Below are 53,797 nucleotides of genomic sequence, written 5' to 3'. Positions count from 1 at the left end.
GGGTGTTCCTCACACACCAAACAAGCAATCAATTTTGTAGCAGAAACCAACTAAGCGTCCTCCAACCCAGTTCAATTATGACATTATCCACCTGGAAATAGTTTCAGATCCCACAGGTTGAGAGCTCAGTTTCACAAAACTGCCCCCACTTCAGACACAAGTCACAAGTCTGGGCCTCCAGAACTTCTGATCAACCAGCTTCAAGTTAGGGCTTCCATGACCCCGTCTTTGAGTTTGATTAATTTGCTAGAGCAGCTCACAGAACTCAAGGAAACACTTATGTTTACTGGTTGATTATAAAGGATATAATAAAGTATGCAAACAAACAGCCAGATAAAGAGATAAACAGTGTGTGATCTGAAAGGGTCTAGAGCACAAGAGCTTTCCCTCCCATGAAGTTGGGATGTGCTATCTTCCCAACACGTGGAAGAGTCCGTCCTCCCGTTATAGGCCCAGAGCAGGGCCTTGAGGGCAAAATTTCCAGAGAGATGCTCTGGAGACTTCAGCATTTGCTGCCCAAGGCTGCTTCAGGACTCTGCTTGCCACACGCTGGCACAGAGCTCCTTGGATGCTCCAGCCTTGGCTCTGGAGGGCACAATGGTAAGTCTTGGTAATGTCTACATGTTGCTGATTCGGCAAACATGCATAGTACAAGAGATGTGGGGCCTCCACCTAGATTTCAAATGGACAGCCTGAGGGCCCAGACAGAAATTTGTTGTAGGGTTAGAGCCACCAAAGAGAGTTCCCACTAGATCAAAACCTAGTGGAGCTGCGGGATCAGGACTGCCTCCAAGACCCTAGAGGTGTAGAGCAACCAGCATGTAACTCCAGCCTGGGAGAGCTTCAAGCATGAGACTCCAACATGTGAGAGCTGTGACACGGCTTGCACCCAGCAAAACCATAGGGGTGGGGCAGCCCAAGGCCTTGGGACCCAACCACCACCCCGTTGTGCCCAGATGGAGGGACATGGAGTCAAGGAAGATAATTCTGGAGCTTTAATACTTAATGTGTTCTTCCTGTTGAGTTTTAGACTTACTTGGCATTAGTTATTCCTTTATTTTTGCCTATTTCTCCCTTTTGGAATGGGAACATCTATCTTACACCTGGGACACCATTGTATTTTGGAAGCAGATTACTTGTTTTGATTTCGTAGGCCCATAGCTGTAGGAAATCTGCCTCAAGATGAATCATGCCTTGAGTCTCACCCATATCTTATTTGGATGAGACTTTGGAGTTTTGTGTTGGTGTTGGAAGGAGTTAAGATCTTAGAGCTATTGGGATGGAGTGAATGTGTTTTGCATGTGAGAAGGACATAAATTTTGAAATTCAGGGGTGGAATGCTATGGTTTGAATGTGTCCCCTAAAGTTCAAGTGTTGGGAATTTAAGTTCCTAGTGCACTACTGTTGAGAGATGTAACCTTTAAAAGGCGTTTAGGTCTTGAGGGCTCTGCCCTCATGAATGAATGAGTGTCATTATCACAGGAGTAGGCTCATTATTGCAAGAATGGGCTCATTATGGTGAGAGTAAATTTGTTATAAAAGTGAGTCTGACTCTCTGTCATTCACGTGCATACTCTTGCACTTCTGCCTTCTGCCATGAGATAATGCAGCACAATGGCCCATGCCAGATGTGGCACCCTCAATCTTGGATTTACCAGTTGCCAGATTTGTAAGAAAAAAACTTCTTTTCTTTATAAAATACTCAGTCTGTGATATTCTGTTATAGCAACACAAAATGGATCAAGACATTCCTCTAATTGGCAAATTTCAAATAATCTGTCTTTGAGTTCACTGATTCTTCTGCATGATTGAGTTTGCTGTTGAAATCCTTGATTTAATTTTTCTATTCTGTCATTGTATTCTTCAGCTGCAGTATTTCTGTTAGGTTCCTTTTCATGGTTTCTAGTTATTAAACTTCTCCTTTTGCTCATGCATTGTTTTCCTCGTTTTCATTTACTTGTCTATATACATTTTCTTATAGCTTATTGAGCTTATTTCAGATGATTATTTTGAATTCTTTATCAGGTAATGTATAGATCTTTATTTCTTACAATTCAGTTACTGAAGCATTAATAGTTTTCTTCAGTGAAATTGTGTTTGACTAATTCTTCATGATCTGTGTGGCATTGCACTGGTGTCCGTGCATTTGAAGGAAGAAAAACTTCCAATCTTATAGACTGATTTTGGCAGGTACAGACATTCTCCTGTTGAGTTGCCTAGAACAGAAGATATTTTCCTCTCAAGTACACATGAAACGTTCCCCATGAGGACCACATTCCAGGCCATAAAACAAACCTCAAAAAATTAAAAGTGTAAAAATGATGTGATGTATTTTCTCTAATCATAACATAATGGAATTAGAAATCAATGGCAGGGAAAAAATGTGCAAGACACAAAAGTATGTGGAAATTAAGCAACACTCTTGTATAGCCAGTGGGTCAAATAAGAAATCCAAAGGAAACCAAAAAATACTTTGAGATGAATAAAAATGAAGACACAACATACAAAAACTTACAGGATTCAGATAAAGCAGTGCTTGGAAGAAAATTTATAGCTGTAAATGCCTGTATCAAAAAAGAAGAAAGATGTCAAATCAGTGACCTAACTTTCTACCTGTAGCTTTATAATCAGTTTTGAAGTCAGATATTGTGAGCCCTTCTACTTTTATCTTCTTAAGCAATAAGCAGAATCTTTTGGGGGCTTATATATACCCAGATACTTTTTAATATATAAATTAAAAATCTCAGAGAGGAAAACCAAGGAACTGCTGAATATGGTTGCCTCTAAAAGAGTGGCCCTAGACAGACATGCTGTGGATTTAGGGAAGAATAACCAAGTGTTACTTATGTAACACACACACAAACACATATTCTTTTGAGTGATATATTCTGTTTAATATGACAGGAGAGGATACCATTGAGCAGCTAACATTATCTCTGTTTTATCATTTATGCAATGACGATATTAAAATAACTGATTTGTAAGTCACCTTCCAGCTCTAGCAGTAAATATATTGATTATAAGCAAACAAAGTTATAAAGATGAATCTGGGTTTATGAGAAAAGAGATGAGGTATCAAATTGAAATGTTTTAAAGAACTTTTGTACAGGAACGCTAGTTTCTCTTGTATAAACTAGCTTTGTCATATTTGTTAACCTGTCTCGGTTTGAGGAAATGGTAGTGGGCAGAAAGAAAAAATTTTTGACACAAGGAGATAAGACAAAGAGAAGGAAGAGGAAGAACAGTTGCAGTCCTAAGGCACAAGGAGTCCTAGATGTTTTTCCTGATGCATAGGTACCACTTGAATAGGACAATAGTGAGACACCTTCCCTTGTCCTCCCCACTCCAACCCCTGCCCTATCCCATGGAGCTGAATTCCCCATCGCTGCTGTCCCTACCTCCTATTGCTGAGTTGGGTAAACACCAGGAAGTCACCTATGTGGATTCCTGTCTCATCTTTGGGAGCTTTTCAGAAACTCCAATGTTCAAAAGTAAAATTGAAAATAAGTGAAACAAAGATTTGTTTCATAAATCATTCCCTTTAGCTCTTAAAGCTTCTGTACAATATTGAAGAATAAAAAAGTAAGAAGACTCACATTACCAGACTTCAAGAAATACTGTAAAACTACAGTAATCAAGACAGTGTGGTATTGGTAAAAGAACAGACACATAGAACAATAGAATAGAGACTCCAGAAATAGACCCACACAAAGATAGCCATGTGATCATTGACAAAGAAGCAAATATATAATTCAATGGAAAAAAGGACAGTCCTAGATATTTGCCCATTTGATTTGAAAACTCTTGTCCACACAAAATGCCTATACATGAATGTTTATAGTAGCTTTATTCATAACATTCATAGTATTCTTCAAAAACTGGAAGCATCTAAGATGTCCTTCAATGGGCAAATATCTTTACAAGCTGTGGTACATTCATACATTGGAATTTTATACAGAAATTTAAAAGTGTGCCATAAAACCATGAAAAGGCATAAGTGCATATTGCTAAGTAAAAAAAAGTCAGCCTGAACAGGTTACAGACTATGATTCCAATTATATGACATTGACCTTCTAAAAAGGCAAATCTACAGAGAGAGTTAAATGATTCTTGATTTCCAGAGGTTTGTGGGGAGGGGAAGAGGGTTGAACAGGTGAAGGGCAATAGATTATCATTTAATTCAGTAAGCTCATATAGAAAAAAGAGGAGGAGGGTCAAGGTGAAACACAAAGTTTCGATATCAAAGTGGAAAACGAAGAGAGAGGGAGATAAAGGAAAAGAGGGTGAGATAGTGAAAGAACAGGACACAGAGGGATAGTAAGAGTGATGACTGGAGCCAGAGTGCAAGGGAGAGAGGAAGGAGAAGGCGGGGAGCTAGAGAGAGAAGGAGGGAAAGGGAGAACAAAGCGAGGGTGAGAGGGATGAGAGAGAAAGAAAACGGAGGAAAGAGGAACAAAGGGAAAGACAGTGTGCCCAGTTATCAATGTATTGGCTGCCAGCTCCAAATCGCCCCTTCCTTGTCCTGCTCTATGATACTGGAGGTGGACCTTGAAAACATTTGTTTCGCCAAATGGTAATGTTTAAGCTGTGCTAGGCGAGTACACTGCAAGAGGAAGGGGCCTCTGGACTCCGTAATTTTTCTGCTTTTTCCTGCTGAAACCAAGGTGTTAATCTGATCGGGTATGCCAAACTTAGCCTGCCCTGTTTGCTTTTGGCCGCTGTCATTTTGTGATTTTTTTTTTCCCCCATGAAGCTGAGGGCCGCTCCGCTGAACATTAGAACTTAACCCTGACCGGCGACCTTGTAGATAATGTCTGTAAGTCGCCATGGTAACGGTAGCTTCAGTTGTTTTTCAGGAACCTGGGGCAACTCCTGTCCAGTTTAAACCGGTTGAGACCACCGACCCTTCAACGGGATCTGCGCAAGTGCCCAACAGGTGGCCAAAAACTCCACCCTCAGATCATACTAACGCCGTCATTTTCTGTACATTATGTCCAATGCAATACCGTGAAATTTTGCGCAGAACGAACCAGTTACTTCATTTTCCCTCACTGCCAATCACTTTTCCCCACACCTTAGACCACCCCACTTCCCTAACTCATAATTATCCCTAAGCCTTCTCTTCCGGGAAACGGATCTGAGAGCTGCTCTTCTGCCTCCTCCCTGGGCTGCCCTGTGAATAAATCTTTTCTCTTTTTCACAAACTGTTTATCACAGTGATTGATTTTCTGTGCGCGGGCAGAACAAACCAGGTCAATAACACTGCGGTGTGGGGTGGGCTGTGGGACACCCAGGGCGATCATCCCTCGAGAGTTTGTGAAACTCCCGGCCGACGACTCTCCAGTGAACCTTACACAAGCCCTAGCAGGCGGCTCCCCAGAGAGCTCATTCCACACTCTAATAATGGGTGATTGCCTGAGTGCCAGCTCCAGCGTATGGCACCTCAGAGAACTTTTCAGCCAATGGCAGTGGGAAGTGCTTTTCCCACTTTGTTCCTGTCTTGGATGCTCTGCCTCAGGCCTAGAGGCAGTAGCTGCTCCGAAGAGTTATCTACTCTTACTAGACAGTGCCCTGTTACTAGTTAATAATTCTTTAAGTTGAATATTTCTTGTTGAAATTGCCATGCGGTTTCTGTCTTCTGACTAGATCTTAACTGTTATAAATAAGTAATGGATAATAGAGAAGGAAGCTGGGAGAGGAGGAAAAATGAAAGGGAGAGCAAACGAAATAGAGTAGAAAGTTGAAGTGATTAGTATGGGTCCATACAGCTTGATGGAAAAGGTTCTGACTTTGGATCAGAATCAAGTCTGTAGGAGGAGTCTTTCAGCCTCCTTCTGAGAATACAGCCACAGTGTGTGAATCTGAGTTATCTTAGTTCAGCTCCCTAACTCTACAAAGGGTAGGATCATTTTCCCTTTTATTTGATGCCTATGGAGATGAAGTCCTCTTCTTGTGCATAACAGGTGATCAGTAATTTTGGAGCGAAATGTAAGTAGCTTATGAAAGAGAGTTGTCTTGCTGAAGTCAGTTGATATGCCACCCCCTTTTCAGATGAAACACAGAGGAGCTGGCAAAAACCACCTCTGAATCAGCTGGCCTGCCCTATGAGAATAATGTGCTGTTCTTTTTCCTCCTGAGCAAGCATGACCCTAGTTCTCCCACACTCTGGGAGTAAATAAACAGGACTGTCAAAGAGGTCCTCACCACAGCCTTCAGCCAATGTCTTAGGAACTGAGGCTTACCTGAGACATAGAAGGTGAGGTGATGTGGTTGCTGAGACTTATCTTCTCATTTGTGCTGGTCTTGGCACTCTTATTGCTATGAGATTACTAAAAAGTTTCCTGGAACACATTTTGTAAAATAATTAATTGATACACTGATTTGATCTTTATTAATTATATGAATGGTATTAAATTATCACATATATCCTGAAAACAGGGGTATCTATTATGTATAAATTTTTAAAATTTAAAGTAAAAAAAAGTAAAGGGGAAATAATCTATTACAATCTCTTCTTCTCTTACATATCAAAGGGTAGTATATTGAGTCCAAAGGGAAATTTTCTTTTCTTCCTTCCTTCCTTCCTTTCTTCCTTTCTTTCCTTCTTCCTTTCTTTCATTCTTTCTTTCTTTCTTTCTCTTTCTTTCTCTCTCTTTCTTTCTTTCTCTTTCTTTCTTTCTTTCTCTCTCTCTTTCTCTCTTTCTGTCTTTCTTTCTTTCTTTCTTTCTTTCTTTCTTTCTTTCTTTTTTTTTTTTTTTTTTTGACAGAGTCTTGCTCTGTCTCCCAGGCAGGAGTGCACTGGCGATCCTCCCACCACAGCCTCCTAAGTAGGTGGAACCACAGGCACTCACCACTATGTTGGGCTAATTTTTTTTTTTTAGATGGAGTCTCTCTCTGTCATCCAGGCTAGAGTACAGTGGCGCGATCTCGGCTCACTGCAATCTCCGCCTCCTGAGTTCAAGCGATTCTCCTGCTTCAGTCTCCCGGGTAGCTGGGATTACAGGCACCCGCCACTGCGCCGGGCTAATTTTTGCATTTTTAGTAGACATGAGGTTTCACCAGGTTGGTCAGGCTGGTCTTGAACTCCTGACCTCAAGCAATCCACCTGCCTCGGCCTCACAAAGTGCTGGGATTACACACGCTGGGCTAATTTTTAAATTTTGTGTTGAGACAGAGTCTCACTGTATTGTCTAGGCTGCTCTCAAATTCCTGGGCTCAAGTGATCTTCCTGCTTTGGCCTCCCAAAGTGCTGGAATTACAGGCATGAGCCACCACACCTGGCCAGGGAAATTATTTTCTTTCTTACTGTTTTTAACTTCAATGTTTTGAATAGATAATATGACATAGTTTACAATTTTTCTAATGTAAAACAATATTCAGTAAAATGTCTTCCTCTCACCCCTACCCCAGTGCCCTTGCCAGTCCCGGGTTCTTAAGACCTCAGATGACTAGTATCAGGTTCAGGTGTCTCCTTACAGGGCAATTTTTGGCATATAAATTCAAATGTGTATATTATTTTCCCCACATTTACACAAATGATAGAGTGCTATTTACACTTCTCTGTACCTTACTTTTTCATTTAATATATTCATTCAGTAGTAAGTGTTACTGAGCACCAACTATGTGCTAGACATTTTTCTAGACAGTAAAGATACAATAGTAGGGTGAAGTGAATGATATATTTCCTGCCTTCATGGAGCTGATATTCTAGTGGAGAAGACACAATAAATAAATCAGATAAAAATGAAATATATTATGCTAAATAGTAATACATTCTAACGAGAAAAGGCAGAAAAGAGGGACAAGATATGTTAAGAGGTTTGAAATTTTGTCTAGTGTGATTGAGGAAAAGCCTCATTTAGATGATTTTTTGAATAAAGACTGAAAAAAATAGAGGAGCCAGTCATGAAGATATCTAAGAAAAGAGCATTCTAGGCAGAGGGAGGAAAAGTGAGGATGCTCTGAAGTAGGAATGAGCCTGCAGTGTTCAAGGAACCCCAAAAGGACAATGAGGTTGGGGTGAAGTAAATTAGGAGGGTAGAAAATGAAATCAGAGAAATAAAGGAAGAGGCCCAGATCCTATAGTATGTTTAGGATTTTCTTTACAAAAACTCTTTTTCACTCAGATCTTGTTATAATACTCTAGAATCACAGATGCCAATACAAATGGTAGTGGCATTGTGGTTCCTATTTTTATTAATAGATTAGAACATGACATGGAAGATTTGGGGGAAAATGCTAAAATCTGATTTGACAACAGCCACCTGGATACTCAAATGAGGTACTGGATAGGACTGAGTATTATCAATGGCCTATCTTAGAAGATAATTTTAAAAATACTACCGGCTAGGAGTGATGGCTCAGGCCTGTAATCCCAGCACTTTGGGAGGCCGAGGGGGGCAGATCATGAGGTCAGGAGTTCGAAATCAGCCTGGCCAACATAGTGAAACCCCATCTCTACTAAAAAATAGAAAAATTTAGCCAGGCATGGTGGCACCCACAAGTAATCCCAGCTACTCAGGAGGCTGAGGCAGGAAAATCACTTTAATCCAGGAAGAGGAGGTTGCAGTGATCCGAGATCGCACAACTGCACTCCAGCCCGAGCAACCGTGGGAGACTCCATCTCAAAAATGAAATGAAGGCCGTGCGCGGTGGCTCAAGCCTGTAATCCCAGCACTTTGGGAGGCCGAGGCGGGCGGATCACCTGAGGTGAGGAGATCGAGACCACCCTGGCTAACACAGTGAAACTCCGTCTCTACTGAAAATACAAAAACGAAAAAAAAAAAAAAAAAGCCGGGCTTGGTGGAGGGCGTCTGTAGTCCCAGCTACTCGGGAGGCTGAGGCAGGACAATGGCGTGAACCCAGGAGGCGGAGCTTGCAGTGAGCCGAAATCGCGCCACTGCACTCCATCCTGGGCAACAACAGAGCGAGACTCTGTCTCACAAAAAAAAAAAAAAAAAAAAAAAAAAGGAATAAAATAAATAAAAAATACTACTAAACCATAGTTGGCCCAAGTACAGCAGCTGGGCAAAGCCATGCGAACACAGTGAGCTCAGAGATGCTCAAATAAATCTAAATCCATTTTTGAAACACAGGATCTGGGGCTCTTTTCCAACACCACGATTTGTCATTGAAAACGCAAGTCCTTGAATAGCAACATGACATTTATTAAAATTGAGTTCTAGGAAATTTCTCCACAGGCAGTTCTCAAAATAATTAATTCTTACCAACATACTCCAGGGGAGAAATGTTTGAAAAGAAATGATGGCCTTTTTGTTCATGAGTGGAGCTTTGGTTACAGGCATGAGCCACTGCACCCAGACTCTTTTTACCTTTTTTCATCTCCCTGTGTTTAAAAATACTCAATTTTGGGGCTTTTAAGCTTGTAGTTTGGAAAATATGAGTGTCGGTTTTATAAATTGGTAAACTGGGCTAGTGCAGGTACTGTGGAGATTCAGTCAACGTTATTGTTGATATGTGTCTTGGAAGAGGAGTAGAAGAAAGGATGATAAACGGAATTGCAGTTAACCAACAGGAATAAAAACAAGGTTGTTTTGGCAGCTGTCCCCTGTACACCCAGCTGCATCCCCATCTGAGACCTTGCTAGACAACTTTGCATAAAGCCAATAGGTACCTCAGGTGCTGCTGAGCAGCTGCCTTGTCACTACTCCTGGCTTTGAACTGCCCTCCCCACTTCGGGATCCTCACGTCTTGCTACTCAATGCATGGTTTGTGGAAAATAAATGTCGACGCCATTTGAGAACTTGTTAGAAATGCAAAATCTTGAATTCCATCCAGACCAAAAGAATCAGAATGTGCATTTCAACAACTCCCAGGTGATTCATACACCCATTACAGTTAAGAATCACTGCCCAAAACCAGTGGTTCTCAAATTTTGGTGTGTGCTATAGGTTGAATTTTGGCATTCCCACAAAATTCATATATTGAAATCTAATGCCCAATGTGGCAGTATTATGAGATGGGGCTTTTGGGAAGTGATTAGGTCATGATCGCTCCACTCTCATAAATGGGATTTGTGCCCTTATAAAAGGACCTGAGGGAGCTTGTTTGCTTCTTCTATCATATGAGGACACATAGAAAGTGTCATCTATGAGGAACAGCCTCTCACCAAACACCAAATCTGCTGGCCTCCTGATCTTGGACTTCCCAGCCTCCAGAATATGAGCAATAAATTCCTGTTGTTCATAAATTACCCAAAAATATTTTGTTATACCAGCCAGAACAGACAAGGCAGTATGCTGCAGAATTACCTGGAGGGCTTTTAAAAACAGATGCTGCAGTTTCTGATTCATTAGGTCCTGGAGTGGGGCCCAAGAATTTGTATCTGTAACAAATTTCCAAGTGCTACTGATCTGGGATCACCCTTTGAGAACCATGATCCTATTGAAACAGTGTATTTGTGACCCTGGTTGCCCCATTCCCTGGTCTCTACCCATTTCCACACAGATAATTGAGTCTAACATCTGGATAGGACGTTGGCAGCAAAGACAAGGATTTCCAAGAAGGGGCATTCATTCCACCAGTATTATTTAATTTTTTTTAATCCACAGGATATCACTAGATTAAATTTTTGTTGAGTGCTTACCGAATGGTATTGCTACTAATGTGATAGATGGTGTAGAGGAAAGTATGAGATCCTACTCTTACTGACAATATACTGTCATATGAATACGAAAAAGTTATTCCTGGTTTTCAGTATTGGAATATTAGGCAATATGTGTTTTCCGCTCTCTCCTTCCCTTTGCACATAAGGAGGCAAGCTACCTGAGTAGAAGTGCTCACAAGAATGAGGACAGTCTATTTAGGAAGCGGAACAGCCATTTCATAAGACATAAAAGTAGGATGAATTACCACAGCAACTTTTGCAGAGAATATAGTCTCTAAAGTGATCTTCAGTGGATTCCAAGTATCCTTGCTTCCCTCCTTTTACTTTTTTCCTTTTTTTCTTTTTTAAAGGCCATCTTAGACTCAGACTTCCTTTTTCAAAAGAAGGTCCTTTTTCATCATCTAGGTAAGTCTGTCCACCTGTGATTTTAACTCTATTTTTACTTGCCTCCTTGAAGTCTAAATCCATCAATAATCCCCATTTCCGTCTCCAGTCTCTTCCTGTCATTCTCTCTCTCTCTCCCCTTCCTCTCTGAGTCATAGTCTTAGGCACTGCATTGAAAATACCATCTTATCGGCTTCCTTCAAAAAGCTGAGAGTTTCTTGAATAGAGGACTATATCATACTCATCTTTTTTGATTCTGAGTCCCTGGTAAAGTCATATAGTAAGCCCTCAATAAATATTTATTAAGGAAATGAACAAAGCTAAAATCTGTCTACACTAGCTGTTACCTCTTTCTTACTTCTTAATAATTCGACTCACTGTAATGTTTTCTTTTCTACTACTCCACTGAAACCACTTTGAATTAAACAGAGTAATCAATGACCTCTGTTTTTACCAAATTAATAAACTGTATTAATTAAAACTTATGGTGTCAAATGGCACAAATCCTAAACTAACCTAAGCAAAAAGGAGAATTTACTAGCTCCTATTAATAGAATCCAAGGAAAATTCAAATAATTGAACTTTGGAAAGGACAAGAATATAGCTGATTCTAGGTGACAATTGAAACCTGGAGCTCTAGTGATGTCAAGGGCTTTCTATTATATCTACTTCCTTCTGCAAGTTGGCTTTACTCTGTCTCTTGTATTATCTCTATTCTGTACTCTCTACGGAATCGCTGTCTTAACATGAAAAAGAAACTCTCAAGCTTTACATCTTGGCTTAAGCCAAGAGACAGAACGTATCCTGATCCTTTTATTTGCTCTCACATCCAAAATCCTTGAAAGTCCATCACAAGCCTAGCTTATATCAGCTGTGCAACATGAAACAATCAATTCTGGTCAGGTCTGTAGATTTGTGTAAGATCAAGGTACTTGCCAAAGTATCCAAGAGGATGTGGGTGGGGTACATAGGAGAAAATAAGGGTTCCCAGAAGGGCAGGAGAATTACTGAATTACTGATCCAAGTTCACTTTAGATCCATCTTACCAAGACTTTATCTTACCAAGGATTTTGTATGGTTGACAATTACTCACATGCATATCTCTCATTTCATGGCTACCATTAAATTATTACTTCCCAGCTGTCTTCTGACTTCTTACCATTTTCTTCTCCATATCTTTTTTTTTCTTTTTTTGAGTACTGTTTTTCTGTCTGAACCTTATATGTGTTGTTACCAAGTGTTTGGCCCTAGAAATATTTCTCCTGTCACTTCATACTTTCTCTCTTAGATTATTTTATTCAGTTTCATGCTAGCCAAAAATTTTCACCCTAGCTCCAAACTCATGATGCAGACTCTAGTTGGAGACCTGAATTTCCCAGGAAACACTCCAAACTCATCAAGTCAGAAAAAGGTTACCTTCTTTTTTTTTTTTTTTTTTTTTTTTCCCGAGATGGAGTTTTGCTCTCTTGCTCTTTCGCCCAGGCTGGAATGCAATGGTGTGATCTCAGCTCACTGCAAACTCCTCCTCCCAGGTTCAAGCAATTCCAATCCTCTGCCTCAACCTCCCGAGTAGCTGGGATTACAGGCACCCACCACCAGGCCCAGCTAATTTTTGTAGTTTTAGTAGAGACGGGGTTTCACCATCTTGGCCAGGCTGGTCTTGAACTCCTGACCTCGTGGTCCACCTGCCTCAGCCTCCCAAAGTGCTGGGATTACAGGCGTAAGCCACTGTGCCCAGCCAAGATTACCTTCTTTTGTCTATCAATTCCTCCCTTGTTCTCTGATCCCAAATCAGTGAAATAGCAACTATAACTGCACTGAGGTAAAATATAGGCCATCATAAGGGCAAGGCAAAATTCTTATGCTGGTATGATGGAAGTGTCCATGTTAAAAAAAAAAAAAAAAAAGGCAGATATTTTGAAGTTTTTTAAGAGACCACTTACACATATAATTACAGATATTTTCTTTGTGAAGTAGATTTTCATCTCTGTGACAGTTGCTTCAGCTTATTCTCTTTCAACACAAAGAAAATTTTCTTCTCCTTTAAAAAATGAAAGGTATGTATTTGTGTCAAGGGTTTAGACAGTATACTTTTCCTAACCCACAAGATAATTTTTGGTTTTGTATATAGTAAAATTAATTATATTACTATCAGTAAGTTCATAGTGAGAGGGTTAGTTAACCAGGATTAGCATGGAAATTCATGAAAAAAGCATAATTTATGACTTTAAGGAAAAATCTCAAAATTCTTTAACATGTATCCTTAACAAACACAGTTTCCTGTGATAAAACATTTTACTAACAAATACTGAAGGCAATTAATATTAAAATCTTTAAATTTTACAGAAAAATTTCTTGTTCATCTCAGTAAATAAATTAGCCAGAAATTAAATTTCATGAGGACTATATATATAAAACTTAAGTATGACTTTAACCTCACCTGGTAAATGCACTATACTTCTACGGCAACAATCATCTTTCACTTTCAAGATTTTTAAACTTGTAATTATAGTTTTAAAAGTAAATTTTATTTTAATCAAAGTTGAATTACAGATTTTGTTTGTTTGTTTGTTTGTTTGTTGAGACTGAGTCTCACTCTGTCGCCCAGGCTGGAGTGCAGTGGTGTGATCTGGACTCACTGCAGCCTCCACCTCCTGGGTTCAAGCAATTCTCCCGCCTCAGCCTCCTAAGTAGCTGGGACTACAAGCGTATGACACCACACCTAGTCAATTTTTGTATTTTTAGTAGAGACAAGGTCTCACCATGTTGCCCAGGATGGTCTTGATTTCCTGACCTCGTGATCTGCCCGCCTCAGCCTCCCAAAGTTCTGGGATTACAGATGTGAGCCACAGCACCTGGCTGAATTAGAGTATTTTAAGCCTATAAATGTATATTCATTAGACTCATCCATCACTTAATGATTTTGCAAACTCTACTATCTCTGTCTCGATTTGCACTGTTGACATTTTTGGGAAATAATTTTTCAGATATTCTTAATACACATAGAATACTATTTCCAAATTAAGACTGTACTATGTAAACTGTTTTATAATCTTCTTTTCCCAGTCAACACAATATTTTGACCAGCTTCTCATGGAAGAAAATGCATCTCAATCTTTATTATTAGGATTGCTTAATATTTAAATACATGAAAGAAACACTACTTCAGTAAGCAGTTCCTCTAAAGTTGGCCTGTGTAGATGGTTTCCTTCTCTGTCTTAGATTAGACTAATATAAACTGTCCTAACGTTTTAATCTCATAATTAGATTTGTATATATATTATATAATTCTAACAACTATACTTGGTCAACTGTTTTTAAACTCTTCTATGCTTATTTCTAAATCATCCTCCTGAAAGGCTGTAAAAATTTACTCTTTCCAGCAAGTATCCAGAAAGTATTTGCCCTCATATTTATCAATGTTGACAGACATGGAGGATTGCCAACACGAGAGCTATTTTCTGCTTTTCTTGGTAACAGGATTCCTACTGCATGATAAAGTACCCTGGCATAGGGGGTGAATCATGATTTTTCTAAGGTTTTTTTTTTATGGCAATCTTATTGCCCTTAAGTAAAGATGTGTAGTGTAAATTATGTGAGCCAATTATGGGTACTTAGTTGAAGGGGGAATCTACTAGAGATTTTTTTTTAAAGACTTTTCCTTATTGATGGAAGAGAGTTCCAAGAAAAAGCTCTTTTGCCTTATGACATTGCCATTCTTAAATGATTTTTTATGAGTAGCTAACACTGAGGGTGACAAAGTCCACTTGTGACCTCCGATGATGAACCTGAGTGCAAAGGCCAAGAGATGGAGGAAGGAAGAGAAAATAGGACAAAAACACTCTGTCCCTGGTGACATACATTTCTGGGCCATTGAAATAATGTTTAGACCACTTTATCCTGTGACATAAAATATGTGTTTGTGGTTTAAACTACTTTGATCAATTCTAGAATATTCTTATCCTTTATCTTGGTAATTTCTTCTCCCTGTTCTCTCCTTAGGAGTAGATATTGGAACTCTTTGGTTTCTCCTTGATAACTCTGCTTCTTTCATTATTTTTTAATCTTTCTATTCTGCTTTCAGCATAATTTTGTCAGATTTATATTTAACTAATTCCTTTATATTTAAAACTTCCAAAACAGATAAAATAATATTTATAACATATTCACAAGCCATTTACAAAAAATAATAAGCTGAATATCCTTGTTCCCCACCCATGTTAAGAAACAATATGACCTTAGTAGCTCTGCCAAAATCACAATCCCTCCCTTCTTCTGTCATCCAATAGAGATAATCCCTATCCAAAATTCTTTGTATTTTGTGGGCTTTCTCTTGCTTTATAGTTTTACCACATAGCATCTCTAGTTTATGCTGTTTAGTCTCTTCACATTCATAAAACTTTTTATAAAGTTTTTTTTTTAACATAAATGGTACAATGTTTGTGTATTCTTCTGCAACTTGGTTTTCTTTTCCAATATTGTATTGTTAAATTTAATCCACGTTGATGCATGTAAATGTAGGTCATTTATTTTTAAAGTTGACTTTATTGATGTATAATTTACATAGAATAAATGCACCCATTTTAACTATATAATATGATGATTTTTGACATATATGCATTTACATATATATATATATATACCCACTACTTAATCAAGATATAGTCCATTTCATTACCCCCAAAATTCTCAGTAAGCATTCATTTTTACTACTGTATTCTAGTTGTTGAATATAGTACAAATTTTAGTTGTTGAATAAATATATTACAACTGTCCTGTGAATGGACATTTGGGTTGTTTCCAGTATGGGTTTTTATATTGATGTTATAAGCACTCAAAGACATGGCTCCTCACAATGCATGCAAATAAGAGTGGATTTGTAAGATTGCAGGGCATGCACATCTTCAACTTTACTAGAAAATGTCATATGGTTTCCTAAAATGCTTGTACCAACGTGTACATAAAATGCAGAGTATAAGAGCTTGAGTTTGATTCACATTCTGGCCAACACTTGATACTTTAATTTGGGCCAGTCTGGTGAGTGTAATTGTAATTTAAATATGTATTTATATGATTACCAATTATTTTGACTATCTTTTTTTTTTTTTTTTTTTTTGAGACAGAGTCTTACTCTATTGCCCAGGCTCACTGCAACCTCCACCTCCTGGGTTCAAGCGATTCTCCTGCCTCAGCCTCCCGAGTAGCTGGGACTACAAGCTTGCGCCACCACGCCTGGCTAATTTTTGTATTTTTAGTAGAAACGGGGTTTCACCATGTTGGCCAGGCTGGTCTCGAACTCCTGACCTCAGGTGATCCACCCTCCTCAGCTTCCCAAAGTGCTGGGATTACAGGCATGAGCCACCACACCCAACCTGGTTACGAATATCTTTTTGTATGTCGTTGGGCATTCAGACTTTTTCTTTTTTGAAGTGCCTATTTTGCTAATTTTTCTATTTAGTTGCTTGTTTTTTCTCATTGATTTATAGTAATTCTTATATTCTGAATGATAATCCTTTGTCAAGCACGTGTTGCAGATATATGCTCCAGTTTTAATTAATGGTTTCACATTTGATGGTGTCTTATGGTAGGCAGAAGTTAATTATTTTAATACAGCTAGATTTCTTTTTTTATAGTTTGTGTTTCTGCATCATAAGAAACTATTTCCTTCTTCAGGTTCAAAAACGCATTCTCTTTGCCTTTCACATTTAAGCCTAAAATATTTAGAATGCAGGGATCCAATTTCATTTTCTTCCAAATGGACATTCAATTTTTCCTCTTCCTCACTGAGGAGCAAAGTTCTGTTATATACCAAGTTTCCTTATATCCACAAGATTGTTTCTGGATTCCCTACTCTGTTCTAATGGTTTATTGATTGCTGTCTTAATATCACATCTTAAGCACTATAGTTTTATAATAAGTTTTGTTATCTGATAATGCAAATTTTCTCCTGTTTTTGTTTTTAAATGCCTCTAAGCAAGTATTGACCTTTGCTCTTATTTTAGACACAGTTGTAGCATTGTGTGAAACCTCTATTGGTATATTTGAGGAAAGAGACCATTTTTCCTGGATTTTCCCTCTGCCTTCTATGGTAGAGTTGCAAAGGAGGAAGTAAACGCTGAAAAATAATAGAAGTAGTGTCAGTGGCCAGACTGACTGACGCCACTGACCAGGCCTGAAGGTAAAAGACTAACCCCCACCCTAACTGCTTGTGCGGTTAAGTGCTGGTTGATTCCAGACATTGTATGGAGAAGCATTGTGAAACTTTCTGTTCTGTTCTGGTAGCCCCCACCACTGATGCATGTAGCCCTCAGTCACATAGCCCATGCTTGCATAATCTATCACGACCCTTTCACTTGGACCCCTTAGAGTTGTAAGCCCTTAAAAAGGCCAGGAACGTTTTCAGGGAGCTCGGTTCTTGAGATGCAAGTCTGCCGACGCTTCTGGCCAAACAAAGCCTCTTCCTTCCTAAATCTGGTGTCTGAGAGGTTTTGTCTGCAACCCGTCCTACTACATATTTATTTTATTTTAAAAATATTTTTAATTTAAAAAATCTGAGGGGTATACAGGACCTTGCTCTGTAGCCCAGGCTGGAGTACAGTGACATAATCATACCTCACTCCAGTCTCAAACTCCTGGGCCCAAGCGATCCTCCTGCCTCAGCCTCTCAAAGTGCTGGGATTACAGGGGTGAGCTACTTCACTTGGCCTCTACTGGCATTTTCAATACAATTGCTAACTGGCACCTTTATAATATGGAGTCTTTCAAATATATCTGTAGCGGCACAAGCCGCAGACAAAACCCCTCAGACACCGAGTTAAAGGAAGGGCTTTATTCGGCCGAGAGCTTCAGCAAGACTCACATCTCCAACAACCGAGCTCCCTGAGTGATCAATTCCTGTCCCTTTTAAAGGCTCACAACTCTAAGGGGGTCCGCATGAGAGGGTCGTGATTGATTGAGCAAGCAGCAGGTATGTGACTGGGGGCTGCATGCACGGGTCATTAGAATGGAACAGAACAGACAGGGATTTTCACAGTGCTTTTCTATACAATATCTGTAATCTATAGATAACATAACCGGTTAGGTCAGGGGTCCATCTTTAACTACCAGGCCCAGGGTGCGGTGCCAGGCTGTCTGCTTGTGGATTTCATTTCTGCCTTTTACTTTTTACTTCTTTCTTTGGAGGCAGAAATTGGGCCTAAGACAATATGAGGGGTGGTCTCCTCCCTTGTATCCACTTTCTTGAATCCCTACTCACATTTCTTCAGTTCACACCATTATTATAAATCTATTCCATTACAAAATTCTTCCCAGTGTCCTGCTGTCCTTCAGCATTCCAATCTATTTTTTTCATTGTATTCAGAAAAGCTTTGCTAAAATGTAACTCAAGTCACCTTCTACTTATCAATCTTTTATTGACTTCCCAGTGCCCCCAGGATTATGGCTAAACTCCTCAACTTGGTTCATCTATATGAACCAGCTTCTGTTCTGGCCATCTTTTTCCAACCTGTATCATCTTGCATTTCTCTATGCTCCTGTCACTCTGAGTTCAGTTTTGATTCCTCAAATCAGCTGAAAGAAGGTTTTTCTGCTTTCAAGTGAAGAAAATGGCAACTGGAAAAACTTGCTCTCCCAAAAATGCAAAAGAGATTTCAGTCACAAATTCATTTGCATTTAAATCCTAAAATAAAGCACATCATTCTTTCAGCATAAACTCTTAAAAGTCATGCAATCCAGCCAGGCACGGTGGCTCATGCCTGTAACCCCAACACTTTGGGAGGCTGAGGCAGGCGGATCACTAGGTCAGGAGTTCGAGACCAACCTGGCCAATATGGTGAAGCCCTGTCTCTACTAAAAATACAAAAATTAGCCTGGCATGGTGGCACATGCCTGTAGTCCCTGCTACTCCGGAGGCTGAGGCAAGAGAATCGCTTGAACCTGGGAGGTGGAGGTTGCAGTGAGCCAAGATTGTGCCAGTGCACTCCAGCCTGGGTAACAGAGTGAGACTCCATCTCAAAAAAAAAGTCATGCAATCCTTAACAACCTCAGGCTTTTCCCCTTTTTATAATTGTAATAAGCCCAAGGTTTGATTATTAAAACAACTTACTCCTAAAACTCTATGAATCATAACAAATTGATCATAAATTCAATTTAACACACATGTCAGAATACAAAGCACATAGTATGTTCTTTGAACCAGTAAATAAATGTCTTATTCTTTATCATAATAATTTCTAATTGTATAATGTTTGAAACTTTTGCAATCTTTCTATCTTGGTGAACACTGGCAAAGACATTCTGGGAGTTATTCAGGAGAGATCCACTGCAGAAAGTACACAGCCATATATCAGAGAAGGGACACTTTCTAACAGGGATCATTTTAGAACCTGACTTAAGATTCTTTTGCCTTTGAAATATCTAAGCAGCCAGCCAAACCAGAAGAACCAAAATCCAAAAGCCCAGAGTTTGCATCACTGAGATCACTCAAGTAATCTCTACCCTTCTCTCTCTGCTATAAAAGCCCCACCTTGGGTTTCCCCTTCACTTTGGTTCTTTCTCAAGTTTCTCACCAGCAGAGCTGAAGGAGAAGTGGTCTTCCATCCAGGTGGCTGGGGCAATACAGAGGAATCTGGACATAAAATTGTACAGGTCATCGGACCCCTCAGCTGCAATTCCCTCTTGTATCCTGCTTCCTCAAACCAGGGCTAGACCAAAGACTTCAAAAACGTGTGTGTGCGCGCACACACACACACCAAGTGTAAATGTGTAATTTGCCTTCTAAGCCCCGGAATTCAAGCTTTCTCATTCTTTCATGAGGAGCATGTGAGAATTCTCCAAGATATCTGTGGGGGCCTTACCCACAAATATATACGTAGATAGAGAACTTAATGGCTTTCACATCCTTCAGCTGTCAATAGCTATAAATGCCCACAGGCTTTGTTGGAGAGTTCTCCAGGCAGGACAGTTTTCCTGAATGTGCCACTAGCTGAGAGGTCAGAATTAATTACATTCCTTGGTGTCACTTGACCCACAGGAAACTTGCATATCTTTGCTACCCCAAATTGTGGGAATACAGACTAAACTACTGCAAGTCTAATCACCTCCCCTCCCCATCCCCACCTTCCCTTTTATTTTCCTGATCAAGTAAGCAGAGAGCAGATGAACAAGTTTGCTGCCTAAATTAACATCCAGTCTGGAAATAAAATACAAGTCTCTCCTTCCTGAAGGCATCTTCAATCACTACCAGCGATTCCCTTGGCAGAAAGCACTATGTTGGGAGCTAGTTCTACCACTTCTTAATCATCCTTCAAGTTAGGTCTGGGTGCTGTGCATGGGGGCAGTGGGTGGTGAGGCTTTCTGATTCTAGTCATTGTCAGATTTCTTTAAAAAGTGAAGTACTTAGCATCTTCTTGACCCATCGTTGACTCCTCCCTAGTTGCTTTTCTTTGAGTAATAGGAAAAGCCCAACACAACCTCCTGTTATACATAAATACAATTTTTTTAAAAACCAGCACATATATACATGATAGATGGAAATAAACAGTACTGCATACAGTAGTCATAAGTATACACAAACAAGGTACCTTTGCAGTGTATTCATATACCACATGTTTATAGACATGTGAACTTGCTGCAAAACAAGCAGAAAATAGGAAGAGAAAATCAGGTTATCTACAGAATCACTAGTCATCAAATTCACATTAATAGGCAGTAAGATTTCACGGTCTCAATAAAGCTGTTGCCCTAAAAAAAAATGTACAGTGACACAATAAAACAGGGAGGGAAGGGAGGAAAGACAAATATTCCTATGTCTTGAAAAAAAGGTAAAGCAAGTTAGCCTCCTGGTACTGAATCATTTGCAGAAAAAAATAAAAATAGGTGTTCAAGTATATGAGAAGGCTTTGTACCAATCTCCGATATCCAATACTTTATATTTCTTAGAGAGAACGTGAAGGCTTTGTACCAATCTCAGACATCCAATACCTTATATTTCTTAGAGAGAATGTAAGGGAATTTAGTTCTCTTTTAATATGTAGTCTTAATTCCCTCTTAGTTTATTTCTTCCAGATTACTTTTTTATAGAAACAAATATAAAATCACCACGTTGCCTTTTGAAATTAAATATGGGAAACACAATACTTTATTCAATCAATAAAACAAACAGTAAAACATTTTAAAATCCCTTAGTTCCAAAATATGGTCCAAAAGAGGGCATATAATTTGTAAAATCCCTTAGTTCCAAAATATGGTCAGAAAGAGGGCATATAATTTGTCGGTGGGAGAAATTAAACCACTATCTTCTAAATATATCCACCATTATAAGGTTTTTTGTTTTTGAAAAGTTGTAAGACTTTATTAAAACAAACACATGATAAAACATAATCCAATCAAGGTTTCAGGACTAAATATGAACCTTTCCTCTACTTTCAAAGGTTTGGAGGATCCTTGAAACTTTAATTACCAAAAGGTTAAACTATTAGTAACATTCTGAATCACTGAATAGCCTTCCTTTCCTTAACTTTGAACATTACATTTATTTGAAATGAAGCACTTACTATAAATTGCTACCCTGTCTAGGAAAAGATATTTTCTTCATGGATTCTGTCATGTTTTTATGCTAAAGAACCTGTCTTATCTGATTAATTTGCTTTCAATCATTTTAAGTGAGTTCACAGACACAAGAGCAGATGTTTGTGGCATTTTTCTGAATCATCTCCAAACAAAATAGAGGTTGTTAAATCTAATTGAGGAGCCAATAATGTCTGACTTTGTCCCAGAGCACCTTAAAGGCAATCAGCTCTAGCAAAATCTAGAAACCTTGTTAGTATGGCCCAATCGCCCATCCTTATGAAATCAGAATTTATCGGCCGGGCGCAGCGGGTCACACCTGTAATTCCAGCAGTTTGGGAGGCCGAGGTGGGAGGATCATCTGAGGTCAGGAGTTCGAGACCAGCCTGGCCAACATGGTGAAACCCCCGTCTCTACTATAAGTACAAAAATTAGCCAGGCATGGTGGTGGGTGCCTGTAATCCCAGCTACTCGGAAGACTGAGGCAAGAGAATCACTTGAACCCGGGAGGTGGAGGTTGCAGTCAGCAGAGATTGCACCAGTGCACTCCAGCCTGGGTGACAGAGCAAGACCCTGTCTCAAAAGAAAAAAAGAAAGAAAGAAATCAGAATGTATTAATATGAATCCAAGGTCATAACACCATTACAAAATAAGTGTTTCCTTCCATCCCACTCACACACTTTGTCTAAACATGCATCTACAAAACAAACTTAACATCAACTTCCAACCTAACCACTCTGGATCAGCTTAACAAACTTCATATCCTACTGACCTGTCCCCTGCATTTGAATTCTAAGCCTACCCCCTTGAATTCACTTCCCTTCACTGACCTAGTCTATTTCAAAGAAACCATCCCCCATCCTGAAGTTTTCCTACAATCTTAACGTGCTAATGAAATACAATAAGAAGACACAAGATATATGATCAAATGTTTTAATATTAGAATCAACAGATCTAAAATTATATTTTAATAAATATGACAAATACAACAGGAACAATAAAGAATTATAAAAACTGTACAGTCTTAATTGAAAATATACATATAGGCAATTTATATAGAAAATTGCTGTTTCACTCATAACTTCATACTTCCATAACTGTAACTAGACAGAAAGTTTAAAGCGAAATAGCAAATTCCTCACACTCAATGCTTATATGCATACTTTGAACAAATACCTTACATATCAATATTTAAAGCTTTTAATGTGATAAGTGAGCTTGCTTCTTGCTTGTTAATTTGTCTAATCTAGGTTGGATTGATGACAATGCTACCCTCAGGGGATAATGTATATTTAAACTGTTTCTATGTTTTGTTTTAATAACACTTAAAGTAGAGAATCCGGTCTCACAGAGGTACGTTGAGGGAAAAAGAAGAAGCGATTTTAAAGCAATCTCAGCAAGCTCAGGATATTCATTTTTAGCTTTTATCCAAAATGAAGGAAGAGATGCTGTGTTTTCAAAACTGATTTTCAATCCTTCATCGGTAGCCAGCTTCAACAACTTATCCTGTAGAGTTACAGTTAAATTTAAGTTATCTTTTGATGAAAGAAATGGATTTTGGATCCATAAATTTCCTATGCGTGGATCTTCTTTTGATGGAAAATAAAATTCAAAACATTCTAACAAATTTGTAAGATGTTCACTGATAACCGTTCGCAGATGTGCAATATCAAGATCATTACCTACTTCATTGATAATTGTTGTTAAATTATGAAACATGTCATAACAATCTGTAGAAATTCTGTTTTTCCAAGCTTCTAACTTTTGTTTTTGTCCTTCAACTTTATCTGCCATTGAAAAATAAGTTGCATTCTTCCCTTGCATAGAAGCATTAAGATCATTAAAAATACTGAAGATATCAGACAAATAAGCAAGTCTGGCTGTCCAATTCACATCTTTAAAAAGTTGGGACCAAATGGGTTTCTTGCCTTGCAGAAACACTAAGAGTTCATTTCGTATTTCAAACATTCTTGACAGAACTTTTCCCCGTGATAACCACCGTATCTCAGCATGCAGTAACAGTTGCTTATGATCAGCTTCCATATTATCACATAATAAAGAGAATAATCTTGAATTCAATGCATTAGATTTTATGTAATTCACAATTTTTACTATATCATTAAGTACACTATTTAGTTCAGCTGATATTTTTTTCATAGCAAGACTTTCTCGATGAATGAAGCAATGTGTTGTTTTACATTCTGGTGCAAGTTCCTTAATCTGGGTTACCACTTCAGAATGTTTTCCTGTCATTGAAGCTGCACCATCAGAACATACTCCTACACAAAATTTAAATTCCAAACCACATCTGTTAACAATATAATTCTTTACAGCTTCATATAGTTCTGAGCTAGTTGTGTTTGTAGGCAAAGAGGCTGAAAAAAAGAACTCTTCCTTTATATCATCATCATGTTCAAACCTCACATAGACTAAAAGAATTATCATGTTAGCAATATCTCTGCATTCATCAAGTTGCAATGAAAAATACTTTGCTAGTTTTATTTGTTCTATAAGTTGATCTTCCATATCATTAGCCAGTTCCTGAATACGTCGAGCTATGGTGTCATTGGAAAGTGGTACCTGAGCTACCTTCTTCGCTGCAGATTCACCCAACATTTCCAAGCAAACTTCTTTGATGCAGTCTTTCACTAGCGTCTCAGCAATTGTGTATGGTGTTTTAGACTTAGCAACCGGAAGTGCTACTTTATACGAAGCCCGCAAAGCACTAATGTTTATATGAGAAACGTTGAACACCTGCTTTGGTTGGCTTTTCAATTCACTACTCTTTCTTTCAAAGAATTCTTTCGGTTGTGAACTTATTTCTTTATGTTTTGAATATAAATGTCGCTTAAGCTTTGATGGTTTCATTGCTTCATTAGCCAGTACATCTCCACAAATAATACACTGTGGTTTTAGTACTTCGCCATCAATTACAGCTACAAAACCAAACTCAATATATGAAGGATCATATTTCCGAGTGAAACTAGCATGAACTCTTTTGGTTCTCCCTTCTTCAGGATAACTTCTATTGGTAACATTTCTTTTATTACTACTACTGTGTTCAGAAAAGGCATGTCTTTTCTTGACAAAAAAGTCCAGTGAAGCTTGTTTCGCCATCTGAAATTAGGAATAAAAGTAAATAATATGAATTTTACTTTCCTCCTTTAGCTAACAATGTTAAACCACAAGTTAAAAACTAGACTTGATTAAAATAAAAAATTATTTTAAAGTTAAGTTATAAAAATAAATAAATGCCTATATTTTCTCAGTTTTATACATCTTTGGGTTATGGCTGATAAACTAAGCATAAAGTATCACAGGTTGTAATGGGGACCTACTGAGTTTGACTAGTGTGTAACTGCCACCACATGTGACTCACCTTGAGAGTTTAACGATACCTAAATTGGTCTATATTCTATTCGGTAAGGTAAGTCCATTAATCATTTGCTTGAATGTTGCAGTAATGTCAATTGCTATGTTTCTAAATACTTATGCTCAAGTTTTATACTTATTTCCTTACAGACTGGAGTTTTTATACCAGTACTGGTCTACTGATCACACTTTGAGTACCACTAGTTTAAGTCATGAGTAATCTCCATATTTCAAAACATTAACCCTACCTCATAAAGCCTACTGATTTTAAATTTTTTTGGTTCTATTTCATACTCTCCAATTAAATTCCCAAACTGAAGTCTTTCCCAACACAAACCCTTATCTTCCAAGCAAATTTATCATCCCCTACCCCTACAAATACTTCTTCACTTGATTTGAAATGTTTTTTCTTAGCTTACCCCCAACCCAAACTCACAATTGAAACAGAGAAACATTAAATTCATCTGTTACCAAATTCATTCTCTGTAGAAACATACTAGCATACACACTATTTATTCCCTCAATCTTAGCCTTCTCATTCTCCCAAGAAATGCGTGACATCAAAAAGGAGTAAGAGAGATACTATTCATCACCCCCAGAATAATAAAAAACTTAACTTTGTACGGAGATCCTGATAATGCACAATAAAAAAGACAGCATTCAAGGTTACAACTTTACAACTTCCAACTTGGGAAAAAAGAGAAGCACTAAAAGTAATTAGGCCTTCTTTGGGGGAAATATATCCAAGGTAATAAAAATGTGTTTTCATATACCTTGTCACACAACACTTATTCACAGTAAAGTGTAATGAGATTCTTCCCCTGCTTTCATCTATGGCAGATATGCAATCTTACCCAATCTCCTACTTTGTCTGGTGAAAATGGTGTCCCTGATGGCTTTAGCATTTTGGAAGGTTGAACAGGCAAACTTCTTTGAATTTCATCATGTTTCCTTTTCATTGTGCTGGTTTCATAGCAAAGGCTACAAGTTATTTGCTGACCACAGCCCTCAGTCTCATGTTGAGAGGGCACTCCACAAATTGCATGGATATTTCCATCACATGATATGCAACTATTAATACCTGTGCATTCTTTTTCACAGACTACACAGGATAAAAATCTTAGTCTCCTCTCAGGGGGGCTTTTTTCAGCCATCTTAGGAGTGACAGAAAGATTATCTTCAATATCACTACTATCTGTTCCAGTCTCAATGTTTTCTTCATACTGGGCTCTTAAAGTATTTTCTAACTCTTTGTCAGCCTGATCTAATTCATTTTCTGTATGCAAGCTGGCAACAAGTTCTTCAGTTAACTGAGAATGGGACAAGCCCAGTTTAGCTTCAGAGCTAAATGTACTTTCACATGGAGTCTGTTGCATGCTTCTGTGATAGGGTTGATTTTGGGTCATCTGAATGAACCACAAAAATTCAGCCCAGTGTGATGAGTTGTTAGTTTGCATCCAGGAGAAAATTCTCTTTCGGATATCCTCAGTTTGTTCTGCAGAACTCTGGCTTTGGCAGGTCTGAGACTTCCCATGGACAATTTTCAATTCTGGCCAAATATTACTGAGTTCACTGACAACCTGGCTTGAAAATTCCCTCCCACTGTCAGATTGTAGGACACTGGGTGCTCCAATAATTGTAAATATATCTAAAAGAGCATGTGCAACTTCCGTAGGTCTTTTAGACTTTAATGACCGCAAAAAACTTAACTTTGTACGGAGATCCTGATAATGCATAATAAATTTATACTCCCCATCAGGATTCAACTGCATGTCTATAAGATCTACTTGGCATCTTGAACTAACTTCCTTAATTGGTTTTGATGTTAGAACCTTCTTGAGTTTTGAATTTTTCTGTTGGCATGGTTTACAGAGGGTCAGATATAGCATTATAACTTCTTTTGTGATGTTCTTGTATTTCGCTTGTAACTCTTTCTCCATGCGAGTACGTCCACCATGTCCAATGCTGAGATGTGTATTATGCAGAATGTCGAATAAGTCCTCACTGTGTAAGTAATACCGTATTTTATCTGTTTCTCCATTTACAGCCTCAATTAGCTTCTCATTTCCTTGTACAAGGATAACATCAAATCTAGCCAAGCGACGGTAGTCAACTGATTCCTTTTTCGCCTTAGCTTTAGCTTCTTTCACTTCCTTTATCAACTGACAGTACTTTGCTTTAGAAAATATCTTAGTATTATTACTTTTGTTTTCCAGTAACATTGCTAAGCTTCTGAAGAACTTTTCTCTCATGTTTTCTGGTTCAATTTCTGCTTCATTAGTATCTAAGCTACTGAGGTTATCATCACCCATGCTTTGAGACATCATGGAAAACCACAAAAATGACCCTAAAAACAAAGGAAAAAATCAATTAGAATATTCAGAAATATAATTTAAAATACATATATTGTCAAAGGAGCCAGTAGTGCTTGAGGTAGAAGTAGGGATTATGGGCACACAAAAGGGGATACCATTTTCTTTCTTTTTGAGACAGAGTCTCACTCTGTTGCCCAGGCTAGAGTGCAGTGGCACAATCTCAGCTCACTCACTGCTTCCCAGATTCACGCAATTCTCCTGTCTCAGCCTCCTGAGTAGCTGGGATTACAGGCGCACCACAACATTTGACTAATGTTTTTATTTTTAGTAGAGATGGAGTTTCACCATGTTGGCCAGACTGGTCTTGAACTCCTGGTCTCAAGCAATCTGCCTGCCAGCCTCAGCCTCCCAAAGTGCTGTGATTACAGGCATGAGTTACTGAACCAGGCTAGGAGGATACCATTTTGATTAAGGAATCCAATCTTAGTGGAAGGAAGAGCATAAATGACGAACTCCAGCCAGTAATAAAAAGTTTCACACAATAAAGAGTAGAAAGCCAGGACATGACTTTCCAGAGCAGTTTTCAGGATTGAAGCATTGTTTTGCGTAAAATAGGATGCAAATTAGCATTTATTTGTTTGTTTACTATGCAAAGACTTTTTTTTTTTTTTTTGGAGGAACCTCAGCAAGCCAATAATAGATTTTTTAAAAAATCTCCACACTACACATTTTCTCTTTTATTCAGTCAGGTTAGCTATTACATCAACATTTGAGGAGTAAGTTCCAACCTGATATATTCATATCAGCTCCCTTTCAGGGCTATTAAGTACAAACTCAATAAAAATAGCTTCATTACTAATTTTAATAAGAGTAGTGGATGAGTCTAAATTAGTGAAAAATTTTTGACTTAATAAAGCTTATTAAAAGAAATTTCTAGAATACTCATAATAACAGAAGCACTAAGAATACTTCAAATTTGGCTAAGTGTTAAGAAAAAAACTATTTTGGAAAAAATAAAAAATAATAATTTAGAATTAGCATAACATCTCTAGATAGTTTTATAGTTGCTTGGAAAAATACTTTCACTCAAGCCAACATTATTTATACTATCAATTTGCATACCAAATAGTGAGACAGAACAAGGACTCCTCTTAGGGGCCTGTCAGCCACCCCTAACCCCAAGCATGGTAATAACAGAAAATCTTGAGTTCCTTCAAGGGAAATTCCACACATCTAACTATCTCTAAGAAGTAAACGAGCAACTTGAGAAACAAGAAGGTAATACCTTAAAACAACATCCAAAAAGTTAGTTATGAGATGTTCCCTATATTAACTAAAGATAACATCTTAACATATATCCCTAAGTTGTTTTTCAGAAACCCATACCTCCACCAAATGGATCCACTGGTCTGAAGACCTCAGATAAGGGGGAACTGAGGACTGAACTCCAACTGCTGCTTTGTTCTAAAGTTCTTCCTGTGGGGCCTGGAAGAAGTCACACCCACAAGCCAGAGCTAACCTTCTTTTCTGCTGATCCCAAATTTTTAGACAAAGCTTTGCCTCCTTAACCAATTGCAAATCAGAAAATCTTTGAATCTATCTATGACCTGTAAGGCCCTTGAGATGTCTGTCCTACCTTTTTAGGTCAAACAAATGTACAGTGTCCACATATTGATTTATGACTTTGCTTGTAACCTCTGACTCCCTTCTTTTAAAAAATCCTTACTTGCAAACCATCGGGGAGACTGAGTCTTAATTTTGAGGGGCCCAATTCTCCTTGCTTGACACTCTGCAAATAAATGCCTTCCTTTCTCCTACTGATATGGATGTTTGGCTTTCCTGTGCCAGGCAAGTGAACCATAGTTTGGTTCTGTAGCAGTAATGAGCCAGTAAATTTAAATCATCTAAAATGTTTATATTTTCTAAAACTAGGTTAAAATTAATGATATGCTACTGTGTGGTTTGGCCTCATTTAACTCTCAATTGTTCCAGTACGGCTTCTTTGATCATTAAATTGAAGCTCATAGTGAGTTTTCCTTTCCTGAAAATCATAATCTATTTATAACACAAGTTAGCCCTATAGCACTTTCTTCTTTAACTGTTTTATGGGTAGATGCAAAAAGACTAAGTTTCTAAAGAAACAGAGATCACTTATTTCTCTAGTATCTTTCACATTATCTAACACGTTACTACATTGAGTGTTCAATAGAAAATTGTTGATTAACTTTATAATAAAATAACAATAATGGAAAGTGCTATCTCAAAATGTGATTGAAAAAGACCATCGTATGGATATATGGATAGCATTTCTTTCCATGCTGATCCATTTTGTGCCATGCTATAGAACTAGAAGCATAGAAGGAAAATAAACAAGAATGAATCAGAAGAAGAAATACAGGGCAACGTCAAGAGAACCAGGAAAATATGAGCCCCATAAGTTTTTGAATCGATATTAATGTCTAAGAAAATTGGTAGGGCTGTAAGAGGAGAAAAACATTGTATCCATTTTACCTAACCCTTTTTAAACGGAAAAGATAGCTGTTCCAGAACCAGGCCAGACTCCGCCTCTACTACACATTATACCAACAACAGACCTTAGAACACTAATAAACATAGACTTCAGAAATTCCATATTCTAACGTAGAATTTTCAAATAGTATTTCCAATGTATACACAGTCATTACGTGACAAAAATCGTGGTCAGAGGCTACAGCAATGGGACCCAAGACTACACTGCCAAGTGCTCAGTATTTACATACAGAGGAATCTGATTTATCCACAGGTACTTACCAACTTCATTACAAAGTATCCATGAAAAATCTTGGGTTCAAGTATTTTTGACATTATTACCTGACTGCTTTAATTCAACTCCCTTAATAACACTACACTATACGGGTTGACTTTTCCTTCAACTATTAATACATTCAGTAGAAGCTGAAATGGAATGAGGTTTGGTAACTTTCAATACTAGACCCTTCACTCTCCCAAGTCTCACCCTCTTTCTTAGAACTAAATTATTCTCACCATTATCTTGAAGTGGGTGTGGCTCTGGAGATTCACATTCCATTCCATCTTCCATAGACTGAAGCTGGGTGCCTAAAGACTCCTTTGCAGAATCCAGAGGGGCCATTTCTTCTATAGAAGCTTCCTGACCATATGTGCCCTGTGAGACCTGTGGACAAATAGGTGCATTTAGTAAACAACATAAATAATTGTAGTTTGTCACAGTTAAACTTGTATTTTTCCATTAAAATAGAATGTAAGAAGAAAAAACATCAGTCTTTACTGAATTCTTAAGTACAAGATAAAATATGAAGAGAAATGAAAAATGCTGGCACTAATAAAGCCAGAGCCATACAACAGAAACTGATGTCTTTATAGGACAAGAGTTAAAATGCATCCCTTTGGTTTCTGTTTCTGGGAATAACAATGAAAGCATGTTAAAGAAATATCCTCTAAACTGTGATGACTAAAAAAATTGTAAATGAGTTTCAGAGTGGTTAATTAAAAGTAAATATTGGGCCGGGCGCAGTGGCTCACACCTGTAATCCCAGCACTTTGGGAGGCCAAGGCAGATGGATCACCTGAGGTCAGGAGTTTTGAGACCAGTCTGCCCAACATGGCAAAACCCTGTCTCTACTAATAATAATGCAGATTCACCAGGCCTAAGAAAATGTTCAAATGGTTTGAGGATTACAAAGTTGTTAATGGTTACACTTACTCTACTACATCCAGTTGGAAAATGTCCATGGATAGTGAATCCCAAAATTGCACATAAACCAGAATATTCTAAAAGGGAATATCCAATGACGTAGGAGGAGATGAAAGCCTACCTATTCTTAGAATATCATGTTGCGATTTAAGATTCTGTGTCACGCTCCTTTCCTCCAACTTGGACACCACATTATAAATTTATTTTCGCTGGGCACAGTGGCTCACGCCTGTAATCCCAGCATTTTGGGACTAATAAAAGGAGGCTGAGGTGGGTGGATCACCTGAGGTCAGAAGTTCAGGACCAGCTTAACTAACATAGTGAAACCACATCTCTACTAAAGAGACAAAAATTAGCCAGGTGTGGTGGTGCATGCCTGTAGTCCCAGCTACTCAGGAGGCTGAGGCAGGAGGATCACTTGAACTCAGGAGGCAGAGGTTGCAGTGAGTCAAGATCGTGCCACTGCATGACAGAGCGAGACTCCACCTCAAAAAATAAAATAAAATAAAATAAAATTCTTAAACTGTGCAAAGGACATTTCAAAAAATCAATTTTCTCAAAATTCATAAAATGGTTAAGCCAGTTCCCTTTGGTATGTTTTTCCCTTCTCTGAGCTTAATAAGGTATCTTATGTAAATTGCTTTGTATAATAAAATAGCATGCATTTCAATTTGCCTAAATGTTTGCATAACTGCCAGAAACAGAATCTGTGAAAGAAGGCCACCTGCTGTTTATAATTAAACAATGTATCAGTTCTGTAATGTTGGTATACACAATCTCAACTTTTGGAGCAACTAAGAAACAAAATATGGATATGGTTCATTGTGTTGAATTCTTCACTGACTCTCCCCCACCCCCCACACACTCTAAGCACAAACACAAATCTAGCTTCTTGATTCCTTTACTTTTCCACCAGCTGCACTGGACCAAAATGGGTGGGCCTGGTCTTAGAACTGGGAGGAACTCCACCTCTGTCTCTACCACAGAAGTTTGAAGTGTACCCTGGGGGGTGGTAATAAATTACAAAACTGAAGTTACTTCAAACGACAGTCATTAGTCTTTCACTATTCAATTCCTGGGTTTGATTTTTTTTAATGCTGGAAAGAGGTTGAGCGCAGTAGCTGACACCTGTAATTTCAGCACTTTGGGAGGCCAAGGTGGGAGGATTGCTTGAGCTCCGGAGTTTGAGACCAGCCTGGACAACATAGTGAAACCTCATCACTGCCAAAAATACAAAAAATTAGCCGGGCATGGTAGCACATATCTGTGGTCCCAGCTACTCAGGAGGCTGAGTAGGGTGGATCGCTTGAGTCTGGGAGGTGGCGGTTGCAGTGAGCCAAGATCGTGCCACTGCACTCCAGCCTGGGTGACAGAGTGAGATTCCATCTCAAATAAATAAATAAATACAAATGCTGGAAAGAAACTTTTGGTTGTAATATGGTAAATATTGCTGTGTTCATTAGAAATGCACATATTTCCAATAAGTTAGAACACCTAACTTATAGTGGCACAAATAGGGGTTTATTTTTGTTACATAACAAGAAGTCTAGAAGAAGGTAGTTGCTGGCACCAACTCATTTATCTAACAGTTTTGTTAGGGACCCTAGCTGTCTTCATATTTCTGCTCTGTCACTTTTAACACTAGCATTTGGTCTCATGTCTACCATCACTTAATGGCCACAAGATGGCCAGATATCACATTAGTGTTTAAGACTGGAAGTGGGAAAAGGTGAAACTAAACTCATCTCCCCTATTTTATCAGGAAAATAAAAGCTTCCCCAGGAACCTCCTCCCCGAAATATGCTTATTTCTCCCTGGCCAGAATTCTGTTGCACAGTTAACTCTAGAACAAGGAAGCCTGGAAAAGAATTTAATTAGATACACTGCCAGTATGAACAAAACCAACATTTTGTCGGGAAGAAAGGAGGGTGGAACAGACACTGGATTGGCAGCTAAACATGTCTGCCACAGTGGTATTTCCCCTGTGGGGGAAATCACACAAAAACAAGAAAAATGAGAAACATTTATACAAACCTGATCTTCAACAAGACTAAAAGATATTTATAACTCTGACCACATTAAAAAAAAAACTATCAAATATGATCAGCATATAACCTGAACAATACCCAAGTCCTACCAGCAGCTACAGTTTTCAAAAAAGCTAGAAGGGGAAATTTTAAAGCAAGCTTGTCCACCTTGCAGCCTGCGGGCCACATGCAGCCCAGGACAGTTCTGAATGTGGCCCAACACAATTTTGTAAACTTTCTCAAAACATTGTAAGATTGTTTTGTGATTTTTTTTTTTTTTTTTTTTTTTTTTTTAGCTGATCAGTTATTGTTAGTGTTAGTGTATTTTAGTGTGGCCCAAGACAATTATTCTTCCAATGTGGCCCAGGGAATTCAAAAGATTGGATACCCCTATTCTAAAGTAACAGGCATATCTTAAGGTGGGGGGAACCCTGTATTTGTTATTTAAAGCAAAAGGAAAAGGGTGTGCTGACTAGACTTGAGAAATTGCTTATATAGGCATTTGTGCTGCAATGTAACAGATGAATGTATTAAAAAACATGCTTTCTGCAAAACTGCAGAAAAGTGACAGGATTTATGGGGAAAATACGGTTAAAGGGTGGACTATTTTAACACCTACACAACTTTGTCACCAGAGCACTATTAAAACTATAACAACTCCCGGCTGGCGCGCGGTGGCTCACGCCTGTAATCCCAGCACTTTGGGAGGCCGAGGCTGGCGGATCACGAGGTCAATAGATCGAGACCATCCTGGCCAACATGGTGAAGCCACGTCTCTACTAAAAATACAAAAATTAGCTGGGCATGTAGTGCATGCCTGCAAATCCCAGCTACTTAGCAGGCTGAGGCAGGAAAATCCCTTGAACGAGGGAGGCAGAGGTTGCAGTGAGCTGAGATCGTGCCACTGCACTCCTGCCTGGTGACAGTGAGATTCCGTCTCAAAAAATAAAAATAAAATAAAATAAAACAAACACTATAACAACGCTAGTAAAAATATAAGACGTTAATAAATCTTACTTTAAGTATAGGATTTTACCTTAGAAAGGTGATGTTAATCTTATTAGAAACAAGCGTGAGGAAAGGGCGAGGCAAGGGTGGAAGGATAGAATCATCAAAAATTCAAAGGTGGGCCAGGCGCGGTGGCTCACACCTGTAATCCCAGCACTTTGGGAGGCTGAGGCGGGAGGATCACGAGGTCAGGAGATTGAGACCAACCTGGCTAACACGGTGAAACCCCGTCTCTACTAAAAATACAAAAATTAGCCAGGAGTGGTGGCGGGCGCCTGTAGTCCCAGCTACTCGGGAGGCTGAGGCAGGAGAATGGCATGAGCCCCAGAGGCAGAGCTTGGAGTGAGTGAGCCGAGATAACGCCACTGCACTGCAGCCTGGGGGAGAGCGCGAAATTCTGTCTCAAAACAAACACACAACAACAACAACAATAAAAATTCAAAGGTGGAAAGATATAATCATCAAAAGTAAAGTGAAGAGGCTTGAACATTTGATGTTACATCCTTCCACCCTTGGATACAGTGATACTACAAGAAACATGATGTGGGTTCCGGTCCATCATCTTATTTTTACTTCTTTGACACTGGCTTATAAAAAGATGCCCAGTGTTTGCTGTTTTAACACTTTCCTTCTTTCATAACGAAGCTGTATATATGGCTCCAAATAGGACTTTATGTCATGAAGTAAAATCATGCTGCGTTCTGCATTGTAGTCATTATCTTTTATCCACTCCAACTGCTTCTCTATCATACTTGAAACAGAAGATAACTGAGCAGTGAAAAGCTCTTGGGACGCAGCTTGTAGCTTGAGGAACTGCATGTTCTTCTTCCTCCACACCTTCCATTTGTGCCTCAGCAACTAACTTGCAGCTCTTCTATAGAAAGATCCTGTATGTCAGACTGCAGCGCTCCGCATTATCCTCACTAGCATCTTCTTCAAATCCAGCCCCCTTTGCAAGAGCAACACAGCTTGGGTTGGTTTTGGAGAGCTCTTCTGAAGGCTCAAAGGCTTTGGAATCATAAATTAAATCAGGGAGAATTGTATATCACACCCCATGCAAACAGGCTTTTGTGAAATCATTCCAGGCGTCTACAATAATATCAACCATAAGTTTAATGTTGAATCATTTACATAATTCAAAAACTGTTAGGGGACTGTCACCCCCTGTATAGGCAATCAGTATCTTGAATGTTTGCTTTAAATAATAAGCTTTAAAGATTGCAATCACACCGTGATCAAGGGGCTGCAGTAAAGAAGTTGTATTGGGAGGTAAAATGAGAACTGTGATATTTGAAGAAAGCTCAGTAACTACTGGAGGGTGACTTGGTGTATCACTGAGAATTATAAGAATTTTAAAAGACAAGTTTTTTCTCTTGCAATGCTTTTTTTTTTTAATCTACAAAAAAATCACCTGAACGATCAGAAAATGTCTGCCCTGTCATCCAGTCTCTCTTGCTAGACATATAGTAGGCACCAAGGCTAGTCTTTACAACTCATTTTAAAGCTTATAGATTGGCAGAATGATAATCACAGGCTTTAGCTTTAAAATTCCACTGGCATTTGCACCCAGCATCACCATCTGTTGATCCTTTGTAGCCTTAAACCCCACAGTGTGTTTCTAGAGTACTTCCAGTCCTGCTTACTCCATTCTGGATCCATGCACCCAAATTCTCCACATATCCCCTTGAGGGCATCTGCTTCCAACAGAAACTGGTTTCATAAAAACTAAAAATCTGAGCCAGGGGATGGCCTTCTTCATCAATCTAATTTCTTAATGCTGGGGGAAATGTCTTTGCAGCTTCTTCATCTGCACTTACAGCCTTGTCTGCACAGTTTAATACTGTGGAAACTACAGTAGTTCTTGAAGCCACTAAACCAGCCACTACTTCCACTAAATGAAGGCACTTCTGCGGGATTTTCATCTTTTTTTCTTAATGTCTCCATACATTGTGATGGTATTCTCTTTAATTCTGAGAAACACTGCATTGGATTGCTTCCTTGTTTGGTATTCAATCCACACACTTAACAAATGCTCCATTTCCTCCATTTCCTTATGCCTTGTTCCAATAGATTTCATAACACTGGCAGTTGTTCCAGCTAGATAATTTTCTTTGATTTTTCTCATCATTGTCTCTAATTGTACATACATTTACTCCTTTATGCCAGTTGCATGACCAATCTCACTTTCTTTTCTTTCAAAATACTGTACAGTTTCACACTTGTCTTCAATTGTTAAAGTTTTTCTTCTTTTATACTCACTAGCAGAAATTGTATCACAAGCACACTTCTATGGCACTTGCAAAACCCTCTGCTTGCTCCTTTTCTGAAATACAAAAAAGTTTAGCAAAAAATACACAAAGATCGGAGGGAACAACGTAAATAGGCACTTCCGAGACAGCCAAGGAAGGATGGGGGGGGCAAATGGGAATTATGTACAGTATTGTATGTACTCAGGACTTGCTGTGCTCAGCTAAATCAGATACTTTGAATTCAGCCACTCCCACTTGGTGGCCCCAAACATCAACTTGCTGGGAAAACTCATACATGAGCCCTCACAATTTCAGCTTTTTACTGACTCACTTATGGCATACTGACCTCATTTTAAAAGATTCTGCATTCCAGAAACATGCGTTTTTAACAGATCAGACTGTATACATAAGTGTTCATATTCTGAAACAGTTCAGATAAATGTATGAACAGTATCACTAAAAAATATAAGAATGTCTGGCAATATCCATAATGTTCTAAAATTACTGTCATAGAAGGCAAATGTACTCCTTTAGAAACAACTCCATTGTAACAGCAAAAAGCTTTTAAAATTCTTCTAAAAATAATTTTGCGCTCAAAACATTTTACATACCAACAACTCTAGATACTGAAAAGAACCAAGGAAATCATGCAACTAGTATTTTCATTGTACAGATGAAGACATTAATGTTCCAGAGAAGGTGTAATATGCCCAAGGTTACACAGCTAATTAGTGACAGAGCCTAGATAGCTTCAAAAGACAGAAATTTAAAAAAAAAAAAATACTATTGTATATTTCTTTAATCTCATAGTCACTACATAAACTATATTTTCTGGTAAAAAATAGATCAAGGTTTTCCATTTGGTTAAATCATTTAATTATTTGTATCATACACAAAGACTGTTATCTCATATGCATGAATCTATTCATCTACACCAGTGATCAAATAAGAAATAATGCCCCAAACCAGGGTTTGGAACCACCAGTGTGAAATTACTCCCTTTACTCCATTCTAGATCCATGCACCCAAATTCTCCACAGAAGATGGCACCTCCAATTTCTCACCTGCTGTCTAGGTTCATCAAGTTCCCTCTCCAAATCTTCCAGCAAAGTTACCACCTCTTCTCCACTCTCAGGATTATGCTCCCGCACCCAGGACTGGAGCTCCTCAGGCAGGATGGTCAGGAACTGCTCCAGCACCAACAATTCCAGGATCTGCTCCTTGGTATGTATCTCTGGGTTCAGCCACTGACGGCAAAGTTCCCGCAGTTGACTCAGAGCCTCCCTGGGCCCAGGTGTCTCCTGATAGCAGAACTGCCTGAAGCGCTGACGAGAGAGTTCCCTGGTATAAGACAAATTCTTAGGTAGGCCTGATTCCTGATCCCAAGTATGGTCTTCTTCTTTAACCTTTACTTTGATAATCTCCCCTTGTTCTTCTGGAGCCTGGCCAGCCAAGGCTGGGAAGACCCTGGAGACTGCTTCCATCCCGAGCTTAGACAGCTCAGGGAAAGGCTCTCTCCAGATGGGGTGTAGGCAAATGGGTGATTTTACTTGAGCTCCTTTTTTGTTCTTGGTGAGGAAAGTTTTTGATATAAGAAAACACTCAACACAGGACAACTACAGACTCAGTTTAAAAGGACTTGTTTACGTGACAACACAGGTCAGTTACTTGGGCAATTCCATTGAAAGTGAAGACATCCTCTGAAAAGACCAGAAATAGTGAGCACAGAACGACTCACTAAAGCTTCAGGGTCACAAATTGAGCGGCAAGATACTAGCGAGACAGAAAACTGAGGTTATGAAGGATACTTTGGCCCTAAATAAAGCCTGGGTATATAAGCCTAGGCAAGGAAACGAAGATCGGAGCAGCCTGGGCGAGGGCGGAGAGGGAGAGGGGCTCACAAGCTGCCTAGGGAAGAGGCCCGATTGTCGCCGCGCACATGCACCCTTCCCTCGGCCGCAGCTCCCACCTCTGAGGAGCTCAGACCCTGTCGAACTCGGACTAGTGGGTCGAGGGAAACACTCCACGGCTCAGGTGGCGGTTCCGCGGACACACCCGCAGCTGTGCCCGTAGGTTCCGGCCGGGCCCGGTGAGCCACGCTCACTTCCGGTCCGCTCTAGGATTCCAGGTGGTGCAGTCTTCTCACTGGTTGTGCAAACACCTATGGTACCAGTAATTCTGGAGAGGCAAGTACTCTGGAAACTACGGAGAATTAACTCCGGAATTACCTAGTTATCTGGCATCCCAGTGAAAAGAGTTTCACAGTGTGAGTAGTGCTGGCGTAGAGGCTGCTTGTCTGTGTTTTCCTGTCACCACGATAAACTACCGCTGGCACTCAGACCCGCGTTGCTCACCGCAGCGACCTGAAACAAAACGGAGAGGAGCATCCCTAAGGACTACCACGTCAGCGAATCTGTAGGCTCCTCCCCCGCCTTTCCTCGTTAATTTCGGGCCACTTTCACCTTTCCCTTTCACCCTAAATCAGACTTAAAAAGAAATGTAAGAATTAGTCTATTGTTTCCGTTTTACGGATTGGAAAACCAAGACCCACCGAGAATGAGCCTCAGTTGTTTATTCACGGAGCACAGAGCCGTGACTAAACAACTGTGGGGAAACTGGTCCCAGAAATCTAATAAAATCTGGACGGTTTTGATCCAAAATCTGGATCAGCGCCTAGCGAATCACTGGAGTGGAGTAACCAGAACATTCCCTTCAAGCAGTCACAGGGTTCATCCATACCTCTGGTAGCGCAGAGATGCCCCAGGAATATTTGTTGAATTGCTGCCTGGTTCCCTTCTCCATTCTCTGTTTCCTTCTGCTTTGGTCCTTATGTTGATTTCTCACATTTTGGCATTTCTGAGTAGAGAAGCTTTGAATAATCAGAACATTTCTTTCAGAAATCTCTAAAAAACAAAAACAAAAACAAAACAAAACAAAAACTTATGTTTAGGGTCCATGGATGGTCTTAAGTAAATCGCTAAACCTAACGAAATTGTGGATGAAATGTTTGTCTGTGTGCCTGTGTCATCCAACCCTGAAAAGATCATTTTCTCAGCCACTATTAACGTGCTGAATTTATCTTTTGTGTTTCCCCCCTAACTAACCTTTGCAGTCAGGGATTCTACTACCTTTTTCTCATTCTGCAAGGCAGTGATCTCTGCCATGGTGAGCACAGTAGGCAGTTAACATGGAGTAAACATGACTTCTAAGTCCTCTACTGACGAGCTTTACTCTTTTTTTTTTTGGTTTTGTTTTGTAGATTTGCATTTTTTAAGTACTACAACAGTGATAGACATTTATTTAAAAAGTCAAATATTCAAAAAGTCAACATGGCAAAAAATGAAGTTTCTTCATCCTCAGTTCCATTTCTCAGAAAAATTCATACCAAGAGTTTGTTGTATGTACCTCCAACCTATTTCTAAAATGTACACATAAAATTGAGTACAATATTATTATGTACAAATATAACTGAGTCACAAGTATAACTCAAAATTTGTAAAACTTAAATCATACTAGACTACAATTCAGCAAGTTACTGGCCTTTTTTGTTTGTTTTAAATTTAAATCCTCCCCCAGAAACTGCCAAGCCGAGATGCATTAGGTGTATCTATCCCATTCTTTTTAGTGACTGTAGAAGAGACTGTTTTGATAGATATTGCTAAAAGATTTGCACCCCAGAGAGATGTTTATCAGGAGTCTCGGTAAAGTGTGTTAAGATCCTTTCCTTGCACTGTGCTTTCCAAGGCCTTGGGAAGAGGTTGCTCTGTATGAAACGTATTTTGTAAAATTTGCAAAAGTATGCTATTATAATGAAAATTAGTTAAGACAGCTGCCTCTTCCTACTCCAGCTTACCCTCAGCTACATCATACAGGCCTTAGAGTACCCACAATTTTATGTTGATAACAGCTATTCTTTTTCTTAAAGAGGATTTTCTAAATTGTTAAGTTTCAGACCTCACAAATCTGCCCCGGTTGATTTCTGGAAGCTAATTTATGCTAACAAAAGCGCAGGAAAGAGTGCACAGATCTCCCTGAATTTTATTTTGCCAGTTACTCCTCCAGCAACAAACAGCTTTCCTATCAGCGTGGTCTCACTGAAGCCTGACCTAACTCTTCCGGATTGGAACAACTAGAAAGTTTATTATCAAGGAGGTATTTAACCACGACTGTATATACCTAGTCTACTCTTGTGGTTGGTCCCATGGTGTAATGGTTAGCACTCTGGACTTTGAATCCAGCAATCCGAGTTCGAATCTCGGTGGGACCTTTCAAAGGTGAACGTTTTACAGTTCCTGGATGGCCTCTGAATGTGAGAAAAACTCGTTCCCCCGCTTCCTATCGAATTCCCTTCGAAAACGCCTTTGTGGCCGCGTGCACGGTATTGGACTCTCCCCTTCTATCCAAACACAAGTACCAAGAGCCTTAGTCTAGAAGAATGCTTTCAAAGCATATCAAATTCACTGGTTTGGAGACAAAGAGAAAGATGCTGCTCCGACTGACTTATGAAAACCTTCAGCAGCAACGTGGAAACCCAATTCCTCTGATGGAGACAAACGCTTCCTCAAAATTTCCTAGTGTTCGAAGCTCTCCTCGCTGCCACAACTAAGTCCTGCGTGTAAAGTAGCTGAGCCTTGGTCTCAGGCGTGGTTTTTTCTGTTTTGTTTTGTTTTTTTGGTTTTTTTTTTTGCTGTGGACCTCGCGCCCCGGGTTACTTCTCGCCCCTTTTCCCCATCCCCCATCTCGATGACACAATTCACCCTCATCTGCTTTCTGTAGTCGCCTGTCCTTAGTCTCACCGCTCACCCCGACTGCAACGTCTGGAAATCCTTTCAAAGCCAGCAGCCCCGGAGGGCTCGGGTCCCTGGTATGCACGGCGTCAGGCCTTCCAGCCGGAGAGAAAAACTCACCTCGGGACCGGACCCTGGCCTCGCCGCGCCGGGAGCTGGCATTCCCAATTCAGGACCACACACGGTGGAGGGGTCCTACAACTTGTGTGGGAGACAAGGGAGATGGGGGTAAAACGACCTCTGCCTTCGGCCGTTCGCCTGGCATCTCGCCTCTTCAGCTCCTAGTGCCAGGGTGAAAGGAGGGGACTCCCTGACCGAGTCCTCCCCAGACACTACCAAACACTCGGTCCGAAGCACCCGGGAAACAGTCCCTTGGAGCTGAAGGTCAAGAACAGAAAATGTACCCGCTATCTCGCCTCCCCGAACTCTGTGTGTAGACCAAGATAGAATTGGAGATAGAGTTGATGAAACCTGGAAGGTCCGGAAAATTCCTGATGGACACTCATTTAGCTGTTAGAATGAGGTGGGAAATGTGAGGTGGCAAGGTGAGGGAAATATGTGCCCTAGAGGACAGAGAGGACAAGAACTAAATTAGAAACAAGTATTTATGTTTCGTACAAATTAATCTCTTCTATGATGTAAAGGCAACCTTTAAATCCAATTCTTTATTTTCAGATTTCTTACTTCGACATTTTGATTTTCTCATACATACCTAAAAACCAAGTCAAATCCTACTTTCACCAAGTCCATTAAACCATTAATAATTAATTAGCTCATACTATGAATCACCATTGGTTACACAGAGACTCTGTAACTAAGTTTACAAAATTTATGAAAGCATTATTATGGTTCCCATTATGTGTGCTTGATTGTACTTCATATGGTCTGTAGTGGTGCTAATTGCAAAGGGAAATAACATTTTCTTGTGGTGTTGCCTTAGCTAGTGTGGCCCCACCTTCTTTCCACTTTGTTCATGCTAGTGTGATGAGATCTCACCCAAAGTGTTCTCCCTTTTCCTAATGGCCTAACAGCCTCTTCTACCTGTTTGGGATGCTTATAAGCCCAGCCATCCTTCCACCCACCACCATAGCCAGCCTGTGGTACTGTGCATATTCATTATGATCACATCCATCATCAAGCATCCACTTATCCTAGCTCAAACCAGTAACTCAGACTTTATCCCAAGCCTCTAAATTAAGGTAATGGACAAGACCTGATTGGAGATGGTGCCTGCACAACGTGACCCAGAACTGAACAGAAGACCAAGGAGCAGCTGCTGTGAGGAGGCAGAAGCAGTCACCCACACTGGGATAGGCTGGGAGCATATGTAGATTCTCCCCCTGGTGGTTTCCATGTTATTTGGGTCTCCAATTCCTTTAGGAATCTGAGGAAATTCCTATGGGTGTTTATAAAAACTCCATCCTTGAGCAAACTTTACTTAGGTTCCTCTGAGCCCTCCTCTCAACTAGGTCCCATCCTTGGCTTGTCCAGCCCCATTTCAGCAAATAATCCAGTTGAGCCTAGTTTTAGCAAGAATCCTGCTAAGCCAATTCAGTAAGAATTCCTCACCTCAAAATCCTATCAAGTTTCTGTTTTTCCGCCCTTGATATCTAAACAAGTTCCTCATTGTCATTTTCTATCAAATGGTTGTCTTACCCTTACTACTGGCTATAGATCCCCAGATGTCCCTGATGTATCTGGATTTAAGTTTACTTAATCTCTCTCCCCAATTGCAATTGTCTGGAATAAAGTCTTCCTTGCCTATTTAACTCCATCTGGTATAATTTTTCTTTGACAGTTTCATCAAAGAATGTATAGGCATATCCTGGGAAAACTTCTTTTCCAAATAAGAGATCCACCTAAGGATTGAGAATATGATCAGCTGCCCAGAGATAATGTGTTCAGAATTTCCTGAGGAAATAAAAACAGACTTTAAAATCTGTCCATATCAAAAAATGTGTTATACCACATTAACAAAAATGAAGGATAAAAACCATGTGATTATATCCATAGATACAGAAAAAGTATTTGACAAAATTCAACACCCTTTCGTCTTAAAAATTCTCAAAAGGTTAGTTTTATAGGGAATGTACCTCAACACAATAAAGGCCACATATGACAAACCCAGAGCTAACATCATACTTAATGGTGAAAAGTTAAATGCCTTTCCTCTAAGATTAGGGACAAGACAAGGAGGCACACTCTCAACATTTCTTTTTAACATGGTACTGGGAGTCCTAGCCAGAGCAATTAGATAAGAGAAAGACATAAAAGTCATCCTAATAGGAAAGGAATTGAAATTAACTCCATTTGCTGATGACATGATCAGCAAATATAAAACCCTAAAGATGTTACAGAAAAGTTAGAACTGATAAATTCATTAAAGCTGCAGGATACAAAATCAACATTAAACAATCAGTAGCATTTCTATATAATGATGAAGTATCTGAAAAGGAAATTAAGAAAACAATCCCATTTACAATAGCAACAAAAATAAAATAAAATATTTAAGTGTAAATTTAACAAAAGAGATGAAAGACCTGTACACTGAAAACTATAAAACTCTGATAAAATGACAAAAACACAAATAAATGGAAAATATTCCATGTTCATGAAAGAATTAATATCATCAAAATGTCTACCCAAAGCTATCTACAGATTCAATGCAATCCTTGTCAAAATTCCAATGTCATATTTTACACGAATAGTAAAAACAATTCTTAAATTTGTATGGAACAACAAAAGACCTCAAATAGACAAAACGAGCAAAATAAAGCTGGAAGCATCACACTCACTATATCTATTATAAAATGATTGTAATAAAGCATGGTACTGACATAAAAACAGACACACTGACCTTTGAAAGAGAGTACAAAGCCCAGAAATAACCATGTATTTATTGTTGATCGGTTTTTGACACAGGTGCCAAGAACATACAATGGAGAAAGGACAGCCTCTTTAATAAATGGTGCTGGGAAAACTGGTTATCCACGTGAAGAAGAATAAAATTAAACTTTTATCTTACACCATATATAAATCAACTTAAAATCGATTAAAATACAAGACTGGAAGCTATAAACCTAATACTGAAAATAAATAAATAAATAAATAAGGGAAAAGCTCCATGACATTGTCTGGGCAAAGATTTTTTTCTTTTTTTCTTTTTTTTTTGGCTCCGAAGCACAAGCAACAGAAGCTAAAGCAGACAGATGGGACTGCATCAAACTAAAAGAAGTTTCTGCACTGCAAAGGAAACAGCAAAGTGAAGAGACAAACCACAGAATGGGAAAACATTTGCAAACCTTATATCTAATAAAACGTTAATATCCAAAATATATAAGGAATTCAAACATCTAAATGGCAAGAAAACAATCAATCTGATCACAAAATAGGTAAAGGACTTGAACAGACATTTCTCAAAAGAAGATATGCAAATGGCAATACATATGAAAAAAAAATGCTCAGCATCACTAAGCATTGAGGGAATGAAAATTAAAGCCACAATATCACTTCACACCCATTAGAATAACTTTTTTTTTTTTTTTGCCCGGTGCGGTGGCTCATGCCTCTAATCCCAGCACTTCGGGAGGCTGAGGCGGGCGGATCACCTGAGGTCAGGGGTTCGAGACCAGCCTGGCCACCATGGTGAAACCGCGTCTCTATTAAAAATACAAAAATTAGCCGGGCCTGGTGGTACGCACCTGTAATCCCACCTACTCGGGAGGCTGAGGCATGAGAATCGCTTGAACCCGGGAGGTGGAGGTTGCAGTGAGCAGAGATGCACTCCAGCCTAGGGGACAAGAGTGAGACATCATCTCAAAAAATGAATAAATAAATAACATTTTTTTGTTTTGCTTTTTGCTTTGTTTTGCTTTTTGTTTTTAGACCAAGCCTGGCTCTGTCGCCCAGGCTGGAGTGAAGTGGCAAGATCACGGCTCACTGCAACCTCAACCTCCTGGGCTCAAACAATCCCTTTGCCTCGGCTTCCCAATTAGCTGAGACCACAAGTATGCGCCACCACGCCCCGCTGATTTTTATTTATTTTGTAGAGACGGGGACCCCCCTATGTTACCCAGGCTGCTCTCAAACACTTGGGTTGGAACTCCTGGGCTCAAGCGATCCTTCCACCTCGGCCTCCCAAGGTGCTGGGATTACAGGCATGACCCACCACACCTGTAACAATCTTTCATCTTTTTGACAAAATCTTTTTGATAAATGCCAGCTTTTATCAAAAAGATGAAAGATGATAACAAGCATTGACAAGGCCATGGAGAAAAGGTAACTTTTGTACATTGTTGGTGAAAATGTAAAGTAGTACAATCATTATGGAAAATAGTACATAGATACCTCAAAAAATAAAAATAAAATTATCTTATGAGCCAGCAGTCCCACATCTAGGAATATATCCAAAGGAATTGAAATCAATATATCAAAGAAATATCTGTACTCTCATGTTAATTGCAGTATTAACATTATTCATAATAGCCAAGATATGGAATCAACCTAAGTGTCCATCATCAGAGGGATATATAAAGAAAATGTGCTAGGCCAGGCGCAGTGGCTCACACTTGTAATTCCAGCATTTTGGGAGGCCGAGGCGGGTGGATCATCTGAGATCAGCAGTTTGAGACCAGCCTGGCCAGTGGTGTGAAACCCCATTTCTACTAAAAATGCAAAAATTAGCCGGGCATGATGGCGCATGCTTGTAATCCCAGCTATTTGGGAAGCTGAGGCAGGAGAATCGCTTGAACCTGGGGGACGGAGGTTGCAGTGAGCTGAGATTGCGCCATTGCACTCCAGCCTGGGCGACAAGAGCAAAACTCAAAAAAAAAAAAAAAAAAAAGAAGAAGAAGAAGAAAAGCTGTATATACAATGAAATACTATTCAGACTTTAAAAAGAAAAAAATTCTGTCATTTTTCACAATGTGGATGAACCTGGAGGACATTATGCTGAGAGAAATAGCCAGACCCAAAAAGACAAATACTTCATCATCTCACTTATATGTGGAATCTTAAAAAAAAAAAAAAAAAAAAAAAAGATTGACCTCATAGAAATAGAGAGATTAGAATAATGGTTACCAGATGTTATAGGATGGGGTAGGAGTTGGGGAAGGAATGGCGTGGTTAGTCAAAGTGTTACGAAGTTTCAGATAGACAAGAGGAATGTTTGGAGATCTGCACAGTAGGGTGGCTATAGACAAAATTTTAAAAGTGAAATTAAATTTAAAAAAAAAAAAACCTGTCAAAGTTATGAGATGTGTACCTGGAAACATCAAAGACAGAATCTGGCCAGGAGCGGTAATCCCTCGCCTGCAATCCCAGCACTTTGAGAGGCTGAGGGGGGCAGATCAAGCCTAGGAGTTCAAGACCAGATTGGGCAACATGGTGGGAGGATTGCTTGAGTCTGGGAGGTGGAGGCTGCAGTGAGCAGAGATCACAGAGATCACGCCACTGCACTTCAGCCTGGGTGATAGAGCAAAACTCAGTCTCAAAAAGAAAAAAAGAAAGAGAAAGAAAATTATAGATGAATGGATATAACATGTAGATACTTCAGCCATGTACAAGCCTGAAGACCAACATAGGAAACATCTGAATACTTGGTTAAATCATAGATTCAGGAACACCACACCCCCGCCAATCGCCCCGCCACTGAGGTTATAATGCAATAGATCATGATCGAGGCCCAGAATTCTTCATTCATAACAAACACTTTGGGTCATTCTGATGTAACAGCCCAGAGGAGGGTGAGAGGAACAAGAATTTTAATCATTACTGGGGGAGAGTGTAGACTAATAAAATCCTTTTGGAGGGCCATATGGCAATATCTATAAATATTTTACATTCGTGTATCCTAAGACACAGCAAACTCACTTCTAAAAATTTATATTGCAGTATTACAGATATAGACATTCAAAATTTTATGTATGTATATATAAAGTTATTTGTTGCAGCATAGTTTATAATAGCAAAAGATACAGAAAACCCAAATTGTCCAATAGAGAACTGGTTAAATAATATGTGGTAATGTATGCATTGGGATACAATGCATCCTTAAAAAAGAATAAGTTTTCACTTTTTTGATGATAGGGAAAGCTCTCCAAGATATATTGGTTAGGGAAATGGGGCAGGATAAGGAATAATGTTCATAGTATGTTGTCATTTGTGATTTTTTTGAGACAAAAATAGAAATATATATTTTATGTAATATATATTCATATGTGCTTAGTATAATCCTGGAAAAATTAACAACAGTGGTTATCAGTAAAGAATGTAATAAGATGGTTGGGAAATAAGGGTGGGTGCAAGATTTTATAAAGCTTTATACTTTTGAAATCATGTGAATGCAGTGCCTATTCAAAACCTTAAATAACATAAATAAAATAAAAACTATATATTTTTTTCTCCGAAGGCCCACGATGGAAATCACAAGTAGAAACTGTTCAATATGGACATTCCTCTCTGTCTTGTTTATGGAGGCATCTTTAGATCTAACTGGGAATGTTGTATGGAGTATATTTTTCAGCTTTGTGGCATCTCTAAGCAGAGACAAATCCTCCTGAAAGCTAGAGATCTGCAGAAAATAATGGTTAAGTATTTTGTTGGGGATGGGCACTTTAAAGTTAGCAAACAGTAAAAATTTCAGTTAAACTTAGGCTGAAAATACCTGCAAAACATAGTATCAATAATTTGTTGTACATATTTATGTGGATGATTTTTATCATTTACTTTAAGTTTATTAACCGTATTTTTCTGTAGCCCTCAATTAATTATTCAGTTGCTCTCTCAGAAGAACTGGAAACTCTATGGAGAACATAAATATTTCTCGCCCTTAAGAAGGTTACCATCTGGAGGGAAAAGTAAACACTACCCAAAGTGGTGTCTCAACTGGCTAATTTAACTTACAAGTATGATCAGTGTTGCTGACAAGGAATGGTCGCCAAGATTGAGAGAATCTTATACTCAGAACCGAAAATTAGCAGAGGCCAGTTAAGATACATTTAGTAATTTACTCGGTTTCTTGGCGAATTAATCTACCAAAGATAAACGCTAACTATACAGCATTCAGACCCATCTTTTTAGAGGGTTAAATAAAACCTCACGAAACGACGAGGATGGGATTCGAACCCACGCGTGCAGAGCACAATGGATTAGCAGTCCATCGCCTTAACCACTCGGCCACCTCGTCACATGTTAAGCGTGGCAAAGTCATTTTCTTCCTCCGCACTGTTAGTCCTGTAATAATGCTATATTTATTTATTTAATTTTTTTTTCTGGCTTAATCCTGATTCAGTCCTTACAACCACACTCAGAATCGAGTATTTTTAGGTACATTTCGCAGCAACCACAAAAGTGATAAATGACACCTAGAGTGGTTCAGTTACTCGGCACATATCAAACAACAGATAAAAGCAGTACGCGTAGGTGTTAAACACGTAGATCCTTGCTGAACACCGGAAGGAATGGACATAGGATTTGAACCCTGATTTGCTGACCTGGCTCCAGCCAGCTACTCTGGGTTCTCCCTTTGGAGGGACGGGATTATTCCTTCTCCTGATAAGAACATCTCCAGGGATTCCTGTTTTCTGGGAGGTGCCAGAAATTAGTAAATAAACTACAACGAACAACAAACCGGCTCTGTGATTGCCTTATACGTTTTTGCTTCTGAAATATGCCAGACAGCAAGGAGATGCTTTCATCTCTCTCTTATTCTTTCTCTGGGGTTTGGAATTATTGCATTGCTGCGATATGCAGCAATGGGTCAAAACAGGGTTGGAAAAAAAAGTAGAAAGACTCCCCGATGTGAGCATTTAAGTTCTAGAGTAGTTTGGAATGTTACTGCGTAAGATGATTTAGCCTGGCTGCCACCAACACTTAAAGGGTCAGATCGGGAAATCTTTCCTAGAACAGGAGCCAGCTAGCTTGGGTCGGAGTTCTGTCCCACTCACCATGTGACCTGGGCGGGCTACTTCACCAACTTCATCCCATAATTTTTATCTATCCAGGAAAAAGCTGACTTTGACAATTTCAAATAAACCCAGCACCAAGGAACCTATCTACTCACTAGGGCTTCTCGGCTTTTCTGTATCTGGTGGAAAAAATTGGAGATTATTTCTTGCCCGAATGCTGGGTTTTGTTGTTGTTGTTGTTGTTGTTTTGTTTTGTTTTTCCTTCCTTTGAAACCTTTACTTCTGTTTAGGCAGAAGGGACTGTCTTCTCTCCCCATCAAGTTCCTCTACCAAATTTCATATCTCCATCCTCACCATACAACTACCCATCATGGGAAACTGACCTGTGATCCCTGGGTTACAGGACTAAAGATTTGTTTATTTAATGATTCAAACAATCGTAGTTATCTATTTAAATGAAGCCAGTTATGATTTTCCAGTCCGAGGTGGGTGTATCACTTGAGGTCAGGAGTTTGAGACCAACCTGGCCAACATGGTGAAACCCTGTTTCTACTAAAACAAACAAAAAACAAAACAAAAAAACCATTAGCTGAGTGCGGTGGTGCGCGCTTGTAATCCCAGCTACTCGTGAGGCTGAGGCACGAAAATCGCTTGAACCCAGGAGGTGGAGGTTGCAGTGAGCCGAGATCACACCACTGCACTCCAGCCTGGGTGACAGAGTGAGACTTTGTCGAAAAGAAAAGAAAAGAAAAGAAAAGAAAAGCAGAAAGTAATTATAGCAAGGTTGCAAGATACAAGGTTAATATATAAAATTCAATTCCTTTTCTACATACTAACAATACTCATTTGGAATTTGAAATTAAGAAAGCAACACTATTTATATTAGCACCAAAAGAAGAAACGAAGAAACAGAAAAGAAAACAAAAAAGAAACAGGATACTGAAATATAAATCTAACCAGATATGTACAAGATCTATGTGAGGAAAGCTGCAAAACTCTGATTAAAGCGATCAGAGAATCCAAATAAATGGAGAGATATTCCATGTTCATGGATAGGAAAACTCAATATTGTCAAGACATCAGTTATTTCCATTTGATCTATAGATTCAACACAATCCTAATCAAAACCCCAGTGAGATACTTAGTTTTAGAAAAAACAAACAAACTCAAAATGTACATGGAAAGGCAAAAGAATCAGAATAGCCAACACCATGCAAAAGAACAATGCTGAAAAACTAACACTACCCAATGTCAAAATTACAGTAATCAGGACAGTGTGGTGTGGTGATATGGTTTAGGTGTGTCCCCACTGAAATCTCATCTTGAATTCCCACGTGTTGTGAAAGGGACCTTGTGGGAGGTAATTGAATCATGGGGGCAGGTCTTTCTGTGCTGTTCTCATGATAGTGAACAAGTCTCATGAGATCTGATGGTTTTAAAAAGGGAAGTTTCCCTGCACAAACTCTTCTCTTGTCTGCCACCATGTGAGACATGCCTTTCACCTTCCACCATGATTGTGAGGCCTCCCCAGCTACATGGAACTGTAAGTCCAGTAGACCTCTCTCTTTTGTAAATTGCCCAGTCTTGGGTGTGTCTTTATCAGCAGTGTGAAAATATACTAATACAGTTGTCAAAATAGAAAAATAAATGAATGGGAAGAAGTGAGATTCAGAAATAGACCCATAGTAAACTTATCTTTGACAAGGGAGCAAAAGCAATTCATTGGAGAAAAGCATGATTTTTTTAAAACAAATTTTAATAAAACAATTGGAGATCCATATGTTAAAAAAAAAAGACTTTAGACATTGACCTTAACATTTTCATAAAAATTAACCCAAAAATTGATTATACACCTAAATGTAAAACACAAATCTATAGAATTTCTAGCAGATAACATAGGAGAAAATCTAGGTTGTGTTAGCTTTGGCAATTAGTTTATAAAGACAACACCAAAAGCAAAACATCTGAAAAAAGAAAAAAGTTGGATTTCATTAAAATTAAAACTTCTCTGTGAAATACACTGTTAAGGAAACGAAAAGAAAATGTACAAGAACTCTCAAAAATTTAACAAGAAAACAAACGACCTAGTTAAAATGTAGGCAAAAGATCTGGACACTTCACTAAAGAAGATGGCAGCTAAGCTTATTTATAGATTCTCAACATCATACGTCACTAGGGAATTGAAAATCAAAACAGTAGGTGGGGAGTGGTGGCTCATGCCGGTAATCCCAGAACTTTGGGAAGCTAAGGCAGGCGGACTACTTGAGGCCAGGAGTTCGAGACCAGGCTGGTCAACATGGCAAACCTCCATCATTACTAAAAATACAATAATTAGGCGGGCATGATGGTGTGTGACTGTAGTCGCAGCTACTTGGGAGGCTGAGGTTAGAGGATTGCTTTAGCCCAGGAGATTGCAGTGAGCTGAGATCCCACCACTGTACTCCAGCCTGGGTGACAAAGTGAGACTGTGTCTCAAAAAAGTAAAATGTAAAAAAGTAAACAGAGTTTTAAGAAATTTATCACCCAGAAACAATATATGAACCTACTTTGGATCATAAGTCGAACAACTCACCTATAAAAAAAATTTTGCATAACTGGGAAAATTGAACATGGACTAGGTATTAGATAATATTAAGAATTTTAGTTAAATATTTTAGAAGTGATAAAGTTATTAAAATTATGGTTTTGTTTGTTCATTCTTTTTGTTTTCTGTGATACAGCCTCAGGAGGTCCTGACAACATAAGCCCATTTTTTAAAATGTTCTTTTCTCTTACACATATACCGAAGTATTTAAACATCAAATTACATGGTGCTTAGAAGTAGCTTAAAATACTTCAGTGGAGAAAAGGAGGGATGAATGAAATAAGAACAGTAAATGCTAATTGTTGTTGAACCTGGTCGATGGGTGCATGGAAAGTCAATACACCATTCTCTCTAACTTTATGTAAGTTTGAAAGCTTTAATAAACAAAACTAGAAGAACTTTTTTCAATGCAGGCATTAGTTGTCAACTACCCATTTTTGTCAATGATATTCAAAATTACTCTCACTCTTGTTTCGAGAGGAGGAGGGGGACAGGGTCTTGCTCTGTCGCCCACGCTGAACTGCAGTGGTGGGATCTCAGTTCACTGCAGCCTACGCCTCTCAGGCTCAAATGATCCTCTCACCTTAGCCTCCCAAGTTGCTGGAACTACAGGCATGTACCACCACACCTGGCTAATTCGTGTGTGTGTATTTTTGGTGGAGATGGGATTTTGCCTTGTTGGCTAGGCTGGTCTCAAACTTCTGACCTCAAGTGATCTGCTCGCCTCAGCCTCCCGAAGTGATGGGACTACAGACGTGAGCCACTGCGCCCAGACAGAACTCTCACTCTTAAGGCTCCACCGATGTTGAAGTGTTTGAGGGGGGAAAAGTCGTTGTTCTGTGGGACCCTGGTACTGAAGACACGATCTGGGTGACCTCTAGCTCTATCCTACTCACCCACCCCTCTATGCTCTCCATTTCTCTCTCTCTTCTGACATAATGAGGCATGCAGGCCTGAGTGAAGGAGTACCTTCTGGCAGCTATGGGAACTATGGCTATGCTGATAGTGCATATAATGCCTGTGAAGAAGAAAGAGAGACTCACTGAAAGTTTGACCTGTATAGGTCCTTTGGTTTATTTTTTAATTTAATTTAATTTTTATTTATTTTTTTCTGATGGGTTATCTTTTCTTACATATGATGATGATAATTCATGACACTTAAATAGTGATGTTTTGTTTTGTTTTTGAGACAGAATCTTGCTCTGTCACCCAGGCTGGAGTGCAGTGGCATGATCTCAGCTCACTGAAACCTCAGCGTCCCTGGTTCAAGTGATTCTCCTGCCTTAGCCTTCTGAGTAACTGGGACTACAGGTGCTCACCACTACACCCACCTAGTTTTGTGTTTTTAGTAGAGACAGTGTTTCACCGTGTTGGCCAGGCTGGTCTCAAAACTCCTGAGTTCAGGTGATCTGCCCACCTCGGCCTCCCAAAGTTCTGGGATTACAGGCGTGAGCCACAGTGCCCAGCCTCTTTTTGCCTAAATCTTTCTAATAATTTTTGATGATAATGACCTCTCTTTCTTCTCTGCCCTAATACCTCATTCTTTAAATAAAGCTTATGATTTTGGCATGTGTCTAGTAGGGCCCAATTCATATATGTATTAGTCTAGTCACTGTTTTATATTAACTTTATAAATTCCATTGACTTGGCTTATAATAGCTTTATGATTTTTGCTACTTCGGTAGGCCATTTGATTATCGTTGGTGACAGAATAACGTAATTACTAAACTCTGAATGGAAATAAAGTATTCAATAAACTCAAATTGAACTTGGAGTATTGTTGCTTTAATTTATGGAAAGCAAATCACAAAGGTGGACTGCTGAGTAAAAGAAAATATTAAAATAATATTAAATACTCTGTATTGCTGCTACTTTGGGATTTATCCATTTATAGGCACCAAAAATACATTTTTAAATAAAATTTTAAACACTTTCTCATCCTTAAAGTTTACTTTGATGGGTACACAAGGCTAGATTGGCAATTATTTTATTTCAGTATTTCCAAAATATATTTTATTGTTTCCTGGATTTTACCATGAAGATGCTTGTTAACATTCTAATTGTTCTTTCTTTGCAGAAAATCTATACATTCTCTCTGGCTGATTTGAGATATTCTCTTATGTTTGGTATAACACAGTTTCAGTATGAGGTGTGTAGTTATAGTTGTTTCTCTTTAACTTGCTTGTGACACATTTGCTTTCTGACTCTCTAAGTGAAAATTCTCTCTCCAATTTGGGAAATTTTCCAGGTATATTATAT

The 53,797-nt window shown here is 39.1% G+C and overlaps 1 protein-coding gene and 2 non-coding genes across 5 annotated transcripts; 1 reads left to right on the top strand and 2 right to left on the bottom strand.

Moving 5' to 3' along the window:
- Positions 1-22,498: 22,498 nt before the first annotated feature.
- Positions 22,499-38,635, bottom strand: SCAND3 (SCAN domain containing 3). Of its 3 annotated transcripts, none has more exons than XM_015449693.4 (4): positions 38,489-38,635; positions 30,289-30,436; positions 25,804-27,296; positions 22,499-24,694 (listed from the first exon to the last, which is right to left on the bottom strand). In XM_015449693.4, the coding sequence occupies exons 2-4, from the start codon at positions 30,392-30,394 to the stop codon at positions 22,778-22,780; spliced, it is 3,516 nt and encodes a 1,171-aa protein (XP_015305179.3). In that variant the 5' UTR covers positions 30,395-30,436; positions 38,489-38,635; the 3' UTR covers positions 22,499-22,777. The 3 variants fall into 3 exon arrangements, with proteins under 3 accessions (XP_015305179.3, XP_005553768.3, XP_073895166.1); XM_005553711.5 differs by lacking the exon at positions 38,489-38,635 and adding an exon at positions 37,325-38,329; XM_074039065.1 differs by lacking the exon at positions 38,489-38,635 and adding an exon at positions 37,325-38,329 and having other exon boundaries at positions 24,615-24,694; positions 25,746-27,296.
- A 1,820-nt stretch (positions 38,636-40,455) lies between these two features.
- TRNAQ-UUG (transfer RNA glutamine (anticodon UUG)) lies at positions 40,456-40,527 on the top strand. Its single transcript has one exon. It is a non-coding gene; the product is annotated as a tRNA-Gln (tRNA).
- Positions 40,528-48,151: 7,624 nt separating this feature from the next.
- On the bottom strand, positions 48,152-48,233 carry TRNAS-GCU (transfer RNA serine (anticodon GCU)). The gene has a single exon. It is a non-coding gene; the product is annotated as a tRNA-Ser (tRNA).
- Positions 48,234-53,797: the final 5,564 nt, after the last annotated feature.

Source organism: Macaca fascicularis, chromosome 4, assembly GCF_037993035.2.
Source record: "Macaca fascicularis isolate 582-1 chromosome 4, T2T-MFA8v1.1".
Classification (NCBI taxonomy): Eukaryota; Metazoa; Chordata; class Mammalia; order Primates; family Cercopithecidae; genus Macaca; species Macaca fascicularis.
The sequence above is the reverse complement of the archived record's forward strand: the minus strand, read 5'-3'. Positions and strand labels throughout refer to the sequence as shown.

Coding starts and splice junctions, on each gene's coding strand:
- SCAND3 (XM_005553711.5), bottom strand. CDS start 37,744: ATGGAAGCAGTCTCCAGGGTCTTCCCAGCCTTGGCTGGCCAGGCTCCA. Junction 30,437..37,324: donor TTGATGAACCTAGACAGCAG/GTGAGAAATTGG, acceptor ATTTGTCCACAG/GTCTCACAGGGCACATATGG. Junction 27,297..30,288: donor ACACCCACTTCAAGATAATG/GTGAGAATAATT, acceptor CTTTGTTTTTAG/GGTCATTTTTGTGGTTTTCC.